Consider the following 72,089-nt stretch of genomic DNA (forward strand, 5'->3'; position numbering starts at 1 on the left):
AATAAATTAGGTTGCACAAAACATAATTTCGTGAAAATGAGTTGTTATTACAACTAGTGTTTTTCAATGGTGCGCGTTGCGCGAAAGGCATTGGTGTTTTCGACCGTGAGGTATAGTGGGGCGAGGGTTTGGGGCATAGGTTGACACGTGGACTTCGAGCCCACCCGTTGGTGAGTGACGTGTTGGGTCGATATGGCGGGGCGTGGCTAGCCCGCGTGGGTTGGCCACTTTTATAAAAATTAAAAAAAAAAACTAAAAATTAAAAAAATACACAGAGAATTAAAAAAAGCCTAAATTATTATTAAAAGTTCCTAAAAATTACAAAATTCTAAAAAAAGATTACAAAAAAAAACCTAAAGCGTTAGGTAGATTTAGAACATGGCGAGCTTGTCAAACGACTTCCACTCCTTACTCAGGAACTCGATGTTGGCCACCGCCACCCGGTCTTCGTGACTTATATCACCGTCTGGGACACTATCGTAGTAGGCTTTAAAACGGTCGAGCTTCGGTCGTAGCTCGCGCCACTTGTGTTGGCACGCGTTTAAATTGTGCCGGTCGTTCCCCACGTTGTGCCGGTAGCTAGCGAAAGCTTTCGGCCAGTAACAGGTCTCACCGGGTTGGCGGCCCTTCATCGCGTTGTGCCGGTATCAAGTGTGGGTAACGGGTTCAGGTAGGTGGAGTGAAGGGTTGGGGTAGCGATGTGGACAGACAGTGGGGTTGAGGGGTTTTATAGTGACTTGGGTGAACCGTTTGGCTTGGCCAAACGGTTATTTTTTTAAAATTTAAGCCTAGCCGCTATGACCTAGCCAACCCAGCCAATGAGAGCCGGCCACGGAGGACCGCTAGGCATGCCCAACACCTGGGCTGAAACTCCTGTCCAAGGGGCCACGCCGAAACCCAAGCCCACCCAAGGTGGTGACTTGGGCATTTGTACTCAACCCATGCCCCAACCCTCGCCCCATACCCCATAGTCTAATAAATGAATATAAAGTATTATATGATAAAATCAAAACACTGGCCATTTGTACCCAACCCATGCCCCAACCCTCACCCCTTACCCCATAGTCAAGCCAAACGGTTATTTTTTAAAATTTAAACCTAGCCGCTATGGCCTAGCGAACCCAGCCAATGAGAGCCGGCCACGGAGGACCGCTAGGCATGCCCAACACCCGGGATGAAACTCCCGTCCAAGGGGCCACGCCGAAACCCAAGCCCACCCAAGATGGTGACTTGGGCATTTGTACCCAACCCATACCCCAACCCTCGCCCCATACCCCATAATCTAATAAATGAATATAAAGTATTATATGATAAAATCAAAACACTGGCCATTTGTACCTAACCCATGCCTCAACCCTCGCTCCGTACCCCATAGTCTAATAAATGAATATAAAGTATTATATGATAAAATCAAAACACTGTTCATTCAGTTTTGATTTTATCATATATATATATAGATTTACATGTAATTATCTGCATAAAAATATCAAAAGATTTTTTTTATTATAATAAATTATCAACTTTTCAGTTAAAACCCAACATACCTTACCCCAGTACGATTACAAGTATGGAAATTGGAATTAGCAAAGGGTTAATTCTAATTGGCGTTGAAGATAAAGTTTGGTTTATTTATTATTATTAGTTATTGGGTCTAGATAAGTACTGGTATATTATTTAGGGTTTAATAATTATTTAATTTGTGTTTGAGTCATAATAGAGTTTGAGTTAGGTTAGGATTAGAACACGATTAGTATAAATAGATGGTAAGGGTTATTGTAATTTGGTGTGTTTTGGTTTATAATAAAAAGAGTCGAACGAGCTCGTTCACACCGTATATTGTGTTTGATCAAGGGCCTGATTTTCCAACAATTAGTATGGAATTTCATATATTTATTATAAGTATATAAATATAAATATTAAAATATTACAGCATAATAACATCTATATTTTCATGAGAGGTTTTCTTGGGCCCTGGCCATGTTCCATGTAGGGATGTAACGCTAAAGCATTGAAAATTTGTAGACCTAGCGGGGCCTTAGTTTCATGGCCTACTGGGCCTTACATAGGCCCATTTAGCATTGGCCTAGATCAGAACTCAGATACTATTTATTGTCTATTATAAGAGCAACTATTTATTGGCCTTACTAAGTTGTCGTCACTACAATGTGATTAAAACAAGTGTTTTGATTGACAACATCGTGTAGAAAGACGCGTTTTGATTGACAACAATTGTTTGGCATCTTTTGTTGCTTTTTTTTTTTGTGTAATGGATGGAAAAGAAAGGTCCCGCTCAATGGAAATAGAAAGACGCGTTTTGATTTACAATGTCAAACTAGGGGCTAAAGTTCCTAACATGTGCCCAAAACACGTCAAAAACCAGGTTTTGCGTTAGTCTAAACAGATCCAGTTTATAAGCAGATTAACCTGAATAATCGTTAATAAATAGGAGTATTCGGTTTAAACTGTAAATGAAGTTGTTAACCGGTTTAAAACTAATAGAGTAAATTGCCAAAAGCGTCCCTGAGGTTTAGGCATGTTTGCCAGTTTCATCCAAAACAATTTTTTTTGTACCATATTGCCCTTCACTTTTGAGACTATTTGTCATTTTCATTCAAACGTATAACTTTTTTGCCAAAATCGTCTTTGAGTTTCGGGATTTTTTTTCATTTTCATCCAAAATGTCTGATAGAAAAAACAAAACAAATTAGATGTTTGGATGAAAATGACAAAAAGTCTCAAAAGTGAAGGACAATATGGTACAAAAAAGTTATTTTGGATGAAACTGACAAACATACCTAAACCTCAGGGACGATTTTGGCAATTTACTCAAACTAATCAATATCTTTACTTACTATATAATAAAAGAAACTAATGGGAGGACACATATCATTCATTGAAGCCATCTATTTTTTTATAGATAATTAATATCAATTAAAAGATAATTATAAAATTAAATTTAATATAAATTTAAACAATTCGTATAGGAGATAATATAATATTTTAAAATATTTATCAGATTTTAAAATTATTTATCTTGAAATTAACAAAAGATTTAAAAGTATTTATCCTGAAATTAACAAAAGATGTACGCTAAATATAAATTAATGTAATGTAAATGATTATTAAACTAAAGTAGTTAAGGGTAGAATCTATTTCAAAAATGTTTATAAGAGGTAAACAAAAATATTAATCAATGTTTATTGGTTCTATACTTTTATTTTCGTGTTCAAATCTCAACTCAAATACGGTAATCATTATGTTTACGTGACATTTATAAGAACCATCACTGTAATCACCCTATCCATCGTATATCGAGTATATCCGTTAGTTTTTTTAAGATATAAATTTTTATTAGATTCATTCAACCCGTGTAATAAACGAGATTTTTTAAAGATATAACATTATTTTTTACTATACAAAATTACATTTATGCAACTCGTGTAATACACGGGGTTTTTAAAAATATACCTTTTTTTTATTATGTAGTATATAGAATTAGATTTATTCAATCCATATAATAAATAGGGTTTATAAAGATATAACCTTTTATTGTTTGGTATATAAAATTAAATGTGCTCAACCCGTATAACATATGAGGTTCTTAAAAATGTAATTTTTTCATTATTTAATATATAAAATTAAATTTATTCAACCCGTACAATACACGAGGTTCTTAAAAATATAACTTTTTTATTATTTAATATATAAAATTACATTTATTTAACCCATGTAATAAACGAGATTTTAAATATATATTGTTTTATTATTTGGTATATAAAATTACACTTATTCAACCTGTGTAATACATGGGGTTCTAACCTAGTATATATATATAAATAAGTTTTAAGCTTAACGCGTTTACAAAACATTTACCCGGTTATAATTTTATTACAACCCGTCCACTTGACACTGACCTGTTTGGAAATTGGAAAGTAAGTATGAATAGTAATTTTATTATTATAATGATATATAGTTTTTTTCTTCATAATTCTATTTTTTAATACTACAATAGATTTTATTACACATATTATTATTTATATTTAATTGTACCGGTATCGTACCAAAAAGAATCAAAACCGACTGAATAATATATGTATCGTATTTCGGTACAGGTATTTATTTATATTGGTTTTTCTTCAATAAACTGACATCGTATCACTAGTGTATATATATATATATATATATATATATATATATATAATTGAAAAGTGAGTATGAAGAGTAACTTTACTTTTATAATAATATATAGTTTTTTTTCTTCATATTTTTATTTTTTAATACTACATTAGATTCTATTACACATATTATTTACCTTTCTTTGTACCGCTATCGTCTAAAAAATAACCGAAACTGACCGAATAATATATGTATCGGTATTAGTATTTATTTATATTGTTTTTGCTTCTGAACCAATATTTATTTGTATTGTTTTTGTTTTCGATAAACTGACATCGTATGGCTATTATATCGTTCCGAACAACGTTGGTACCTGTAGTTGTACTCATTTGTACGTTTTATGTTTGGTAATGAATTTTGTGCCGCAAACGTAGTCAATCGAACGAACAACATCGGTATTGGTACCGATACTTATTTTTAGTGTTTTTACATTTGATAAACTGACTTATTCTACCGAACAACATTATTACATGTACTCGTATTCATTTTTATGATTTCCAGTTTTGATAATTTCATTTATACAACTATGTCTGCGATGATAAACGAATATCATTACCAATACCGTGACGATCTGAACTGATCGATACCATTTGGACAACATCATTGTTGGTACCGGTGTTTGTTTTTTCCGTTTTCAATTGATGTTAAACATGTGTTGATTTCTATACCAAGTACATGTATCATACCAATACTATAACGAACCTAAACGATATCGATCGAAGGACCGCGACAACGTTACACCGCAACGCCGGGGAAACAACCTAGTAATAAAATATTCATCGTAATTACATGAACAGTAAAAGGGAAAAGACACATGTTCTTGGCCATCTCTCTTATCTCAACCAGTCAACCCACTAGGAAATGTGGGCTTTTCTTTGTTGAACGGCAATTGTGGCCTTTCAACCAAAGTCCACCACAAAAAACACGATGTTTAAGAATTATTGAATTTTAAAAATAATAAAACTTATATATTTTAAAATGTTTTGTTAATATATAATACCCCAAAACTTATTTATTTTAAAATGTTTTGTTAATATATAATACCCCAAAAACAATTATTAGCTAGCATGTAACAATCATTGAAGCAAATTAATGATTTTACCAAAAATAACTTTCATCACGATAATTTCACACGACTTGAAAATCAACATATAAAAAACTAAAAAAAACCCATATAATCTCAAAGTTAATAAGTTGTCCTTCAATAATATATATTCATAACTTAGGTCAGCTTGTTTGTTTTGAGTAGTCTCAAACTTAAAATGCTATATTAATTTGATGTAGTTCATTGTTTCAATAAACGAAGATTTTGGTAGTATTTTCTAAACCATCTACTGATGATTTTCACTTCGTCTTTTCGCTGCTTAACCAACCATTCGGGATCAGTCTCCACCGACTTTAATATGTCCAAGCAATGTGACCCTACAACGTCGCAAACACAAAGAAAAAACACTCATAAAGTCGAATCGAAAAGGTAGCTTAAAGCACAAGTCATCATCATACTATTAATCTTATCGAAACATACCGTTAGTTGTTTTCACAGCAAGTATGTTCTCTGAAATATCTTCTAACACTCTGCATAAACGTAAAATAGAAGATATTATCACAATCATATATACTTGAAAGCATGTGACCTTTTTTGGCATGCTAGGGTTTATGACTTTGTGGCATGTCACAATGTACCCATATCATATTATTGTGCATACACACATATATATTATATATATATTATTTAAAAAAGCATAAGTTTAATTTGCATACCCTCCACTGCTATATGGATCTCTTAAACCATTAGAAAAGATGATGTTACTTCCAAACTTGCTAAGTATCATCCTTATGTCCTACAATATTGTACATACATATAATGGACATGAAGTTATATAAAGCGCGCGATAGATACAAACAACAAAAGGAAAAACTAATGGTTACCTGACCGCCATAATATGTTGTAGCCCAATGAGGCCGTGGCATAACACCAAACATTTTGTCACAATCATCGTCGTATTCTTTTGCGTCATAAGGCGAGCTAGGGAACATGCTCACATTACTTGTTATGCCTATAGGAATAACCATCTCACTACAAACCTATATACATATTTAAACATATGGATCAAGTTTGTAATTTTTTTTTTAAATAAGGAATTTAGAAATTTTATAGTTTAATGCATGCATTGTTATAAATATTCTAAATAGATTACTATTTGATCCAATGTAGGAAATTACTTACTTGCCATTGCCATCCAATGGAAGTTTGAGTAACGCCTGGTGTCACGTTGTAGCAAGGTCTATTAGGCTGATATGCAACAACACCAGCGAATACGCGATCAAGTATATCAGTGTCATTGCTTGCGGCATCGATGCCTTGACAAATTCGGGTTGTTGGATACCTTGGTGGGGCATTATATTGAGCTGCACTTGCATACGTGGAGTCTAAGTAGTTCTTGAGCTCCATAGCATTATTTAAAGGACTTAACAAATAAAAAATCAAATAAGTTATATATGTGTGTGTATGTATATTAAACAATATATATAAACGAATAAAAGTATAATTACTTACGAGCAAAGGTTGAACTTTTGGGAGAGAATAGCAAGACCATTTGGCATCGAAGCAACTCTATCGATCTCGTTCCATGATTGCTTTATAGTCGTGTAACAATTTTCGCTCGCTTCCTAAATTTATGAACAATTAGATCGATTTAAGATGGTTTATTTTCAAAAAATATGTATCAACTTGTATTTTCACCTCGAAATCTTTGGTAACAATTGAATAATATCCATCTTGAGGGGTTAAATCGTCGAAGTAAAGGATAGGAGCCGATGAAGCAAGAGCACCAAGCGCGATATGTGGATACTTGAGACGAAACCATGATGCAAGCACTGAATCAAATGATTTTACAAACCATAATTTATAACATTAAAACGCTTTTTAAAAAATAACGGTTGATATATAAGTTTTTAAGCTTATTTGACTTACTTCCACCATAAGACCCTCCGATAACAATAATAGGAGAATTATGTGCATGTAACTTATTTTTGATATGAAGCAATAACTCGGCGTAATCCGCCAATGCTTGGGCCGAGTTGAAATACCCACGAATAGTCTTGTTTTTCACTGATTCTTCCATTGCCTCTATCGATTGCGATCCTCCTTTTAACCCGAACGGATTTGATTCTCCATAAAAACGATGCTAGTGACATAACATTTAAAAAAAAGTTACATACCTTAACACTAGGTTATAATAAGAAACATTAATAACATAACGTAGCACATACTTCTAAAGAGACCAAAAGAGTCTTTATATTGTTACATGACTATACTTGAACTTAACATTAATAAACCATACCTCCAAAAAGACCACAAGAGCCTTAAAACGCGGGGCGTTTTCAGTGAGGAACCCAAGGACGGTCACATCATCGTCTATGGGTCCTTCGGCACCAAGATAAACCAAGATTGGTGCATTCTTACTCGCGCCACCCCACCATTTAGAGTTGATAATATACCGTTGTTGAAAAGTGGCATAACTTTCCGGCTTGAAGTTGAAGTGGTCGAGTGTTTGGTTGTAGAAAAAAGTTTCGAAGTCATTAGAACTTGTCGCGAAAACATCAGTGTGGCCTCTTAGTGACGGGTTGACCGGACTGAGTGGTGGAGTCTTGTTGGGTGCACCTATGATTGTCGGGGTTAACGTGACCAAGAAGAGAAGAAGCCATTGGAACATGAATATCATCTTTCAATCTTGAGGGTATGACTTCTAATGAGAATAGCTAATGTAGTATTTATATAAGTTTTTATTGTTAAATTGATAATGCATAAATTTCGAAAAAATAATTTTATATTGACGTATACAAGATGTACTCAAATTAGGCTTTGAAATATAGATAATATACTAGGAAACAATATAACTTTTTTTTTTTTGGTATTTAAATTATTTTAGTATGTGAAGGTGAGATGAAAAGTATATATAAATACTTATGGTTCAACGTCAATTAAATCTATGCGTATTAATTTGGATTTATAACAACCATCTTAACAAATTCTATCATCTACCAACAAGGTTATTTATTCGTTTGTTTTATTATTGAAAACGACATTACTTTTATAATTTATGGACATTTATTTTTGCAACATTTTTACATCAACTTGCTAATTTACCTATCCTTATGGTTACTTATGGAATCGGCTTTAGCTAATTCTGATTATTCAAATTTTACCTTTTTAAGAGTGAATTCATTCAAATCTATAAATTTTAATTTGGGTTAATTCAAGTAAATTATATAAAAAATTAATTTATTAAAAATTATGGAAAAATATTAAAAATAATTTAAAGCAAAGTGGTGATCAACGTTTATTCAATTCTGTCCATCTTTTCATGAATTATTTCAATGGAGTGAGTCGTGCAAGACATAGTAACACCCAATCACGAATGGACCATTCATAATTTTCTTTCCAAAAAAAATCTTCATTCACTTAGTTAAGTTTTAATTTTGGGATATTAGATTTAAATAACTTCAACTTTCATCAATTGACCTTTAATACTTACAACTTTTGATTTGTACCACATCACTTACAACTTTCAACTTATATTCTTACAACACTCCCCAACTAACCCAGTTTGCTGACATCAATTGCCACGTCAGCAAATCAGTGCCACATCAACTGCCGCGTCATCAAAAAATGCCACATCACCACATAAGTGTCACATCAGCAAAAAAACAAACTGGGTTAGTGTTCAGTTAGTTTAGGAATGTCAGAAGAAAATAAGTTGAAAGTTAGGAGTGGTGTGTTAGTAATCTGAATACAAAAAGAATCTGCAACAGAAAAATAAACGTACACCGGTTCAAAGCAGCAATAGCGCACTGCCGGACTTGAACACTTGCCTAAAATGAAACCGATGACTGCAATTGTTTGGTCAAGGTTTTATCTTATAAATAACCTTTACTTTTGTTCCCACACCAATGTGGGACAAAGTGGTTTTACCACTTTGAGACTTTCATTCACACCAAAACTTCCAACATGGTGTGCAACAAATCGAAACTTGCGAGTGTTGTTGGCTAATTAGTGAAACTTAAAATTATTTAAATCCAATATCCCTTAATTTTGTATATGAAATGTTTTACATAATACTAGGTTATAACCCCGTGTATTACACGTGTTGAATAAATAAATTTTATATACTAAATAATAAAACAATATATCTTTAAAAACCTCCTTTATTGCACGGGTTGAATAAATATTATTTTTAAATATTAAGAAATAAAAAATTATATTTATAAGAACCATACTGTACGTGTTGAATAAATATAATTTTATATAACAAATAATAAAAAAGTTATATCTTTAAAACCAAGTGTATTGCACGGGTTGAATAAATAGAATATAGTTTACCAAATAATAAAAAAGTTACATCTTTAAAAACCCCTGTATATTACACGGCTTGAATAAATATAATTTTATATACCAAATAAAGAAAAATATATTTTAAAAAACTAATGGATATATTCGGTACGCGACCGACAGATATGGGGATTGCGGAGATGATTATTGAAAAGAAGAAACAGTGGTCAAACATGCTATTTAAGAAGCAAATAATCAGCCATTTGAGTGATAAAATATAAATTATATTTAAAAAACTCGTAATAAATCTAATTTTATATATAAAGTAATATTGAAAGTTATATACAATTTATTAAAAATTATGTAATAAAATCGATATAATATTTTTTTAAATGAAAATAAAAATAAATAATATGTTAATAAAAAGTTTGGTTTTGGTGATAAATAATTTGGTTATTTAAAATATCTTAAATTAATAATAGAGTAAACTATTAAAATGGTCCATGGGGTTTTGTCACTTTTGCCACTTCTAGGCCCCATGTGGTTTCAATTTTATTGTCATTTTCATTTAAAAACAAAATCTAAAAGCTAACAATTTTGCCATTCATTAAAATGGAGGAAAAAAAAAACAAAAAAGTTGAATGTTAACTGAAAAATCTGACCATATTGTGATTTTGAATGAAAATGGCAACAAAATTGAAACCACAGGGACCTAGATTCAAAAGATTGAGTTTTGGACTAAAGTGGCAGAAGTGACCAAAGCTCAGGGACCAATTTGGCAGTTTACTCATTAATTATATATAGTAGGAGAGTTATCTATAATTAATTAGAAAAGATTAAACTAAATAATAATTATATATAGTAGGAGAGTTATCTATAATTAATTAGAAAAGATTAAACTAAATAATAATTATCCATAAAATATTAAATTAAATAATATTTAGTATGAGAGTTATCTATAATTAATTAATTAAAAGATATTAAACTAAAATAATAATTATTCACAAGTCATGGCCTAATATGATGACAAGTGTCCCTAAAATAGTTTTTTTATTATATAGTATAGATAGATATAGATTTTTTTGGTGTGTCTATATGTATATTGACTAGCTAGTAGATTATTATATAAAAATAATAAAAACAAAAAATGGCACTTGTAGATCGTGATTGACCAACTGAAATACTCACCGACTATCGCGGGTTAGGCTTTATCAATCAAGATGACTAATCATTATCTACCAATGACAAGGTAAACGTTTGTCAATAAAAATGCGCGTAACGAATTGTTAACAACCATGATTAAACATGTAACTTTAATAATCACTAGCTTACAACCTCATGTATTACACGGGTTGAACGATAAAAATGTAAATTATAAACTTGTATATAATCCTTTATATTTGTTATAGATAACTATTAATTAAATTTGAATTTATACGTTTGTCTCTAACTATATGAATTAATATTATATTATATTTTGTGTATAAAAATTAATATGTAATACTATTATTAAGAAGGAGGAGGCACCAGAGAGTGACACGTGTACAAAAAAAATTTCATAGGAAGAGGCACTAGAGAGTGAGACGTGTACAAAAAAAATTGATTTATTAGTATAGGAAGATATGATTATGACTGATTAGTTATAAATCTTGCGGATTAGCAACATAAAAACACAAATATAATTGAGAATGGTTAAATGGTGAAAGTAATATTTTTTTAATCATAAGTTGAAAAAATCATAGAGGCGAATATTAGAGATAACCAAGTCAAAGAGTTAACATAAACTATTTAGGAGAGAACTTAAAGATAATCACGTCAAATAGTCGACATAAACAGTATGGGAACGAACTTGTATTTCAAAATATAGGGAAAAGATCAAATAGAAAGATTAATTTCGCTAGGAAGGATATGAAGCAATAAGAGGATGACATGTAGTAAAGATGAAAAACATAAGGAGGGGCATTTTGGTCAAAACTCACCATCTTCAAAAAAAACCCAGCATCTGCAATTCATTTCTCTTACCCGTATACTCAAATCCACCATTTTCAAAACTATAAACTACCACATCACAACCAACACCACCACCACCTCCACCACCACCACCACTACGACTTACGGTCGCCACCATCTTGCCGGAAACTAGATCTGAAACCACCACCTTCAACCACCTGTTGGGTTTTTCAGATCTAACACCATCATTCCACCATCCACCGCCACCGCTCCACCGCCACCAGTTTCCCCACGGTGTATCAGAGTTCTTTTTCCGTCCACCGTCGTTAATCAGAGTTCTTTTGTAAGTTATGTTATATTTTATTTTCATCGCGTTTTAGTTATCAAACCTCAATTGCGTTTTTCACATCATTATGTTTTAGTTAGAGTTCTTTTCATTTTGTTCTTCTGGATGTTAAAACAGAGACATGACCATGCTAAAATAGAAGCATGATCATGTTGGAACAAAGGTATGACCACGTTAAAAGTCATTGCGTTTTAGAACCTGCAGTGCAAAGAACATGATGATGCTTGGACAGAGGCATGATCATGTTGGAACTAAGGCATACCCATGTTAAAACTACATTGCTTTTTAGAACCTATGTTAAAACTCCATTGCTTTTTAGAACCTGTAGTACAAAATATTAATTTTGGTTTCATTACGTCTTACAACTTGGAGTGTAAAGAACATGTAGAAACATGGTCATGTTGGAACAAAAGCATGGCCATGTTAAAACATAAACATGGCCATGTTAAAACTTCATTGATATTGATTTTTAGTTTTATTGCGTTTTACAAGCAAATAACATGATCATGCTAAAATAGAAGCATGGTCATGTTGGAACAAAAGCATGGCCATGTTAAAGCATAAACATGGCCATGTTAAAACTCCATTGCTTTTGCTTTTTAGAACCTACAGTGCAAAATATTTGATTTTTGTTTTCATTGCGTTTTACAACATGAGGTGCAAAGAACATGATCATGCCAAAACAGAAGCATGGTCATGTTGGAAGAAAAGCATGACCATGTTAAAACATAAACATGGCCATGTTAAAACTTCATTGCTTTTTAGAACTAGAGTGCAAAATATTGATTTTTGGTTTCATTGCGTTTTACAAGCAAAGAATATGATCATGCTAAAATAGAAGCATGGTCACGTTGGAACAAAAGCATGACCATGTTAAAACTTAAACATGGTCATGTTAAAACTCCATTGTGCAAAATATTGAATTTTGGTTTCATTGCGTTTTACAATCTGGGGGTGCAAAGAACATGATCATGCCAAAATAGAAGCATGGTCATGTTGGAACAAAAGCATGACCATGTTAAAACATGAACATGACCATGTTAAAACTTCATTGCTTTTTAGAATATGTAGTGCAAAATATTGATTTTGGGTTTCATTGCGTTTTAGAACTGGAGTGTAAAATAACATCAAAGAACATGATTATGTTAAAAGGGAAGCATGATCATGTTGGAACAAAGACATGACCATGTTAAAATATAAACATGACCATGTTAAAACCTATTGCGTTTTAGAACCTTGATTTTGGATGTTGGAACAGAGGCATGACCATGTTAAAACAAAGGCATGGCCATGTTAAAACAAAAACATGACCATGTTAAAGCAAAGGCATGGCCATGTTAAAAGAGAAACATGACCATGTGAAACCCATTGCGTTTTAGGTACGTTTTCTTCATAATTTGAGTGCAGAGAACATGATCATGCTAAAACATAAACATGATCATGTTAGAATAGAGGCATGACCATGTTAAAACATAATCACGACCATATGAAACTCGATTGCGTTTTATAACCTGGGTTATAGTGTGTTGTTCTATCCATTGCGTTTTACGCATCTGGGTTTTCGAATTTTTTTTTTCAAAAGTATAGCAATAGTGTGCTCGTTTTAAAGATAAAAAACGCTCGTTTTTATGGTGTAATTTTTATAAAAAAATATTGTCGTATGAAAAAGTTATTAACGTTTTAAAAACGATGAGGAATTGGAGGAGAGAGAAATTATTGACTTGAATGGACTAGAATACCCTCAAACTAACTCACGCGCCTCTTTTTTCTTGTTCAATTTCACCCATTTAATCTCAACCATTGATTAATCAAATTGATGGTCAAGATTACTTCCTAGCCTTCCTAGCAAAATAAACATGTGTCACATTTGCTAAATAAATATAATTTTATAGGAACAAGATCAGGAGAGAACGTTTTAAAGCGTAAGAACGATTCTCAGCCACAAAATCTTAGTGGTTTGTGGCTGAGATTGATGCGGTGACATTTTTGTAAATAATAGGGGTCTTGGAACTACCAGGAGGGGTAAAATAGGAAGATCCAAACAAAGGTGCACATGCTAATCACACGCCATTTCCCCCCATCATATTTAAACAACAGTAACTTTTTTATACATGATTATTTTTCAAAAAAAATTACACCATAAAACTCAGCGTTTTTTTATCTTTCCAACGAGTATACTATTGATATACTTTTCAAAAAAAAAGTAACTGGGTTTTATAGCGTTTTTCTGAACTGAGTGTTTTATGGCGTTTTAGACTAGGTATTTTCATGACGTTTTTTTGAACTAGGTATTTTTATGGCGTTTTAACTAGGTATTTTCATAGCGTTTTTCTAAACTGAGTGTTTTATAGCGTTTTCAACTGAGTTTTTTCATGGCGTTTTCTGAATTGGGTGTTTTATGGCGTTTTTAACTAGGTATTTTTATGGCGTTTTTTTAATTGGGTGTTTTTATGGCATTTTATTTGAACACCTAGTTTATGTGAGTGAGTTTTTTAACAATATTACCCCTTAATGTAATTTAGCATCAATGCCATATGTCACCACCAAAATCGTTATCACCGTTCTCACACTTTTCATCGTTTTCTCTAAATTCTGACCCTAATTTTATATACTATATAATAAAAAAGTTACATCTTTAAAAACTCGTACATTGCAAGATTGAATAAACATGTATATTACACGGCTTGAATACAAATAAAGTAATCAATTAACACACACAATCATCAATATATGTTTTTTAGTGAACTTTGATGTATTATATACTTTTTATAACATTTTATTTTGTTTTTTTATTATATTAAGTTAGAAACCTGTGTATTATATAAGTTATAACTGTTTACTTTATTTCTTTTATTTATTTATTAATAGGTTAAAAACATGTGTCTTACACGTGGTTGAATCAATTTAATATAAATAGTTATTAATAAGCAGAAAAACAAAATAAAGAGTTAAGAAAAGAAATATTAAATATATAAGAGATAAGCAAAAAAAGAAAATAATTATATAGCATTAATCATTGAAATTAATATTAATATTAATAAATAACCTGTTATACTAAACAATATACTGATCGACATAAAAATCCATTTGTATTTATTATATGGATATGTTATATACCAACTAATATCTAATCTACATTATTATATGGATATATTATTTAAAGTTTCTTAGCTAAAAGAACACAAAAAAATATGTAGGAATATATATGTCATGCAAATAAGTGAGAATGTGAGGAACTAAAATAAAAGGCCGGTGAAGAATAACGAAAAATTGAATGTATTAGTAATTTATTTATATAATTTAAAGATAATTTTATGTGAAGTGAGTAGATTATTTTTATATATTTTTGAATTCTAGTCTTATCACTTATTAATATCTATATATGATGAATATTTTAATTATAAAAAAATAAGTATTTATAATTAAGTATGAGATAATTTAGGAGGAGATAATTAATATTTTTAATTATAAAAATAAGTATTTATAATTAGTAGGTATTAATTAAGGAGGGGAGAGAGAGGTGAGAAAACAACAAAATAGATAGCTCTAATGAATGACACGCGTCCTTCATAGGTTTACTTTATTATATACCGATCATTCATAATGATCATAAATAAGAAATTTAATAATATAAATAAAAGCCTATGATCTTAAATAAAAATAATCATAATAATAATGTAAATAATAATAATAATAATAATAATAATACATAGATACATCAACATTAACTAAATTAGAGATAAAATAGGGTGGGAAAACAATTATGAGAATGCATAGTAATACGACACGTGTCCCCTATAGCTTTACTTCATTATATAGTACTAGCGCACGGGTCGTTTCTTAGAAAACCATGCATAACACATATTAACAGAACATATAGATATGTGTATAGATATTTTAAAGTTGACCAATTCCATTGATGATTGCTTAAAGTGAAACCACTGTTTTCAAAAACTCTGTTTGACCAAAGTCAAACCACTGTTGTCAAAACTATGATTCTTAGTGGTTCAAAATCTGTTTCACTTTTGGTCAACATCTGTTTATCTGTTGGTCAACATCTGTTTGATTTTTGGTCAACAACTGTTTGACTTTCGGTAAACATCTGTTAAACTTTTGGTTAACATCTCATTTAGAATTCAACAGAGAGTAAAAAAATAATTAGTGCAGACTTATAAAATTGATATACACTAATGGTCAATAGGTTTATTCAACAGCAATTCCATTACGTTGATAGCAAACTACTGTTGTCTATTAACTGTTAAAAACTTCAGTTGCTTTCTAACAGACTTTTCTATAAAATGTTATCCATTATCTCCAACAGAGCTTACCAAATGAATATCTTAAAGTGAAACCACTGTTTTCAAAATCATCTGAGATAATATATTTTATTAACTTTAGATGGAAGACAATTCTTGCAATAAGAATGAGAAATATACGGTACTTGTAATTTAAATTCAAATAAAGTTAAAAGCAATTTTTGCAAATAAAGTTGACCAATTCCATTGATGATTGCTTAAAGTGAAACCACTGTTTTCAAAAACTCTGTTTGACCAAAGTCAAACCACTGTTGTCAAAACTACGATTCTTAGTGGTTCAAAATCTGTTTCACTTTTGGTCAACATCTGTTTATCTGTTGGTCAACATCTGTTTGATTTTTGGTCAACAACTGTTTGACTTTTGGTAAAATCTGTTAAACTTTTGGTCAACATCTCATTTAGAATTCAACGGAGAGTAAAAAAATAATTAGTGCAGACTTATAAAATTGATATACACTAATGGTCAATAGATTTATTCAACAGCAATTCCATTATGTTGATAGCAAACTACTGTCATCTACTAACCTTTAAAAACTTCTGTTGCTTTCCAACAGAATTTAATAAGAACTATCATCCATTATCTCCAACAGAGCTTGCCAGATGGATAGATAGTAACTATCAGATGTTAGTCAAGCCATGTTAAAAAGGTCAGTCAACAGAAACTACAAAAGTTAGTATTCAGATATTGATAGAACATATACATATGTGTAGATATTGTACCAAAACGTGTTATCTATTATAGCTAAAAGACATCTATTATAGGTAAAAGACAACTATAGACATGCATCATCAGTTAATATATAACATACATATGAATATTTCCATTGTACTATCCACAAAAAAAAGTAGCACCCACCCATTGACAATGAAACTTGTTTATAGACATAACTACATATAGAACATGTATAAGAAGCAAAATTATGTAACATCCCGAAATTTATTCTAATACAGGAATAAGTTAAATCATGGGAAGTGTTTAAATTAAACACTTAACAAGCTTCAAGGGGGTAATATGAAAAATCATAATTAAGTAAGGTTTAATTATGTCTAAACCACAAACAACCTGTACGTGTTCTGGGATCGATCAAGAGCAGGGAAAACAAGGGTTTACCCTTGTTCTTGCAAAATTCACCAATTGACAAGGAAAAATCCAAGTTAATTAGCTGCATGTTTTAAAGTTTCAATCATCTAAACATACCTAGTGAAGTGGTAAGTCGAATTTCTGGATTTGGTGAATTGTAGCAAAAGGGTTTCAACCCAATCATGAATTCGTGGTATGATTTGTGTTAATTAGATGTTAGGGTTAATCCCTAGAGTAGAAATCATGCTTGATTTTAGTTTAATTGAAAGAAAATTTTATGAAACCCACCTTGTGAAATTTGTGTTATGAATAGGAAGATTATAGGGATTATGATTATATGTAATCATGATATGTGATTCTGCTTGTAATACTTGAATGCTAGATAAATTGATGTAGACTAAAGGAATTGCAAGAACTAGATTAATTATTGATGGCATATATGATGAACTTGCAAAGTTATGCTTTAAATGTTTGTACATTATGCTTTACTAATGTAACGCACACTAGGTATTCGATGAAATGCTTGAAAGAATAATTATGTGTAATTTGGAACATAATGGAATGAAATGTGGGTACTAAACGAAAGAATGAATGTGTTGATATAGGCGTGAAGGAAGAAGGTTCAAATTCTAAGAAATCGGAAGGATCACAAGACCGAGGTATGTTCCGTTGCATACAAAACTTTACTTAAATTTTCTTAATAATTATGTCGAACAACCCTTGTTACAATGACTATGATGATTAGTAAATAGATAGCAAATCCCTTGCGGATTTGGTTATGCTAACGAAGGTTACATTAAGCTATGCAAGTCGACCGGTTCGAGTCGAACCATGTCGAGTAAGAATATGGTACCATCCGTTTAGAACGGGTGGCCATGAATGCAATAACGAATGTATGAAGTTCAATCCGTTTTATGGATAGAGCGAAAGGTTTATGTTGAAAGCAATTAACCCGATGTTACCGGGTCGTAAGCGGTATGCTTGAATCTCTTTATGAGAAGTATATGCCTTACCCATTTAAATGGGTAAATCGAATGCGTAAGGATAATTAATGTATATAAACGAACGCGACTATAAAGTGGTATCGTAAGCAAAATAAGTAATAGGTCTAACTTTCTAAAGCTTGTTGTTAAATGTAGGTAAATCCTCGACTTAGGCGATTGGACGGCTTGGAACGTGCACACTTGATCTACGCCCGCCTCACGCTTCCGTCACAAGTTATTTTGATATGGGTTAAATTTTTGGTCATATGTACTTAAACTTATGTAGTATGTCGATGTCCTTGTCGTTGGGTTGAAACTTAGTAGTTGTAGTCTTGTCGTGTTCAATGTAAATCTTGTCCGTTTTTGGGTTTTGTCAAAAATGTTAAATGTTGAAGTTTGTTTGTGTAAAACAGGTAATAGTGGTTTTAAACGAATGGGTCATGCCGAAATTTTCAAAAATTTTTTTTCCCTACATATTATACTTGTTGAATTAGTAAGGTTAAGGGGCGTATCAAGTTGGTATCAGAGCCAAGGTTTGAGGGATTCGAGCACAGGTAGTAGTGCTTGAACTCAAACTGACAGCTCGCTCGAAGGTGTGCTCGCTCCAAGACCGCTAAGAGGTAAAGATTTAAATTTTTGGTAAATATAAGTATGTACAATGTTTTCACGGCATAAGTTTTAAAGTTACGTATGCTAAGAAATGATAAAGGGGGTAAAATGAGAAGTCCCTGGACCCGCGGGGTTGAAAATGGACCCAGGAAATGCTCGAATCAGCCAAAAAACAAGTTCTGCAGCTATTTAACAATAGGGAGGCTGTCGCCGACGGGTTACTTAGCTGTCGCCGACGCCCCCCATTGATCCGACGCACTAACTTGCTGTTTACGGACATAATGGGCGACGGCCCCTTTTTAGAGCCCGTCGCCGACGGTAGATAAGGCCGTCGCCAATGGCTGCTAGAAATACGATCCGCTGAAAATTGTTTGTTTTGTTTGCTTTTCATGATTGGGATTCCGTATGATCTAAAAGACTACTAGACAACGAAATAAGATCCTTATAAGCATAATAAAAAGGATACTTATGATCACAATCGGTGATCACAACGAAAAAGGATTCGTAAAGAATTGAAAGTGATGACATGAATAACATAAGACGAATGATGAAACTTAGATGATCAAGATTTTGAATTACATAATTACAAATGTAGTAAACAAAGGTCGAAGTGTGTGCTATATGGAAAGCTTGTGATTTCTGATGAATGAAAACGTCCTTTTGTAGATGCCTGAAGTAAGAAATGTTAATGATGATGATGATGATATGGCTAGACAAGAAGCATTTAATAGCAAAGTCACGGAAGTAGCAGAAGGGGTTATGCAAGCCAATCTCCCACGATTAGCTTAGGAGGTAGAAAGCCGGGTTTTGGGAGTCGTGGATGCTATGATAACTAGCAAGATCGAGGAATTGAAAGAACTGATTGAGGGGTCTAGAAGTAAAGGCAAGGAACGACGATGCACGTATAAAGACTTCATGGCGTGCAATCCTGCAACGTATGATGGTAAAATTGACCCGATCGCATGCCAAAGATGGATTTCAAACATAGAAGCGGTATTTATACGAAGTCGATGTGATAAGGAAGATCAGGTGATGTTCGCTACTGGCCAACTCACTCTTCAGGCGAAAGATTGGTGGGATGCGCATAGCAAGGAAACAGGGGAAGATAGACTCCAAATGATGACCTGGCAAGAATTTAAGGAGCCCTTTATGAGATACAATTGCCCTCAGTCGGCTATTGATAAGATTCAGGAGGATTTCTTGCGCCTCCGACAGAAAAACGAGTCAATACATGAAATATCAAATATTTTCATGGATAAGATGAAGTTCTGTGGGGATTTCATGAAGACTGAAAGGATGAAGATCAATCGCTTCTACGGGGTATTAAAGGCGGAATTTAGGGAATTCATCACTCCCTCGAAATGTGAGACCCTTGATGAACTTATCAATCTGGCACGAGATAGAGAAATTGAAATTAAGAGACAAGAAGAACGCGGCGAAAAGAGATTAAGTGAAAAAGGTGCGAGTTCGAACCCGTCTAAAAAGGGGAAGTATCAAGAGCAAGGAAGGAAAGATAAGTCGAAGGGTGGTATTACGCCTTGCAAGACCTGTGGAAAACTTCATACTGGAGAATGTTTGTTAGGCAAGAAGGGGTGCTACAAATGTGGTAAGGAGGGACATTCATCTTATCAATGTCCAAATAACCCGAAGACTTGCTTCAATTGCTTTGAAAGGGGACACATCAAATCGGAATGCCCAAAACTCCAGCAAGAGTCAAAGAAAGAAGATAAGAAGCAAGAGGGTTCTAGGGCTAAAGGGAGGATGTTTCAAATCACATCCGAAGAAGCCAAGGCCCAACCGAATGTGGTCTCAGGTATCTTTCTATTAAACTCCATACCGGTTTATGTTTTTTTTGATACCAGAGCCACTATGTCGTTTATTTCTAATGAAATCGTACAACATCCTTCATTTAAGATTGAACGATTGTCGATGCCTCTAGAAGTAGAAATAGCCGATAGTAAGATCTATATGTTACACGAGATATGTAGAAATTGAAAATTCACAATGGAAGATGAGGAATTCGAAATTGACCTTATACCTATGGTTTTGGGGGAATTTAAAATGATAGTGGGAATGGATTGGTTGGCACAACACCATGTAGAAATTAATTGTGAAAATAAGATAATGTTTGTCCAAGCTCCAAGTGGAAGGCAACTGAGTATTCAAGGGGAGAGAAACATGGAAACTAAATTGTGTACCCTTGTCCAAGCCTTTAAATACGTACTTAATGGGAATAGAGCATACCTAGCTTATGTGGTAGACGCTCGGCAAACCCTCCCGAAGCTGGAAGATGTTGAGGTAGTGAATGAATTTCCGGACGTATTTCCGGAGGAATTGCTGGGACTCCCTCCTGAACGGGAAGTAGAGTTTCGCATTGATTTGAATCCGGGTGCGAAGCCGGTTGCGAAGGCTCCCTATAGATTGGCTCCCACCGAGATGCGGGAGCTATTGACACAATTACAAGATTTGCTAGATAAGGGCTTTATACGCCCGAGTGTGTCACCTTGGGGAGCGCCTGTTTTATTCGTTAAGAAGAAAGATGGATCGATGCGCATGTGCATCGATTATAGAGAATTAAATAAGTTAACCGTGAAGAACCGCTACCCTTTACCTAGAATTGACGATCTTTTTGATCAATTACAAGGGGTGAGTTGGTTCTCCAAGATTGACTTGCGTTCGGGGTATCATCAAGTCAGAGTGCGAAGGGAAGACATTGCAAAGACCGCATTTAGAACCCGATATGGGCATTACGAGTTCTTAGTTATGTCCTTCGGGTTAACGAACGCTCCAGCAGCGTTTATGGATCTTATGAACCGGGTATGTCGACCTATGTTAGATAAGTCCGTGATCGTATTCATAGATGATATCCTAATTTATTCGCGAAGCAAGGTTGATCATGCGAGGCATTTGCGAGAAGTACTTGAGATTCTCCGTAAAGAAAAATTTTATGCGAAATTCTCCAAGTGCGCCTTCTGGCTCAGAGAGGTGCAGTTTCTGGGTCACGTAATCAATTCGGAAGGTGTTTTGGTGGATCCATAAAAAATTGATGCCGTAATGAAATGGGTTTCCCTGAAGAATCCGACTGAGATAAGAAGTTTTTTAGGCCTCGCGGGATACTACAGACGGTTCATACAGGATTTCTCGAAGATAGCCTTACCCTTAACCAGACTGACGAGAAAGAAAGAAAAGTTTGTATGGGGTAAAGAACAGGAAGAGGCCTTTCGTATATTAAAGGAGAAATTGTCGAGTCCTCCGGTCTTGACTTTGCCAGATGGGACTGAAGATCTGGTTGTTTATTCAGACGCTTCACAGCAGGGTTTAGGTTGTGTTTTGATGCAAAGGGGAAGGGTTATTGCATATGCTTCGCGACAATTAAAGCCTCATTAGGTAAACTACCCAACACATGATTTGGAATTGGCAGCGGTAGTGTTCGCCTTAAAGATCTGGAAACACTACCTATATGGTACGAAATGTACAATTTACTCGGATCATAAAAGCCTCAAGTATTTCTTTGAACAGAAAGACTTGAATATGAGGCAACGAAGATGGTTAGAACTGATTAAAGACTCTGATTGCGATATCCTTTATCACCCGGGAAAATCGAACGTGGTGGCGGATGCACTAAGCCGAAAAGAGTCTCCACCTTCAATTCGAGTGAGATCCATGAAAATGATAGTTACACCACGTTTGCTTGAAATGATACGGGATTCCCAAATAAAGTAGCTTGAAGTGGAAGATTTAAAGAAAGAAAGATTAAAAGGTGTGGTCGATAAGCTAGAAGAAAACTCGACTGGACTCAAGACGAGATTCAGCCGAATTTGGATACCACGTTTCTGTGAAGTCAAGACTGCGTTACTTGAAGAAGCTCATAAGTCACGATATTCGGTCCACCCCGGGGCTACAAAAATGTATAGGGACTTGAAGGCCAATTATTGGTGGCCGGGCATGAAACGCGATATTGTCAAATATGTCGCAAAATGCTTAACATGCTCCCAAGTGAAAGCAGAACATCAAAAGCCATACGGAGAATCACAACCTTTGGAGATACCGGTATGGAAGTGGGAGGAACTAACGATGGATTTAGTAACCAAGCTTCCTAGAACGAAAAAGGGGCATGATACAATATGGGTAATCGTAGACCAACTTACGAAAAGCGCTTACTTTCTATCCATCAAATAAGCTTACTCTTCCGCGAGGATGACATAAATTTATATGAATGAGATTATATCTCGACACGGGGTGCCCGTGTCAATCGTCTCGGACCGGGACACTAGATTTACTTCTCGTTACTGGAAAAAGTTTCATGAGAGTGTGGGCACGAGGTTACACATAAGCACTGCCTACCACCCTCAGACTGACCGCCAGTCAGAAAGAACCATTCAGACACTTGTCGATATGTTGAGAGAGTGTGCCCTAGATTTTGGAGGAAGTTGGGATGACCATTTACCACTAGTGGAATTCTCCTAGAATAATAGTTACCATAGTGGTATTCAAATGGAACCCTTCGAACTACTATACGGGAGGAGATGTAGAACTCCCGTATGTTGGGGTGAAGTGGGGCAAAGGGAGCTTGCGCCAAGCGATTTAATAGCAGTAACAAATGAAAAGATTGAATTAATTAGAGCTCGACTGAAAACAGCCCAGGATCGACAAAAAGCTTATGCAGACAAGAGGAGGCGCCCTATTGAATTTCAGGTTGGAGATTATGTTCTATTGAAAGTATCACCATGGAAGGGCATAACCCGTTTCCGTAAATGGGGTAAGTTAGGCCCTCGATATATCAGGTCGTTTAAGATCTTAGCTCGAGTTGGAAGGGTTGCATATCGATTAGAGTTACCGTCCTCACTAGACAGAATTCACAATACCTTCCACGTGTCGCAGTTGAGAAAGTGTCTTGCGGATGATACAGCGTTAGTACCTCTCGATGACATCGAGTTGGACGAGGGGTTGAATTATGTCGAAAGACTAATAGCCATTAAAGATGTTAAGGTGAAGAATCTTCGCAACAAAGCTGTTAGACAAGTACTGGTCCAATGGCAACACCGAAGGGGGTCAGAACTTACATGGGAAGCGGAAGATGAAATGAGGAAGCACTACCCCTTTCTCTTTGGTATGTAAATGTATGAATTTGTTATGTGCACAGGTTTTGGGGATAAAACCTCTTCTAAGGGGGATAGACTTGTAACATCCCGAAATTCATTTTAATACAAGAATAAGTTAAATCATGGGAAATGTTTAAATCAAACACTTAACAAGCTTCAAGGGGGTAATATGAAAAATCATAATTAAGTAAGGTTTAATTATGTCTAAACCATAAACAAATACCCTGTACGTGTTCTGGGATCGATCAAGAGCAGGGAAAACAAGGGTTTACCCTTGTTCTTGCAAAATTCACCAATTAACAAGGAAAAATCCAAGTTAATTAGCTGCATGTTTTAAAGTTTCAATCATCTAAACATACCTAGTGAAGTGGTAAGTCGAATTTCTGGATTTGGTGAATTGTAGAAAAAGGGTTTCAACCCAATCATGAATTCGTGGTATGATTTGTGTTAACTAGATGTTAGGGTTACTCCCTAGAGTAGAAATCATGCTTGATTTTAGTTTAATTGAAAGAAAATTTTATGAAACCCACCTTGTGAAATTTGTGTTATGAATTGGAAGATTATAGGGATTATGATTATATGTAATCTTAATATGTGATTCTGCTTATAATACTTGAATGCTAGATAAATTGATGTAGACTAAAGGAATTGCAAGAACTAGATTAATTATTGATGGCATATATGATGAACTAGCAAAGTTATGCTTTAAATGTTTGTACATTATGCTTTATTAATGTAACGCACACTAGGTGTTTGATGAAATGCTTGAAAGAATAATTATATGTAATTTGGAACATAATGGAATGAAATGTGGGTACTAAACGAAAGAATGAATGTGTTGATATAGGCGTGAAGGAAGAAGGTTCAAATTCTAAGAAATCGGAAGGATCACAAGACTGAGGTATGTTCCGTTGCATACAAAACTTTACTTAAATTTTGTTAATAATTATGTCGAACAACCCTTGTTACAATGACTATGGTGATTAGTAAATAGATAGCAAATCCCTTGCGGATTTGGTTATGCTAACGAAGGTTACATTAAGCTATGCAAGTCGACCGGTTCGAGTCGAACCATGTCGAGTAAGAATATGGTACCATCCGTTTAGAACGGGTGGCCATGAATGCAATAACGAATGTATGAAGTTCAATCCGTTTTACGGATAGAGCGAAAGGTTTATGTTGAAAGCAATTAACCCGATGTTACCGGGTCGTAAGCGGTATGCTTGAATCTCTTTATGAGAAGTATATGCCTTACCCATTTAAATGGGTAAATCGAATGCGTAAGGATAATTAATGTATATAAACGAAGGCGACTATAAAGTGGTATCGTAAGCAAAATAAGTAATAGGTCTAACTTTCTAAAGCTTGTTGTTAAATGTAGGTAAATCCTCGACTTAGGCGATTGGACGGCTTGGAACGTGCACACTTGATCTACGCCCGCCTCACGCTTCCGTCACAAGTTATTTTGATATGGGTTAAATTTTTGGTCATATGTACTTAAACTTATGTAGTATGTCGATGTCCTTGTCGTTGGGTTGAAACTTAGTAATTGTAGTCTTGTCGTGTTCAATGTAAATCTTGTCTGTCTTTGGGTTTTGTCAAAAATGTTAAATGTTGAAGTTTGTTTGTGTAAAACAGGTAATAGTGGTTTTAAACGAATGGGTCATGCCGAAATTTTCAAAAAATTTTTTTCCCTACATATTATACTTGTTGAATTAGTAAGGTTAAGGGGCGTATCAAGTTGGTATCAGAGCCAAGGTTTGAGGGATTCGAGCACAGGTAGTAGTGCTTGAACTCAAACTGACAGCTCGCTCGAAGGTGTGCTCGCTCCAAGACCGCTAAGAGGTAAAGATTTAAATTTTTGGTAAATATAAGTATGTACAATGTTTTCACGGCATAAGTTTTAAAGTTACGTATGCTAAGAAATGATAAAGGGGGTAAAATGAGAAGTCCCTGGACCCGTGGGGCTGAAAACGGACCCAGGAAATGCTCGAATCAGCCAAAAAACAAGTTCTGCAGCGATTTAACAATAGGGAGGCTGTCGCCGACGGGTTACTTAGCTGTCGCCGATGCCCCCCATTGATCTGATGCACTAACCTGCTGTGTACGGACATAATGGGCGACAACCCCTTTTTAGAGCCCTTCGCCGACGGTAGATAAGGCCGTCGCCGACGGCTGCTAGAAATACGATCCGCTGAAAATTGTTTGTTTTGTTTGCTTTTCATGATTGGGATTCCGTATGATCTAAAAGACTACTAGACAACGAAATAAGATCCTTATAAGCATAATATAATGGATACTTATGATCACAATTTGTGATCACAACAAAAAAGGATTCGTAAAGAAGTGAAAGTGATGACATGAATAACATAAGGCGAATGATGAAACTTAGATGATCAAGATTTTGAATTACATAATTACAAATGTAGTAAACAAAGGTCGAAGTGTGTGCTATATGGAAAGCTTGTGATTTCTGATGAATGAAAACGTCCTTTTGTAGATGGCTGAAGTAAGAAATGTTAATGATGATGATGATGATATGGCTAGACAAGAAGCATTTAATAGCAAAGCCACGGAAGTAGCAGAAGGGGTTATGCAAGCCAATCTCCCACGATTAGCTCAGGAGGTAGAAAGCCGGGTTTTGGGAGTCGTGGATGCTATGATAACTAGCAAGATCGAGGAATTGAAAGAACTGATTGAGGGGTCTAGAAGTAAAGGCAAGGAACGCCGATGCACGTATAAAGACTTCATGGCGTGCAATCCTGCAACGTATGATGGTAAAATTGACCCGATCGCATGCCAAAGATGGATTTCAAACATAGAAGCGGTATTTATACGAAGTCGATGTGATAAGGAAGATCAGGTGATGTTCGCTACTGGCCAACTCACTCTTCAGGCGAAAGATTGGTGGGATGCGCATAGCAAGGAAATAGGGGAAGATAGACTCCAAATGATGACCTGGCAAGAATTTAAGGAGTCCTTTATGAGATACCATTGCCCTCAGTCAGCTATTGATAAGATTCAGGAGGATTTCTTGCGGCTCCGACAGAAAAACGAGTCAATAAATGAAATATCAAATATTTTCATGGATAAGATGAAGTTCTGTGGGGATTTCGTGAAGACTGAAAGGATGAAGATCAGTCGCTTCTACGGGGTATTAAAGGCGGAATTTAGGGAATTCATCACTCCCTCGAAATGTGAGACCCTTGATGAACTTATCAATCTGGCACGAGATAGAGAAATTGAAATTAAGAGACAAGAAGAACGCGACGAAAAGAGATTAAGTGAAAAAGGTGCGTGTTCGAGCCCGTCTAAAAAGGGGAAGCAAATCCCTTGTTACAATGACTATGGTGATTAGTAAATAGATAGCAAATCTCTCGCGGATTTGGTTATGCTAACGAAGGTTACATTAAACTATGCAAGTCGACCGGTTCGAGTCGAACCATGTCGAGTAAGAATATGGTACCATCCGTTTAGAACGGGTGGCCATGAATGCAATAACGAATGTATGAAGTTCAATCCGTTTTACGGATAGAGCGAAAGGTTTATGTTGAAAGCAATTAACCCGATGTTACCGGGTCGTAAGCGGTATGCTTGAATCTCTTTATGAGAAGTATATGCGTTACCCATTTAAATGGGTAAATCGAATGCGTAAGGATAATTAATGTATATAAACGAATGCGACTACAAAGTGGTATCATAAACAAAATAAGTAATAGGTCTAACTTTCTAAAGCTTGTTGTTAAATGTAGGTAAATCCTCGACTTAGGCGATTGGACGGCTTGGAACGTGCACACTTGATCTACGCCCGCCTCACGCTTCCGTCACAAGTTATTTTGATATGGGTTAAATTTTTGGTCATATGTACTTAAACTTATGTAGTATGTCGATGTCCTTGTCGTTGGGTTGAAACTTAGTAGTTGTAGTCTTGTCGTGTTCAATGTAAATCTTGTCCGTCTTTGGGTTTTGTCAAAAATGTTAAATGTTGAAGTTTGTTTGTGTAAAACAGGTAATAGTGGTTTTAAACGAATGGGTCATGCCGAAATTTTCAAAATTTTTTTTTCCCTACATATCATACTTGTTGAATTAGTAAGGTTAAGGGGCGTATCAAACTAGTACCAGCAACGAACCAAATGTACAACCACAAACAATTATGACATGAAACTAAGAGGACTTTATCTTTGTCACGATATGCATAACTTTTTTTAACTTCAGCAATTGAGTAGACTTGTGAAACTCCAACGAAAGTTCATCACCAAAAGCAATATTGCAAGATCTCAGATAAGAAGACCATCCAACAACAGCATAGTTGAATCTAGTATTGGTTTTTTGAGATGTTGTAAACAGTTCCTGGACTTCACATTTAAGATTCTAGATCTTGATAGGCTTAGGATTATCAGTATGCAGATCCAACGCAGAAGATACATCTGATGGCAGTTGCTAAAAACAGAAAATTGAACCGTGAATTTTATAAATATTGATTTATAACTGATGTTATTGAAATAACGAAACAAAGCAATGACTGCAAAAGCTTACAAGTCTGTCTTCAGCATGTGTGGTGAAGTGTAAGACTGATTCTGAAGTGGATGATACTAAACGAACCTTTCGAACTTTACATGGTCTATCAACAACTTTATTATCCTCTACAATTGTCTTGCCACGAAGTTTGCGCATCTTTTCCACCTAAGTAGATTAATTTAGAATGTAACAACTCTAAATTCTTGAAATTTTATAACTTTCTTTATCAACACAAACTATCTTCTCAACTCAGCTTTGAAGTTTATGACTCAATCATACAGAAGAATATCAATATATTGAGACAATAATAAAATAGACCGTATAAAACTAATAAACACTTACATTAGATATAACACTTGAAGAAGCAGAAATGTCACGAATATGAAAATCTTTAGACTGTAGTTGACGATTGTTAACATCATCACCTATTTTTACAGAATGATTTTCAGGCTACAACAAAATTTTAAAAAAAATCTTCTTATACTTATAATACAATAAAATATATGCGTAGAAAATTATAAATTTACAGCATTTTTAACATCTGACTCATCAACCAGACACGCAATCTTTGAATCAAATAGCCCATCATCAGCAAACTATATTTATAAGAAGAATCATATATAAGAAACCATATTTTAAATCATAATAATATAAAAATATTACATGTGTATATATACATTAAAAATTTCCTCAAAACTCGTAAGCTGCTTAGGATTACCAACCAAAGCTCCAGCATCCTCATCATCCAAAGCAACTTCCCTAGAATCCAGAAGCTGTTTGTGTTTAGTCTACAAAATGAGATTTCAAAAGTTATTAGCATAATATAATAAAAGTCACTTATCACCGTCATGTTATCAAACAATGCATTATATCATCAAAATTTTATACCGCAGCCAATAAATCAAATCCATCATCTCCATAAACTGAATCATCCAAAACAACTACATCAGCCTTCTTGAAAGAAACCTCCGTTCCAGTCTCGGAATGAAAAACGAAAAGCTCAAATGTTTTAGATGCAATCATGGTGAAAACCAACCAAGTTACATTTTGATTCATTCCATTTAAGTACACAGTGTTAGATTCATATTGTTGGTTGTAGGGACCATATTCAAATACACAACATATAAGTTTGGTCCTACAGAGTGTTGGATATTTTTTATACCTTAAATATAATGCTTTTCAGATACAATTGATTTTATATTATAGTATTTAACTGTTATTGTATTTTTTACTTTCAGATGGAGTTTATGATAATTATCAATGTCTCTCAATTGGCAGACCTAAATGAGGGATTGGTAAGCTATATTCTTAGAACAAATTAGCTCAAATCACAATTGTATGCTAAAAACTGTATTTATATAATTAAAGATATATTAAATATTGTGTATTTTATATACATAGATACTTCCAAAGATAATGGCTAACCAATTACCAAGAAAGTGTGAAGTGATAAAGTTGGTTGATTATACGGGTTTTAAGTATAAGATTGCAGTACAGAGCATCGGTCATAAAAGTAAGAGGATAAACTGGCAAGAATGGACCCGGTTCGTTGAAACTTATAGAAATAACAACATAGACAAGCTGTGTTTAAAAAAATTGAAGCAAGCAAAATTTAAGATAAATTATTTGAACAATGAGGGATTGGAGATTAGAAAAGATGGATCGAACAGAGATTATGTTCATGGATGCTTGATACAGGCTGAAGACGAAACATACTGCAAGCAGGTTAAAAATTCCTACTTATTTTTATATATTGCCAATGTATCTTTTGAACTGTTACCAAAATTTCTAATTTATATTTTGTATCCTATATAAAATCTAATATGACATTTCTAAAATTTATGAAAATTATAGTATTTACCACACGATTTGCTGAAGCTGTTGTCGCAAAGGAGATTAAAAATTGATAACTTGGTTTCCAAAGTACATGGAACAAAGCAGAGTAGTAAAGTTGATGTCCACTATGTTTTCTCTCCTGAAAACAAAAAGGGATTAGCTGCTGGTTTTATGGGACCAGGATGGACAACTTTTTGCTTCGAAAATGATATTGAGGAAAGCTGCCAACTGCTGTTTCAATGGATGGGAAGTACTCCTGAAGACGACTTTAACTTTACTGTGAAGGTTTTTAACAAAGACGGGATTGCACTTCACGGAGAGACAAAACATCACTGCAACTGTACCAATCACCAACACCACAAAAGGCGCCCGCATTATAAAAAACAGTTTGAATACCATGTTTTACAGACACACAGCTTGGTGTTTTCATATCCACTTTTAATATACTTGATTTTACTTATAATCTTGGATCTATCTGTTATTACTTAAAGTATATGCTATTTCGAATGAATAACTAAAGAAAATTTTTTCCTTTACAGGCAATTCCGAGGAAATTTGTTCGAGAACACCAGCTAAATGATTACCGTAAAGCTGTGCTGTCATTTGGTCATGTGAAGTTTTTGGTACAGCTGGTTGTTAGGAGAGATCCTAGAACACCTGACGACAACAACCATCTAGTGATGCATACAGACTGGCAGCGTATCATGGATGAAACGGGAATATCTATGGGGAAAAAGCTGAGGTTTGAGATAGTCGAAGAAAAAAGTGTAAGAGGAGATAAAATACACTTTGAAGTTTGTTGACATGATCTTTGAACACCTTTTCAGCCTTGTATAATTTATGTTTTAGTTGACATGTTTGATGGACAAATTTCTTGTTTGGAAACTAACTTAGGAATGAAGTTATGTAGTCTTAGTATATACTTTCAAAATTGTGGTTTTACCTTTTTATATTTTTTAACTAAAAATTACTATATTTTGCATCTAAACATTACTATTTTCCATTACATTTCCCAGTAACTCAACAAAAAGAAATATAACACTCAAAATTAATAAAATAGTATACAAATTGGAATTACAAATAACAGTGTTTTAAAAACTGCTCCTACCAAAGGGACAAACTCAACATCTGTTTCGCTAAACTTTGCAAACCAAAACATCTGTTGAAGACAACCACTGTTAAAAGAAAAGTCTGTTACTTAAACGAAACAACCTCAGCACATGAGGCAAACAAACTCTGCTGATGAACCGAAAGGTCTGTTAACACAAAGACTGCTGAAGCAAAAGTCTGCTAAAGAGAAGCTCTGCTGATGAAGCAAAATGTATAATGAACCTAAGTTCTGTTGTGCACCAACAGATATTAGACAATTCAACAGCTCATAAGGTCTATTGAAGCACGCTATAACAGTGCTTAGCCTTTAACAGATCTTTAACAGTTCTTAAGGGTTAACAGATGTTAGCACGTTATAGCACCCTATAACCTCTGCTGATGAAGCAAAATGTATGATGAACCTAAGTTCTGCTATGCACCAACAGATATTACACAATTGAACAAAAGATTTATAATATAAGATGTTTAACGGATGATGATCAACAGCTCATATAGTCTGTTCAAGCACCCTATAACAGTGCTTAACCTTTAACAGATCTTTAACACTGCTTAGGGGTTAACAGATGTTAGCACACTATAACAGTGCTTAGCCTCTAACAGATGTTAATGTATCTCAGACCCCAACAGTTTTCCGACTAAACAATTGATTAAATTTCCATTCATCAATCTTACAATAATATACAACCCTACTACTTATACAGTCCATTAATATTACCAAACATGTATAATAAAGGTTAACCTTACTTGATATACAACCAATAGACATTACATAACATATTCATAATTGTAGCCATTACAAACAAAACTTTTAACCACAGTTTGTTAAAACAACAGTTAACAAACATAAATAAAAACCACAAGGATTCTTCAAAAATAAGTGGTTTCTACTTATCTCTCATAACAATTGTTTTTTCATAAGAATCTAATTGTTAACCTTAGTCAGCTTCTTCCGGGTTCTTCTCACATTAGTGGATAGCTCGCCAACGTTGGCAACATCAGCATCTTGAGCCATCCGCTTTTCATTGGGACTTGATCCAGAATCCTTTTCAACTTCAACGACTGAAGAGTCAGCCGTAACAGACACAACATCCTTCCAACAGATCACAAAACAACTATTGATCTCATTTAATAAAATAATGAACTCTTTTTAAACGTACTAAACATACTTTAAAAACAAATACTCACCCTTGAAGTTCGTTCAGCAGACACCTGAGAAGAGTTTGAAAGGTTAACGTCTTTAACGTCAGCTACCTCTTGAGTAACCTAAAGGATCATAATATTATGATATCATATTACACAATCCAGTGTTTAAAACTCAAAAGAAAAATAAATAGATTGAAAGAGTAATTTTATATGCTACCTCATCAGTATTTTCATCACCATTACCATCTCCACCAACCAACTCAGCAATTATTACTGGATCCTCAGTTGTTTTTTGCACAGTATAAACACGATAGTCATTTTTAAGATTGAACTCTGAAACATCAATCTTAAAAGCAGCCTTCTTATCAACCAATCAAAATATCTCATGAGGGAATCCAGTATCATTGGCCTTAACCTGTCTCTCTCTTATGTCACTCGCCGCTAATCCAAGAAGCTTCTGAACATCTCTATCAAACATAACAAAAGAAACACTACCACTCTCATCCTGCACCCGCACTTGCACCTTAAACCTGAAATATACACAACTAACTAAGTAAACTGCAAAACTATATTCAAATATGAGTCTTAGAATGTTACTTATATAAATATAACTCTAAATAATCATCATTGCTTACTTTGTGGTGATCGATGTACATTCAGTATGACATCTGATACAAACCAAAGAAGTCGCAGGCAATCGAAGAATATCATTTGAAACATTCTCAACATTCTTCAAGTATTCACTTTTACCCATCACCTTCTTGAAACACTTACGACAGGCAGCATAAAACCAACCATACTCTTCTTGCACAATCTTAATTGTCGCAACGACAACACAAGACATTTCCTGTAAAAACACAACACACTTCCTGTAAAAACACGCAGGTGACAAACCAAACAAATAACCAAACTATATACAAAGAAGTGAAACCTATTCTATCTCGCTAATCTCATCAACATGTTTCTTCACACCTTCAGTTACAAATTCTTTATGTAATGGAAAAATACTCTGAGACGATAGTATCGTCTGAGAAGTAGAACTACTCCCTTGTCCAAACTTCAATATATGCCTTTTGAATACCACAAATGATTAGAATTAGTATACAAATGACATGAAACCAAGTATTTGACTTTTCCATCTATATATAATAGAAATTATATTAAGAATTACCTCCTCCTTAGCTCATCAACTTCATCAATTTCTTGATTCAGAAAAATTCGTGTTGCAAACTTGTCACTTTGAACAGTATATTCACCTACACGGAAAAGTATATAGATATTTAATGTATACCTGTCTTTATATTGCCAGAAATAAACAGTATAGTTATGATTTGCAGAAAGTAACAAAAATACCTTTCCATTCCTTACACTTTCCATGCTGTATAACAACCATCACATGCTCATGAGGTGGGATTTTAGAAATGAAGTCCTTAATCTGCAGAGCATAACCATTCCACACAGTACACCGCAAAACCTTACCACTACATGAAAAGAATATTCATATCAAAACAACATTGAGTGAATAAAAACAGAACATAAATCAGGAAAACTATAACATTTATTAAAGTAGCAAATGGTTTCAATTTCAGTACTATATTCACTAAGAATAAACTGTAGACCACATTTATTACCATGATTCAGCATTACATACAAACAATATAAACCTCATTTATTACCATTACATGATCCCACATTAAATACAAACATTCTTCGTCTTATTTATTAATATCATTAAATACATTTTATGATCACTACATGATTGAACATATAAACAACAACTTACTCCAAATCTTCAATATCGAAATTCATCTTCTTAGTCTCCTTTGGAAGTCGATCAAAGATTTCAAGATCTCCACAAGAAATCACAGATCCAGCAACATCTACATGATCACATTATACAAGAATATAAGTAAAACTCCCTAATATTATACAAGCAAGACATGATTACAAAAATATACATTACCAACACTCAAAGCGTTTAACGCCTCTCCTTGAAGAATATCTTCATAAGCTCTGAAATTGAAACCATACTCAACACCTTACCAATCTCTCACACGAGTAACAATTGTGCATCTATAAAAGTTGATTTTATAAGGCTGCACTACTACTTTATATAAATCTTTATTCTCACCAACACCAAACTTCGAAAGAATCACAACAGCATCTTCTTGCAGCTGTCCATCAAAAACAGGTATCAGATGACTCTTAATACCTCCTTGAATCTTAGCACCCTGAAGAACATTTAAAGAAATTATGTTCTTAGCATACAACACTACATTTTCTAAAATAAAACGGAAAAACAGAGATATAAATTACCTTCTCATCAATGAAGATAATCTCCATTTTGTAACCCTGATTCCATTTTCGTATAATTCTCGCCTTCATGTTCCACATATCCTTAGCAGGAGTTAAATTGTTAACAAAACTAAGATTATTACTATCAACTGACATGCTTCTAATTCGGAAATCGAGTGTGATTAAATTTCAAATTTCAAAATCAGAGAAGATGAAAGCGTGATGAAACATGAAGAGGGAAATGAGAAGAAAAGCCTTATATAAGAAGGATGATTGACTGGAGTTTGAATCTGAGTGACATGCATTAATTGCTAATTACTTATTCCCATGCATATTTAATTTTGAATTTCCCGGTAATTAGCGTTAAACATCTGCTGATCTAAAAGTGTTACGGAAGATAACAACATCTGCTGCTACTAAGTATACATTTGCCAAAGGAACCAGCTGCTACTTTCTCGTAGATGGCCAGTGGTTGCCCTTTAGAATGTGGGCCAGACCTTTAAAATTTGAAAATACACAAGGCACTGGTTTAATGTGGGGCAACTTTGAATTTTAAACTCTTTTAATATTAGGCTTTATGATGTAATAATGAGATAAGAAAATCCTTGTTGGACATGCTCTCCTGCTGACACATCAGCTTTTCTTATGTCATTGAGATTTCTCCTTTTATAGAAAGTATAGATAGATAGATTTGTAATTGTTGTTTGTATTATCTCCTATAATTTCTCTCTTCTACACTTAGCCTATACTAGGGTGTTAATATTTTTGTAAATAATACAAGAATCATTCAAGCGTAATATGGTATCACGAGCCTAAAGGCTCATCTGAGCGCCTTTACCATTTGCCGATCCAGTGGCCTTTTTCTTCTGATCCAGCGTACTTCCAGACTACCTCTTCATCATCATGTCAAAAACTATCATTGAGGTTGCCTCCCACACACACTTCCCGATCAAACTCCATCCTACCAATTACCTAGTCTGGCGCAAACAGGTCATGGCCACTTTGATTAGCCTTGGTCTCGACAACTTTGTCGACGGAACCAACAAACCTTTATCTAAAACTCTAGCTGCAGATGTCAACAAACCCAACTCGGACTACTTAACCTGGTTCTGTCAAGACCAAAGCATCCTTCAAGCTCTCCTTGGCAGTTGCTTGGGCTCGATACAACATATAGTTACCTTTGCTGACACCTCCTTCCAAGCGTTTGAACAATTAAACTCCAGCTTTGCAGGCCACTCATGCTCTCGCATCATCTCCCTCAAATCCCCTCTTGCTAAAAACCCAAAAAGTTCAAGACCCATGGTTGAATTTCTTCACAATATGAAGACCATTTGTGACGAACTCGCATTAGCATGAAGCTCGGTTACTGTTGAAGATCTCATGATTATGCCACTGTTGCTGCTGCTCTAAAAACGCAAGACATGTCTCTCATGTTTCCAGATTTATTTGACAAGCTTGTGGACCATGAAAGAGAGTTGCTTGTAACTCAATCAGCTACACTAATCATTGCCATCAACTTAGCCCAGAGGTATCAAACTCGCCCACCCAACAGATTTGGAACGGACTCTCGTAACACAAACACGTTTAATGAAAACGACCAACAATACTTAGAACCTACTGGACAAAACAGTGGTAACACTTATGCTCCATGCGGTAATCGTAATTCTTTTTTGTCAATATTGTTCAATCCCTGGACACAACACTAAAGATTGCAGGAAATTGGCTCGTTTTCTCAAAGACAACAACATTAGTTTGTCCTGATACCGGTCCCTAGTCCGATGGTTAACATTTCTTTGGCTAGAGCAACCCATTCAACCTTTTTTAGGGATGATGTCTGACACATGCGCTTCTGTAACACCCCGATAATTTCCATCCAACTATGTGACGACACATTTCCCGAATCTCTAACTAATCCTAACTATGTGGAAGGAGAGGGACCCACACTAAATACGTTGACTGAAACATGTCCCGAAACCTCGAACTAATCTTGACTATGTGGAAGGAGAGAGACCAAATACGCCTAAATGGGAAAAAAATATAAAAGTTCAAGGACTAAACTACAAAAATGCCAAAATTCCATCTCTGGAGGTCCCTTATGGACCGTAAGGTACCACTTATGGACTTTAAGGGGTTCAAAACCTGTAAGGCGGTTTAAACGCCCCTTACGGACCATAACCCGCATCTTACGGTCTATAAGAGGTGCCTAACATCAGCAGAATCACAACTATCATTCCAGTTGCGTTCCAAGCCACCTGGTCGCGAAAATGCCACCATTTCATCTCCTTGTGACACCTATGAAGCCACTAATCAGCTTCTAATCATCTGGGATTACACTTGGCATGAATTTGGAGCTTCTTGATTAGTATAAATAGGTGCTCATGAGCTCATTTCTTACTCACACCTTCAGTTTACTCTAAATTATTTCTTGGGAGCACTCTTGGAGTTTGTGGGCAGCTCTCAATCCCTCTTAGGAGTCCTTTAGTCTAGTAAGTACTTATCCTTTGCTCAATTTTAATTAATTAGTTAAAATTCATCTGAAAGTCAAATAGTTTGACTTTTAGTTCTGACCATTATGGTCAAGTCAAAGTTCAATCCAAACTTTCCTACGTGATTGCAATAATGTTGGTATGATTCCTCTGTAATCATACCCTCCGATAATCACGTTAAGTAAGTGAAATGACGGGCCAAGCATGCTTAGTTTAAAAGTCAAAATGCAATGGTTTATGTAAATTCCATAAATGAACTCTTAAGCTTATAACTCACTTGTTTTGACATTAAAACAGAATGTATAACTTATATAAACCTATTTTAGCATGCCCAACTTGTCTATTTCAACTTAGCACCTCATTCTATGTCGAAAGTCAAGCAGTTTGACTTTTACATTGACTTTCGATTCTGACCCGTTTGGTCAATGTTAGAACTTGTTTAAACCTGACATTATGACATATTAATATAATATATAACCCTCTGAAGTTATACCTCTTGGTCATGTTGTTTGGTAGGTTAAATGACAAGTCTAGTGTATATAGTTTAAAAAGGACGACTATGCCCTTTTCATCACAAAAGATAAAGAAACGGTTTTTAAACCAAAGTAGCTAACCTTCTAACTTTCAAATAGAATGTATAATGTTATAAATATGTTTTGACACCTCGGACTTGTCATAGACCCAACCAACCTTCCGAATCCGTTTATATGTGCATAACTAGTTATACGAACCTAGATCGTATAAAACTAAGCGTAACGGGTCTAAATACTTCAAAACAGAATGTTTGGTTAATTGACCTTTATCCAAAGAGTCCTTGCACTTGGATAGGCATAAACCACATTTATTCTGGTCTACGCTTAATCTAGCGAAACTAAACAAATTCTTAAGTTAACGGGTCAAATCTGAGGAACTTACCTATGACCCGTAGACATTCTAACAGATAACTAATTCTGTTCATTCCGGACTATAGAAACCCCAGATAATTGGAATTGGGTCAACAATACCTAGACTTGCGGCCTTTGCTAAACAAAAATCGTTGTCAATTGGAAGCTAGCAAAAGGTAAATACTCTTAACTCATTTAATTTAAAAAATTGGGGTATGGAAAATATGTCACTTGGAGGGGGTTTTATATAAATGAGCCCTGATATCTGCTTATAAATATAATAACTCTGTTTAATTCGTATTACTTGATAACTGAAACAATTGGGTGTTAATGGTACTGTGTCCAGGCGTTCCGACTCATGAACTATTATGGCCATACCAAATAACGCGTTGGGGCAGGCCTACTGACTATAAGACGCGTTATTAAATTTTGGTGTGTACCTTAATCATTATAGCACTGAAAATGACCGGCTATGCTTTCTAGTTCCCGACTGTATGATAAGTATTGTAAAACTGGTGACAAGATAAAATCCCAAGAAATATTAAATGATTACATACGGGTTTTCTCTATCTATGAAATTCTTTTTGAAAAACTATTTTCAAAATATGTCGTCTAATTGTATTTACCAATGAAAGCTGACATATTTTCAAAAGGTTGAATCGCAGGTACCGAACCTTGATATTAGGCTGGAAATCCGGGTCGGCTATGACAAAGGCTATGGAATTTGCAACTCTTTAGCTTAAGGCCTATAATGTCCAAAGCTCTTTTTATTTTGATCCCGACTGTGGCCATATACTCGAACGCTTGTATAGACTTTTATATATTTTCAAGCTTTTATTAATTAAATATTTTTACGCAATACTTCTGCTGCATATAAAATTGTGATACTGTTATTCAATCGTCACACTTAAACCCTACCCATCCGGGCCCAGTGGAAATCGGGGTGTGTGATGTGTGCAAAATGCAACATATAAATTACATCAAATAAGGAATAAAACTAACCCTTTTTAGTACTAATGTTGGAAAAAGCACGTTTCTTTATTCCTTTTTAATTTACAGGACTAAACGAGCTTAAAAGAACAAAATGAGCAAATAAGCAGCCAAAACCAACATAAATACAAAAAGAAGGAATAAACGTGACATCCCGACCCCTCGGCAGCATCCCCAAAGCAAAAACAAGGCAACAGAGCCTGACCACGGGGCCGTGGTCAGGAGCCTGCACAAAAGACAAACCTGTAGAAGCTTCCACGCCCACCACGGGGGCGTGCTGATGCGTGTCAGTGTGTATACGTTTTTGATGTATATTTTAAGCCCTTTTTACACTTTTAGCCAAGTTTTAAATTTATAAAACACGATATTTACTAACACTAAACACACATATGGGCAAGTGCACCCATCGTGGACGTAGTATAGTGTTGGTAAGATACCGAGGTCGTCCAAGGACACAAGAGCTTTTAGTACCGGTTTATCCTCAACGTCTAATCAAATCAAAAAGTTAGAAAAGGTTTTTAAACTAAGAAAATAAAAACTAACTAAATGCTGAAAAATAAATAAAATAAAAAACAGATAGACAAGATGAATCACTTGGATCCGACTCGTGTATTAGTATAACCTTTGATTATTTTCGCACTTTTGCACTTATTTAAGAGATTATCTTAGTTATTGTAGTAGGCCCCTCTTTTGAAGGTGACGTTACCCTCAACCCAGTAGTTTGAGTCAGCAAGGATACAATCCTAAAGGGTTGGATTATTGGAACGGCTAAGTAGTCTGAGTCAGCAGGGATACAGTCCTAAATAGCCGGGTTATAGTATTAATAGTAGTTAACTTATGAGGGGGTCAAAGAGTTTGGATCCCCGCCATCCAATACCTATGGGCATTTGAAGGAGATCCTACTAAATTTGACCCAGGTCCCTTGCAGGACCTCTAAACGCTGAACAAGGGCAAGACCCTTACCAAACCGTTCCCTTAACCCCCGACCAGGTAGCCAACATACCTCCATATAGACCGTGGAGATATGAATGGTGAAAATCTTTTATTTTATATAGACAGTAAAATAATGCCAAGACACCACGGACAAACGATAAGGAAAGATCACCTTCAACATAAGTAACTAGTTATTAAAGTCATTAATACAAAACCAAATAAAAAGTGCAAAAGATTAAAAATAAAAAGTATTATACTAAACACTTGTCTTCACCAAGTGATGTAAGAGACTTAGGCAAACATGGCCTTGATTTTTAAGAACTCTTACGATCATTCTTGGATCCCGAGACGATTCACACACTCTATGATGGACAATGGATGATGGTGGTGGATGATGGTGTTGTGATGGTGGTGGGTGGTGGACGAAGTGTGAGAGAGGTGGTGTGCCAAGGGATGAGTTGAAATGAAGCCAAGCACTCCTATTTATAGGCTGAACAGAAGGCTGGGCACGGCCCCGTGTCCGCTGGACACGCCCCTGTGCCCGTCTGACACTCTCTCTCTTCATTAATTGTAATTCACAATTACAATTAATGCGCCTGCTGTATTTTCGCCACGCCCCCGTGCTCACTGGACACGGCCCCGTGGTGGGCAATAGAAGCTTCTATAGGTTTGTCTTTTCTGCTGCTTCTTGGGCACGGCCCCGTGCTGGCTGAGCACGGGGCGTGTTCAGTCTTCTGACTTCTCTTCTTTGCTTGGGAGGATGCCGTTGAGGGGTCGGGCAATCCACTTTTGTTCCTTTTCTTGTATTTATGTTAGATTTAGCCGTCTTTTGCTTCTTTTGTGAATTTGAGCTCATTTCATCCTGAAATACAGAAGGAAGACAAAAGCACTCTTTTTCCAACATTAGTACTTAAAAAGGGTTAGTTTTATGCCTCATTTGATGTAATTTATATGTTGCATTTTATAGACATCAAATACCCCCACACTTGAACTTTTGCTTGTCCTCAAGCAAAACTCTTTAATATGTGGCTTACACTCCCAAATGGAATGGGTAGAAGAGAAGGTTTTTGGCTTGTCATAGAGTGTCGGGAATCTAAGATCTTTTTGGGTTTTATTTTTATTTATTTACAATTCTATTCGTTATGATTTATTTAGAACGTTCCATAAAAGAAATTACTTATTTGGGCATAGCATGCCTTTTTAAAATTTCATTTATATACAAGTTCACATACCTCACGGGGGATCACTCAACACTCGGCCGAAGGTGTATTTTTAGTGAATCACTCGAGAGCGGCATGGAACTTATTTCTACCATAAGCTTGCCAAGCAATCAATCCTCCGTCTTTTTAACTTTATACCTTTGTAAATATCAAGAGGGCTTTTTGGGTGAAGGGTTAGTATTGGGCTAAATTTGGGTGGTTGGGTTAGTAGTTAGTAAAAGGGCGAAAAGCGTAAAAAGCGTCGGTTTTCGTAAAACACTTTGTTTTATTGACTTTTTATTTCGAAGTATTTCTCCAAACAAGCTTTTTGTTTTAATAGCTTTGTTTGTTTATTTCTAACATCATCATCATTTTATATATTTTATATATTTTATTTTTTATTTTTTTTTCACACGAAAAACCGAGCTTGTTACTAAAATAAAGGGTGAAAATAAAAAGGGTTTTTGGTGGGTAAAAAGGGTTTTTAGGGTAAAGAAATGAAAGGTTTAGGCTCAAAGGGGTTAACTAGAGGGATTTTGGGTAGGTGGTAAAAAAAAATGAAAAATAATGGTGTAGAAAAAAAATGGTTAGTCCTAATACCTCCATCATTTACTTACTTGGGTTTAAGTTGATAAGGACCGGGAATGAATCGTCGTGGCAAGTTCTAGAGTCGTAAGAACCAAGCGGCTATTCACACAAGAAACGAAAAATGAGCATTTAGTTAAAAGATGTAAATTTTGTATGCTCAATAAAGGCTCAAAACTCACTTTTGTGGGAATGGGTTTTTATGTGATCAAGTATATATAATCAAATTTTAACTAAGCTTCTCATGCCGTTTCATAATTTTCTTATGTTGGTTCTTGTTATCATGACGCTCTCGGTTGTAAATTTGTAAAAATATAACCTTATTAATCTTAGGATTCCAACTTAAACTTTAGACAAATAATAAAAAAAAAATGAAAATTTTTGAAAAAAATTGGGGTGTTTAGCGGTTCCAATAGAGTTTTGTGTAAGGCTTGTTAATAGGACTTGCAAAATTTCAAGGTTTTAGCTTCCCCCCCACACTTAAATTACACATTGTCCTCAATGTGTCCCAAAAATAAATTTTTAGGTTGATTGGATGTATAATACGGTGTTAAAAAGCAAAGATTTATGTTACTGGCAGTCTGGACACGGCCCCGTGTTCAGGTGCCAGTAACAAAAATTAAAGAAATGAGACAGAAGCCTGGACACGGGGGCGTGTCTGGTGAACACGGCCCGTGTCCAGTTACCTGAACTGGGCATTTTTCTGCAGGGGGTTCAACACGGGGCCATGTTGGTTGGACACGGCCCGTGTTGAGCCTTCTGTAATGGAGAAATTTATGTCGGGTTGCCTTGTTCTTGTGCATGGGGCCATTTTTCTCGTTTCCCTTTTTCATCCTTTACCACCATGAGTGTGTTTTATTCATTATGAGCCATCAAACTTTAAAAACCATCATTTCATTGCAACCATAGAGAGATACATATAATTCCTAAATAAAATAAAATTAAAACTTAACTAACTAGGTCAAGAGGTATACGAGGTTATCATAAAGGGCTCTACTTTTTAAGAAAATTTCGAGAATAGTCCCTCGATATAGTAGGACCTTTGGCCGATCGTTCCCTAGATGTCGTTTAAAGCCATTCTTCTATCTCCCTTGGAAGGAACAAGGCGGCTTCATTTTCCTCAGCAACTTGTGGCTGAGGGGGAACATTCACCGGGACTCCTTGCACCACCCTTTCGCGGAGGCTCAGGGTGCATGGCGTACCATTCGGCCGGAATGATGACTTCGGGTACCACGTTCCACGCCCTTTGGGTTATCACAGGCACCAAGGGCAGGGAGGCGAGAAGGTTTAACCTCTGGTGCAAGAGGTTCACCTCTCGGAGACAACCTTCCAGTCCCACCGTCAGATGGTTGATACGGTCCACTAATGCTTCCTCCACTCCCGTCATTTCATTAATAGCCTCCCTTAGAGTGTAAACATAGTTTACAAGAGACTCTTCTGCTGTTGATGATCTCCTCCCTTGTCGGTTACTTCTTGAAGATGATCTGCTTGCCATTTTCTAGGATTGTATGAGTGAAGATCCCAGGAATCTCTGTCTATTGAAGTGGTAAAAAATGAGCAGGAATCAGGCTGCATTTAAAGAAAACGACAGTGCACTGGACACGGCCCCGTGTTCGCTGAACACGGCCCCGTGTGCAGAGGAAATCCTGACACATTTTGTCCGTATCCTGACATAATCAGCAGAGAATCTTTTAGGTGAGCACGGGGGCGTGTTGACCTGGACACGGCCCCGTGTCTGGAGGCTGTCTTATGGAGTTTTGTCACTCCTAAGGATCTTGTTGATATCGGGTGGTTCCTTACTGGATGGAACAACCCCAAAGTGCCTAAGATACCTTAATTGTCCTAGACTAAGGCGAGAACGCAAGAGGTTGTCGGTGAGGGTAATTCCTATTTTCATTCTAGGTGGACAAGTCCAACCCTTTCCCAGGCTCTCGTTAAAGAAGGTGTATGCCGAATCGCTCAGGTCTATGTGTGCACCGAACGAAGTCGATGGAGAGTCCTTCATGGCACAATCGGCACAGGGACGACTATCGTCCAAGTCTTCGCTAGGTATGAAGGTATTTTTGGGAGCAACGAGGTTGTCGGAATGCGGTTCCAACATTTCTTCATGGTCATCGTCTTGGGGCGGATTTATTTAGAACGTTCCATAAAAGAAATTACTTATTTGGGCATAGCATGCCTTTTTAAAATTTCATTTATATACAAGTTCACATACCTCACGGGGGATCACTCAACACTCGGCCGAAGGTGTATTTTTAGTGAATCACTCGAGAGCGGCATGGAACTTATTTCTACCATAAGCTTGCCAAGCAATCAATCCTCCTCCTTTTTAACTTTATACCTTTGTAAATATCAAGAGGGCTTTTTGGGTGAAGGGTTAGGCTTGGGCTAAAGGTGGGTGGTTGGGTTAGTAGTTAGTAAAAGGGCGAAAAGCGTAAAAAGCGTCGGTTTTCGTAAAACACTTTGTTTTATTGACTTTTTATTTCGAAGTATTTCTCCAAACAAGCTTTTTGTTTTAATAGCTTTGTTTGTTTATTTCTAACTTCATCATCATTTTATTTTTTTTTATTTTTATTTTATTTTATTTATTTTTTATTTTTTATTTTTTATTTTTTTTCACACGAAAAACCGAGCTTGTTACTAAAATAAAGGGTGAAAATAAAAAGGGTTTTTGGTGGGTAAAAAGGGTTTTTAGGGTAAAGAAATGAAAGGTTTAGGCTCAAAGGGGTTAACTAGGGGGATTTTGGGTAGGTGGTAAAAAAATAAAAAATAATGGTGTAGAAAAAAAAATGGTTAGTCCTAATGCCTCCATCATTTACTTACTTGGGTTTAAGTTGGTAAGGACTGGGAATGAATCGTCGTGACAAGTTCTAGAGTCGTAAGAACCAAGCGGCTATTCACGCAAGAAACGAAAAATGAGCATTTAGTTAAAAGATGTAAATTTTGTATGCTCAATAAAGGCTCAAAACTCACTTTTGTGAGAATGGGTTTTTATGTGATCAAGTATATATAATCAAATTTTAACTAAGCTTGTCATGCCGTTTCATAACTTTCTTATGTTGGTTCTTGTTATCACGACGCTCTCGGTTGTAAATTTGTAAAAATATAACCTTATTAATCTTAGGATTCCAACTTAAACTTTAGACAAATAATAAAAAAAATGAAAATTTTTGAAAAAATTTGGGGTGTTTAGCGGTTCCAATAGAGTTTTGTGTAAGGCTTGTTAATAGGACTTGCAAAATTTCAAGGTTTTAGCTTCCCCCCCACACTTAAATTACACATTGTCCTCAATGTGTCCCAAAAATAAATTTTTAGGTTGATTGGATGTGTAATACGGTGTTAAAAAGCAAAGATTTATGTTACTGGCAGTCTGGACACGGCCCCGTGGGGACCGGACACGGCCCCGTGTTCAGGTGCCAGTAACAAAAATTAAAGAAATGAGACAGAAGCCTGGACACGGGGGCGTGTCTGGTGAACACGGCCCGTGTCCAGTTACCTGAACTTGGCATTTTTCTGCAGGGGGTTCAACACGGGGCCGTGTTGGTTGGACACGGCCCGTGTTGAGCCTTCTGTAATGGAGAAATTTATGTCGGGTTGCCTTGTTCTTGTGCATGGGGCCATTTTTCTCGTTTCCCTTTTTCATCCTTTACCACCATGAGTGTGTTTTATTCATTATGAGCCATCAAACTTTAAAAACCATCATTTCATTGCAACCATACAGAGATACATATAATTCCTAAATAAAATAAAATTAAAACTTAACTAACTAGGTCAAGAGGTATACGAGGTTATCATAAAGGGCTCTACTTTTTAAGAAAATTTCGAGAATAGTCCCTCGATATAGTAGGACCTTTTGCCGATCGTTCCCTAGATGTCGTTTAAAGCCATTCTTCTATCTCCCTTGGAAGGAACAAGGCGGCTTCATTTTCCTCAGCAACTTGTGGCTGAGGGGGAACATTCACCGGGACTCCTTGCACCACCCTTTCGCGGAGGGTCAGGGTGCATGGCGTACCATTCGGCCGGAATGATGACTTCGGGTACCACGTTCCACGCCCTTTGGGTTATCACAGGCACCAAGGGCGGGGAGGCGAGAAGGTTTAACCTCTGGTGCAAGAGGTTCACCTCTCGGAGACAACCTTCCAGTCCCACCGTCAGATGGTTGATACGGTCCACTAATGCTTCCTCCACTCCCGTCATTTCATCAATAGCCTCCCTTAGAGCGTAAACATAGTTTACAAGAGACTCTTCTTCTGTTGATGATCTCCTCCCTTGTCGGTTACTTCTTGAAGATGATCTGCTTGCCATTTTCTAGGATGGTATGAGTGAAGATCCCAGGAATCTCTGGCTATTGAAGTGGTAAAAAATGAGCAGGAATCAGGCTGCATTTAAAGAAAACGACAGTGCACTGGACACGGCCCCGTGTTCGCTGAACACGGCCCCGTGTGTAGAGGAAATCCTGACACATTTTGTCCGTATTCTGACATAATCAGCAGAGAAACTTTTAGATGAGCACGGGGGCGTGTTGACCTGGACACGGCCCCGTGTCTGGAGGCTGTCTTATGGAGTTTTGTCACTCCTAAGGATCTTGTTGATATCGGGTGGTTCCTTACTGGATGGAACAACCCCAAAGTGCCTAAGATACCTTAATTGTCCTAGACTAAGGGGAGAACGCAAGAGGTTGTCGGTGAGGGTAATTCCTATTTTCATTCTAGGTGGACAAGTCCAACCCTTTCCCGGGCTCTCGTTAAAGAAGGTGTATGCCGAATCGCTCAGGTCTATGTGTGCACCGAACGAAGTCGATGGAGAGTCGTTCATGGCACAATCGGCACAGGGACGACTATCGTCCAAGTCTTCGCTAGGTATGAAGGTATTTTTGGGAGCAACGAGGTTGTCGGAATGCGGTTCCAACATTTCTTCATGGTCATCGTCTTGGGGCGGATCAATAAAATCCTTCCTAAGTTCTTTTGACCAATTTAGAATTAGTTCTTCTAGTTGAAATAACTCGTCAAGGAGCATTTCCCCTAGAATATCTGGCTGGGCGCATTCGAGGGAGAGATAGTGCTTATTTTTACTTTCGCCCTTCTTAAGGTTATAAGGAATTGGTGGGTCTATGTAGTGGGGCCTATAATTTAGAAAGTAACATTTTAATTCTTCGTGTTCGCCTCCACATAATTGACACCACGTACCATAAGAGTGCCGAAAGTAAAAAGAATTACTATCACTCATGTTTATGTCAGAAATTACCAACCGCCGGGATCTAACGGTTCTGTTTTCAGTAAGTGAATCTTGGGCACGGGGGCGTGTTGAGTGAGCACGGCCCCGTGTTCAGCTTACTGTCTGACTTAAAACAGGATTGCCAGTTCCAATGATTGAGCACGGGGGCGTGTTCAGCGGGCACGGCCCGTGCTGAGCTCTGCAGAAGCTGAAAAACTAAGAAAATCCTAAAAATTAAAAAGAAAAATAAAAATATGATTAGGCCGTTGATTCCTAACTTTCTTAAAATCCTTGTGTCCCCGATAACGGCGCCCAAAACTTGATGCGTGTCAGTGTGTATATGTTTTTGATGTATATTTTAAGCTCTTTTTACACTTTTAGCCAAGTTTTAAATTTATAAAACACGATATTTACTAACACTAAACACACATATTGACAAGTGCACCCACCGTGGACGTAGTATAGTGTTGGTAAGATACCGAGGTTGTCCAAGGACACAAGAGCTTTTAGTACCGGTTTATCCTCAACGTCTAATCAAATCAAAAAGTTAGAAAAGGTTTTTAAACTAAGAAAATAAAAACTAACTAAATGCTGAAAAATAAAATAAAATAAAAAACAGATAGACAAGATGAATCACTTGGATCCGACTCGTGTATTAGTATAACCTTTGATTATTTTCGCACTTTTGCACTTATTTAAGAGATTATCTTAGTTATTGTAGTAGGCCCCTCTTTTGAAGGTGACGTTGCCCTCAACCCAGTAGTTTGAGTCAGCAAGGATACAATCCTAAAGGGTTGGATTATTGGAAGATAATGAATTAAGTTATTAATGCAAATTATGGTAGGCCCCGCTTTTGGCGGTGACGTTACCCTCGGCTAAGTAGTCTGAGTCAGCAGGGATACAGTCCTAAATAGCCGGGTTATAGTATTAATAGTAGTTAACTTATGAGGGGGTCAAAGAGTTTGGATCCCCGCCATCCAATACCTATGGGCATTTGAAGGAGATCCTACTAAATTTGACCCAGGTCCCTTGCAGGACCTCTAAACGCTGAACAAGGGCAAGACCCTTACCAAACCGTTCCCTTAACCCCCGACCAGGTAGCCAACATACCTCCATATAGACCGTGGAGATATGAATGGTGAAAATCTTTTATTTTATATAGACAGTAAAATAATGCCAAGACACCACGGACAAACGATAAGGAAAGATCACCTTCAACATAAGTAACTAGTTATTAAAGTCATTAATACAAAACCAAATAAAAAGTGCAAAAGATTAAAAATAAAAAGTATTATACTAAACACTTGTCTTCACCAAGTGATGTAAGAGACTTAGGCAAACATGGCCTTGATTGTCAAGAAGTCTTACGATCAATCTTGGATCCCGAGACGACTCACACACTCTATGATGGACAATGGATGATGGTGGTGGATGATGGTGTTGTGATGGTGGTGGGTGGTGGATGAAGTGTGAGAGAGGTGGTGTGCCAAGGGATGAGTTGAAATGAAGCCAAGCACTCCTATTTATAGGCTGAACAGAAGGCTGGGCACGGCCCCGTGTCCGCTGGACACGCCCCCGTGCCCGTCTGACACTCTCTCTTCATTAATTGTAATTCGCAATTACAATTAATGCGCCTGCTGTAATTTCGCCACACCCCCGTGCTCACTGGACACGGCCTCGTGGTGGGCAATAGAAGCTTCTATAGGTTTGTCTTTTCTGCTGCTTCTTGGGCACGGCCCCGTGCTGGCTAAGCACGGGGCGTGTTCAGTCTTCTGACTTCTCTTTTTTGCTTGGGAAGATGCCGTTGAGGGGTCAGGCAATCCACTTTTGTTCCTTTTCTTGTATTTATGTTAGATTTAGCCGTCTTTTTGCTTCTTTTGTGAATTTGAGCTCATTTCATCCTGAAAATACAGAAGGAAGACAAAAGCACTCTTTTTCCAACATTAGTACTTAAAAAGGGTTAGTTTTATGCCTCATTTGATGTAATTTATATGTTGCATTTTATACACATCACGTGCCCAGATCAACACGGGGCGTGGTCAACGCTAAGATACGCAGAATCTTGGTAGTACAACAAAGAGTTGACCACGAGGCTGTGCCTAGGAGACACGGGGTCGTGTTGGGCCCTCTGCTGATACTTGCAATTAATGAAGGAAGAGAAATTGCTGGCCATGGGGCGTCCCCACTAGACACGGGGCCGTGGCTAGGGCTCTGTTCAGACTATAAATTGGGGTGCTTGGTTCACTTGAAATGCATCCCTTGGCAAACCACTACTCTCCCACTTTGCCACCACTACAACACCAACACCCACCACCATCATCCATCATCCATCATCCATCTTTAGAGTGTGTAGTAGTCTCGGGATCCAAGATTGATTGTAAGGGTTCTTGCCAATCAAAGGCCATGTTTGGTTAAGCCTCTTACATCACTTGGTGAAGACAAGTCTTTTATGTATTACTTTTGATTTTTAATCTTTTGGCACTTTTTATTTGGGTTTGTATTAATGACTTTAATAACTAGTTTCTTATGTTGAAGGTGAATTTTCTTTATCATTTTCTCATGGTGTCTTGAGGTTACTTTACTGTCTATATAAAGTAAAAGATGTCACCATTCGTGTCTTTACGGTCTATATAAAGGTGCGTTGACTACCTGGTCGGGGGTTAGGGGATGGTCTGGTAAAGTTCTTGTCTCGTTCAGTGTATAGATCCTGCGAGGACCTGGTTCAAGCTTACTAGGACCTCCTTCAATACCCACTGGTATTGGATGGCAGGGGTGCGAATAGCTTGAACCCCTCATATGTAAACTACTATTAATACTTTAAACCGGCTTCTTGGGATTGTATCCTTGCTAACTCAAACCACTTAGCCGAGGGTAACGTCACCTTCAAAAGAGGGGCCTACCACTTTTCGCATTAATAACTAACTTAATTGTCTTTCAATATTCTGACCCTTTGGGATTGTATCCCTGCTGACTCAAACCACTGGGTTGAGGGTAACGTCACCTTCAAAAGAGGGGCCTACTACTATAACTAAGATAATCTCTTAAAAAGTGCGAAAATCATCAAAGGATACATTAAAGACGAGTTGGATCCAAGTGATTCTATCTTGTCTATTTGTTTTTCATTTTCTTTATCTTTTCAATTTTTAGTTTTATTTTTATGCTTCAAAGCTTTTCCAAAAATTAGATTGATTAGACGTTGAGGATAAACCGGTACTAAAAGGTCTTATGTCCTTGGACGACCTCGGTATCTTACCAACACTATACTACGCTCACGATGGGTGCACTTGCCCAAGTGTGTGTTTAGTGTTAGTATAATATCGTGTTTTATAAATTTAAAACTTGACTAATGCGTAAAATGGGCTCAAAATATTAATAAAAACATATCACACTTAACGCACACAAGTGTGACAGCTTCTGATCATGCAGCCACTAACCAAGCATAATCACACAACCTCTCTGAATACGGCGGCCCTGATGAAATCGTGTTAGGAAATGGTAAAGGCCTCCCTATTACTCACACTACTCTTCCAACTCACTCTCTCTTGCTACATTTACATAATGTTTTAATCGTACCTCAATTACACCATAATCTTATTTTTGTTGCTAAATTATGTCGCAAAAACAAAATTTCGATTGATTTTTTCCCGTATCAGTTTTTGTTCAAGGATCTTTGCACGGCGGCACACCTCATGAGGGGAACCAACATTAATGATATCTACTATCTGTCCATCCATTCTCTCAATCTTCTACCACAACTAGACTCCGTTACTACATCATAAACTTCGCTTCACCATGGCATCACAAGCTCAGACACCCCTCAATCAAAGTCTTAAAATTACTTCTTAAGGATTTGGGTCTTGATTCCAATAAAACGTCTAAACATTCTTTTAATTATCATGTGTGTTCTATTAATAAAAGTCATAAATTTTTGTTTGGTGAAAGTTCCTTTATTATTAATAAACCGCTTGAACTTGTGTACTCGGATGTTTGGGGCCACGTCCTACAATTGTGGTCATGTAGTAATCCTACAGATTTGGTCATTTCTGTAACACTCCGTGTTTCGAAAGTCAAAGTCAAAGTCAAGATTGAAGTCAAAGGAAGAGAAGATTAATGCGATCTGTCACTCCTTGCTCAATTCCTGTTTTGACTTCTTTGACTCGTAGATAGCCTAATTTATGCTTAACGTTAGTTGTATTATGTGGAGTATTTATTAATAATCGAGATTTATTCGACATTTATCGCACACTTGATCGCTTTATCGCCTATCGCAATCGCGCTCGCGACTTGAATTACGCAAATTGGGTATTGTATTACATGTGTGTGCCTTATGTGTTACTTGTGCATGTTTAATTATGATATGTTATGGTGATCAATCGAAACACAATCGAGACTCAATCGCAATCGAATCTTAAACGCTAAACGCAAATGATGTAGGATGATTGTATGTTAGATATAGTAGTTGGGATTAAAAGTAATTTGAATAGGAAACTCTATCACATTCGCATCACTCGGAATCGCAATCGAAACAGCAAAACTCGTCACACCGAACACGCAAACCAAGGGACTGATCGACCAGGTGACCAGTCGATCGATCAGCTGATCGATCGAGCCGCCGCTCGATTGGCCAACCAATCGATCAGGATGCCACCCGATCGACCCACTCCTTTCCACTTTGGGTAACCCTATAAATACCCCATGTCACCATCATACTTTCTACTTTTGGTACTTTCTGTCCGACCAGCGCTTCAACCTTGCTTTTTCTCAGATTTCTCTCGATTTCGGTAAGATCTCAACCTAAATCTTGTACATCTTTGATCTACACTCGATTCTACACCGTTCTATCTTTTGAATCTTAACTTTTAACCGTGAAATCACTAGATTTGAGGTGTTCTATGGTGATGTCATCATGGTGTTCTTAGGAACTTCATGTCTTGGCTTCAATCCTTCAAGAACAACTTGAATCTAACCGATTTTCACATAAACAAACAAAGATCTTTCGTAGATCTAAACATATTCACGGTGAAAAGGATTGAGAGAATGTTTTCCAACTTTCTTTAAACTCTTTTACACTCAATGCACTCAAAACCGATAGAATCAGAGCTGGCACCGACTTCCTACTCATTCATGTGGTTGCGTTGGACCAAGATCTGAATTCTATCTACGAGGTTTACCGATTTCGGGTTAAACATGGAACATCGTCTTGAACAGTTAAACTGATCGGGTTTGGGTGATTCCTGTCCGATTAGGAGTACCAAGTATTGATGAGGTTTCTGTTGCTTAACACGTTATCAACACATCTCGATAAAACGACAAACTATCAAAATAACAAAGTATAAGACGAACGGAACGACCAGGACGGAATGCCGTTCGATCGGACTACCGTTCGATCGGACTACCGTCCGATCGAACTGTCACCCGGACGGGTTGTCACCCGATTGATCTACACCTTGGGTCCCACACTTAAACCATTTACCAACATTTTAAAGTCTGAACGTCGAACGAGTTGTTGTCCGATCGGACTACCATCCGATCGAATTAGCCGCTCGAACATATGACATTTAAACTTCAATCCTTAAACAATTTTCAACATGTTCCATACACAAGGATTGCCACCCGATCGGATGGTCATCCGATCGAGTGACCGTCCTGCTGTGAACTTGTTCTCACTAAAGTGTCCAATCAATCGAGTTGTCGTACGATCGAGCTACCGTCCGATCGACCGACTTGAAAGGTAGTGATACTTCTATGTTCTCAAAATGCTACAACAAAAACTTCAAATGTCGAGCCATCATATACAAACACATCCTTCCTAAAGGAAGAAACAATCCACTTGAAAGGCCACTCGATCGGGTGACCATCCGAGCGGGCTGCCACTCGCACGATCAGCCGACCGATCGGACTACCATCCGATCGACCTGCTGTTCGACCCACTAACACTTGAATCGTTTACGCGTCGCTTATTCGTTATGCTATCATTCTGATCAGGCTACCCTACTCTCCAGCGCTCCCTTCAATCCACCAATCACTGTGAGTATACTCGATCCCTTTTTGCTTTACGCACTTTTGGGTGTTACATACGTTACTTAATCTAAATCACATCGAACACACTACGCAATACTTTTAACGCTAACCGTTACCGCATGTTAAACGTGACTTAATGAATGCTTGTTTGTTATGTTTACACATGGAATGCTGTCTACATGCCTTAGCAACGATAGTACTATTAGTTTGGACTCAGCACCTGTTCACTCAAGGGTTGTTAAGGACAATTACTTACATGGCTCACAGTGGTGAGTATGTATCGCGAACTGCCTTGGGCAGTCAACCCGCAGTCATTGGTATCGATAGGTTCATGTCGATAATTAACATGCCTCATTTCACACTGTGTACGTGCTGGTTATGCGTAATCGATTTCGAACTCTATTATATCTATTAAACTTGTATGCTCACCTTTACACTATGTGTATTGACTTTTACTTTAACATATGTGACAGGTGCTTAGGATGCTTATTTGCTTACTTTGCTGTGAAATCGAGGCTAGGAAAGACCTAGGTCAACTATAAACAATTGTCTGCAATAAGAATCTGAGTTGTCGGAACAGAACAATTTGACTAGATCTTTTCTGTAATAATTGTATTATCATTTATGACATGGTATGGGACGTGTTGCTATAAATATTTGGTAAATATAGTTGTTATGGAAACTTCTGGACAATCTGTTTTGCTCAGTGCCGCGCCCCGATGTTTCCGCCATCGGTTGGGGTGTGACAGATTGGTATCAGAGCCATAACTATAGGGAATTAGAGACTCGACCTAGTCCGGGTCGATGTCTTAGAAATAACCTAGTCTATAGTTAGGTACCAACAGACCAACTTGTGCAAATCTTTAAGGATTTGTACGAGCCTGCTTGCTATACCTCGCTATTCTCGCGCACGCTACACTATCACTACACACTATTCTTTCAAATAAACTGGTAATTAGGTCGAGATTAGGTGTGAAAGCCACAAACTCTCGACTAAATTGCTTGTTTGGCCCGCATTTTTATCTACAAACACGAGAATTTGCGTTGAATCAGGAGTGAAATCCATACTTTAACGCAAATTTTTGTCTCTATTTTTCATCAAAATAGGGAAAAAGTTGTTAAGTTAGGGGTGAAACCCGAACCTTGATAGCTATTTCCGACTTATTTTATTTTACAAAACTCTCACCAAAGTCTCGACGGACTCCAACGACTTGAAGTCGCACTGAAACTGGAAGGATGAGTGCCATTCGCCCAGATTCGAGGCGAGAGCACAGTTCCGAAGGCCAAAGTGTGAACTAAAGTCCTTGTGAATAGTTGAATCACTATGGTTAGTCAATGTCTATCTAGCCGTAGACAATCTATTTCTTGATTTCTACGTGTTTCGATTCTGAGCTCGCTACTGCCGACTCTGATGTTTTGTTAATTTTATGAAGATTTTATGTATTATCTGTTTATGTGTTTTCGATTTTTGGTGACTTATTTGCTTTTCGCCCTTTGCTTTGACCAACACACACGACTCGCACTGCATCTCTATCTCAAAGCGTTGACAAATCGCTACTTATGGATAATCGCATGCTACGTGACTCGCTTATACTCTACTATACGCTATGATACCCGCTGTACGCAATACCTCGCAACAAAAGTTCGTGAGCGTAGACTTTGAATGATAGGTTTCTGTATTCTGACTGCCTCTATGTGCTTCTAGGAGAATTGCGTGCTTATTTGCTTCTGTGTTTCTGTGCCTTACGTGCTTATGTGCTTCTGTGCTTATGCGAATCGGTGATTATGTGCCTATGTGCTTACATGCTTGTACGTGTTCCTAAGACTTAGTAGTATTAGGATTGTGAGGTGAGATTCGATTATGTTATGTTGAGTCCTGTGGCGATGTCTGTTGCAGACAATGTCGTCATCCGGATCTCGCGCTACCCGAGATGCTCGCCAAAAGAAAGCAGACAAACGCCTTGCTGCCATGATTACTAAGCAAATGGCAAAAGTCGTACCCCAAGTTGTCAGTGAACTGTACGAGAACATGAGCAAATCATCTGAGGAATCCAGAGCTGAAACCCCCAAAGCTGCTTTCAGCTTCAAGCAGTTTAAGGGATGCGGACCGAAAGAGTTCACTGGAGAAGAAGGCCCTACGGCTTTATTTCAATGGTTCGACTCGATCGAAGTCACTTTGCGTCAGAGTGGATGTCCTGACAATCTTCGCACGCTGAATGCGACCGGCGTCTTCCAATCTCGCGCTCTAGACTGGTGGACTGCCGAGAGAAACAAGCGTGGGAATGATGCAGCCTACGGTCTGTCATGGGATGAGTTGAAGAACGTTATGCTCGATGAGTTCTGCCCTCCCCATAAGCGCCAAAAGCTGGAGGATGAATTCTGGCACATCAAGCAGAAAGATGGTGACAACGCTGCCCTCACTGCTCGCTTTAAGCAACTCAGCATTATCTGTCCGATCAAGTGAAGACGACCAACATGACGATCAAGAAGTACATCCGCGCTCTGCCGGATTATGTTGCAGATTTTATGCATGCTTCTAAGAACCTGCACCAAACTACCGCCGCACCAACTGCTGACACCACCGCCACCGCATCGCAGTCGTCAAAGTTCTCTCGTCGCATGAGGAAGAACAACAACAGCAACTCCAGCAACAAGAACTGTGCTGTCACTACCGCTGCTCCACTCCAAGCTGTACCAGCTCAGCAACAACAACAACACCGATCAGCTCCAGCTCCAATCACCTATGCACCGCCCGCTAAGCGTGCATATACTGGTCCCCACCCAGTCTGCCCGACATGCTCCTACCATCACCCGGTGGGTCTCGCCTGCCGTTTTTGTGCCCACTGCAACATGTACGACCACTTTACTGCAAACTGCCGTACTGGTCCAGGTCAAGCCCCAGCTCAAGCCACTGCTCATCAAGCTCTGCTCCCAGCCCCTCAAGGCCAACACGCGGCTCAGGCACCCGCGGTCAACGCCCGAGTCTGCTTCTCATGTGGTGATCCTAACCACTTTGCGAACATGTGCCCAAACTGGGTTGTGAAACAAGAGCCCCAGCAGCAGCAGCCTCACCAGCAGCAGCAACAGCAACAACAACAAGCCGCCCGCGCCAGGACATTCAACATCAATGCGCGCCAAGCACAAGCCGACAACAATGTGGTTAATGGTACGTTCCTTGTGAATGGTATTTATGCATCGTGTTTGTTTGATACTAGAGCCGATAACTGTTTTGTATCGTTTGAGTTCGAAAAGCTCCTCAACCGCAAGCGCTCCTATCTCTCTTCGACATTCGATGTCGAAGTCACCACCGGAAGAACCTGTGACAACCCTCACAATTACAGGTACTGTACAATTAATTAATTTTAAATTACGTGCTTAATGATTGTGCTTGGTTACAACTGACAATTTAAACTGCTTTATGATTTTTGTATCATACATACATATGCATCATATTTCATACAGTCACTCCATTTATTACACACAAACATTAGTGACATACTTGATGCGCACAGCACAGTTAGCACACTGAGCGGTTGATTCAGAAACATGCTGACAATACCAGCACTTAGGCAGGCAATGTTATTATGGCCAATATGAGCCAGGGATGAAGTACTACACTAGTATGGAGAGTAGGGAGGTGAGGACCATAAAACTGCGTCACTAGGTGATAGTTATAGTGCCGGGAAGTGCCTAAAACACACTATAAATGCAGAATTCTGCATTTATTATTAAAATTCAGCATTGTATTATGCTAGTAAAGTGCAAAAATATGGCAGAATGGTCCGGTATGCTTTCCTAAGTGCCGGGAATAAATTGTGTTACAAATATATATGTATAACAGACATTTTTTTGGACTAGTTAAACACTTTAATGGAACAGTGTCTAACCGGACAACTGGACATTACCCGGGACACCAAATTTTTGCCAAGTACATTGTTTTATTATTTTTGACTAGTCGTGGTCCCCGTTTACCATAACACCCACCACAAATCAACTAACTAACAAGTGTAGGTTTATTACTTGCAATCTAACTAACACTTACAATTTAGTTGAAAATTTTTCATTCAAGCTCCCCCCCCGACCATGTGGACCCACATATCTTCACACCATACTTCACATCTCCTCACTTGATTTGATTCCATTTGTTTATTAGATTTTGCTTGTTGAACTAAACATTATATATGAAGTAATCTTATAAAGGCATGGCACAAGATCACAACAATCATTCTCAATCTTACACCCCTCTCTTCACTCACTCTCTCTCTCTTTCGGTTCAACCCCAAACCGCCACCATCACCACTCTAAATCCACCACCATCTTCCATTTTACAAGTCTCATTCAAGTATAGAAAGAAGGTTTGAAGGAGTTGCATCTTGTGGAGTTTTAAAAAGGGCTTTGTTCTAGCTTTTTCACCACTTTTTCTCATTATCTTCTTCACTAGATTCTACCCTAGCCTTGTGCTAATAGTAAGTCTCAGTTTACTCTTGTTCATGTTTATTTTGAGTAGTTGAAAGATTATTTATGATGGGATCATATGAAATACAAGAACACTAAAAACTTAAACATAAAAGTTTAGACATAAAGTTTACATGAAGATCATGAAATGAGAGGTGATGATACATGATAAATCTGCGTTAAATAAACACTAATCTGCTGCAAATGACTTATGACCTGTTGTTAATCGTATGTGTACATTGTAGTGGCATTTAAACTATAAAAAGCAAGCTGAGTAAATTTTCCAGCCAACTTCAACTGGCTATAACCGGACCATTATAAATCACAAAACTGACTTTCTGAAGTCTAAATTGTGTATTTTCGAAAAACGAAGCAAATGGCACTGGAATCATCTTTTTGTGAGGTCGTTTACTATTTTTAAAGACCCGTTTTGTAACAGCAGCTAAAGCTGAGTTTTTACTACAGTAAATGGGTGATATGTTTTTAGTCATAACTTGAAAACTATGTTGAATCAGCTCATAAAATTTGTACTGTAGAAACCACTGATGTTGTAGTAATTCTCTCACTGGAATTTCGTCAATCGGACTTACGATAAATTTTAGATGAATTATTTGGTAAACTGCAATCAGAAAGTGACAAATCTGATTGCAGTCCGGTTAATAAATTTTTCTAAAATATTGGTAATGAAGTGGACCCCAATATTTTTACACAATAAAACTTGGATCATATACGACATTCTGTAAAAATTTGGGAATTTTTGGAATAAGATAACTATTTTGTTAAAATGCCCGAAAACAGCCCAGTTTTGTATATAAAAACTGAAATGATATAAGTAGTCTTTTGCATGTCTAAATGTCGGGTTGGTAATTTAAGAATGATCTAACGTGTTATATGTTAAGGAAAATGATATGCTAGTTAGCATGGACACCTCCATTTACAAAGGAGACTATGACGAAATTTTCTAAAAATCCTAATACTTAGTAAATATTTTCTAGACAAGTGTTTACTAGTATATTTTAGACTATGTTATTCAAACATAAACCTCACCATAATTTTTGTAACAAAATACAAAGTATCGGAGGTTGGTTTTATACACGAAAATGGTTAAATATATATTTAGAATATATATTGTTTTGAAGTAATATATTGAGAATATATTGGCATATTATTATTTGGAATACTACACCGGGATACGACGCCAATACATGGCAAGTTACACAAACACAAGAATACGAATATACATGTATAAGTACCCCATCATTGGGAAGGAAATACGAAGTTAAAATACTTGAGAAGTAGGAATATGAAATATTTTTTAGCAATTAATCCAAACATTAATTAATGATTATACCCTGGAATAATTTTGGGAACACAAGAAACGTAACTCAAAAACCTCCATACTAAGCAAAGGCACGACCCGTTCGTCTAATAGACGTTAGTACACTGTAGGTAGTCGTGTTGGCTGAGGAGACTTGGGTTACACATACTGAAGACGCAATACTGTGAGTTCATGTTCCCTTTTCTCTTAATTGTTTTCAGTTTTATAACTTCGGGGGTGAAATACATGTTACATACTACAGACAATTACGATTGGTATGGTCAGCTAAGGAAGGAACTGTTAGATTATGTGGTTGGGTTAGGAGAAATCTTGAGACCATTAGTCCTCGTAGTATGATCGAGGGATGCAAGTGATAGGTCTATTTGAGCTTAACAAACACCACCCATGCGCCCGCAGGTTGGACCATGTGGTGACCTTGTCTTGACACCACCCATGCGCCCGCAGGTTGGACCATGTGGTGCATACATCTTAGCCTCACCTATGCGCCCACAGGTTGGACCATACGGTGATTACATCTTACCCCATGCGCCCGCTGGTTGGACCATGTGGTGACCTCATTCTAACACCACCCATGCGCCCGCAGGTTGGACCATGTGGTGACTAGGCTCTATCCCCTCCCATGCGCCCGCATGTTGGACCATGTGGTTACACAATAACTGATATGTTTCCTTATTTGCTTTCATACCAAAGTTTACAAAACATTCATACTTACAAGATTATAAAGGTTTATTCGCGCGCACATACTAAACACATGAACTCGCTCAACTTTTGTTGACTTTTCAAACTACATGTATTTCAGGGAACTAATGGATTTGGAAGGGTATGCATGTGTCGTCAAGCTGCGTAGTGTCATAAAAGATGTTATACATGGTTGTCGGGTTTAGAGGGTGTATTCCTTTCCTGGACAGGATGCATGATTCTAAACTCCGGTTTTACTTATGTACTTTTGTTGAGTCCTTGTGAACTCATTTAAACATGTCATGATTTGTAACTTATTTTGGTATCATGTTTTCAAGAACAAGTATGTTATGGTTTTATAAACGTTATTAATGGATGAACATCTCATGTTTTTATCATATAGCATTGTTATGATTGATAGCTATGGTATTAAGAAGTCACACCAAATAACCACGCTTCCGCAACAGTCAGGGTGTGACAGCTTGGTATCAGAGCCTCGATCATAGCGAACTAGGATTCCTTCTCGAGTCTAGACTTTGATCATCAGGGCTCTCACGAAAATGCTTTCAAACATTTTTACATTGCATACACAAAACATCCAGATCCAGGTAACAAACATTTTTACAAAAAAAGGGGGCACAAGTACACATTTCAAAATTTATGTTTATAATTGAGTCTTAGAGGCTGAGTGAGGATCAGTCTTAGAGGCTGAGGGAGGATCAGTCTTAGAGGCTGAGGGAGGATCAGTCTTAGAGGCTGAGGGAGGATCAGTCTTAGAGGCTGAGGGAGGATTAGTCTTGTAGACTGGGGAAAATTTAGTCTTAGAGACTGGGAGGTTGGTCTTAGAGACCAGGGATTTAGTCTTAGAGGCTGGGAAAGTTGGTCTTAGAGACCAGGGAGTTAGTCTTAGAGACCAGGGAGTTTAGTCAGAGAGACTGGGTGTCACACCCCGACCACGTAGAACATACAAAACGTGGCGGAAATGTCAGGGAGTGTTGTAACAGAATTAATTGTTTCAAATCCATGGCAATTGAAGTTTCGTTTCATTGATCAAACATGAAAGTTTACATTGTTTAAACAAGAACCAAAGAGTACATAACATAAATTAACTAGTTCTTGTCTCGTTTTAAGTCACTAAGGCACAGGTCCGCCTAAGTATATCTTGATAAGTCCTATGCATCATCTCCTGAAAACACATGTGAAAATAGGTACGTCAGCATAAAAATGCCTGTGAGATACATTGGTTTTGTGAAGACGGAATTCATGACTTATGTTTGAGAAAATGTTTAGTCATGAACCTTGTAATTTGCTTTGTCTTGTAAATCATTTGAAAAACGATATGATCAGATGATATGTATAAATAAGAGAACACTGTATGGTTAAATGAATAACCAAGTAAAATGAGTTTGTATAAGATAAGTCGTTTGTAAAACAATGTCTTGTGAAGAATATGTTATTTGTGTAAAATGTAATGTATCTAAACTGAAATGACTTGGATAACGCTACGATATGTAATACTATACAAGCATTTATATATAGGAAGTACCAGCGGCGTATCCACCATGTTTGTATCATATTACATACGCCACGTTACTCCAACCATTTACCCAAACCAACCACCATGTAAATTGTTCATGTAAATTGTTCATGTGCAACCATTTACGGGGTAGTCTGTTCTTCAAGGAATACGGTTCCTTGATTGTCAGTATTGTAGAGGATACGTTGTTTATACATGACATCACATTTGTACATTGCAATGTAAAATAAAAAAGATTTATTTATAAACAACAACAACTGTTTCATGGGCCTTGACTACAAAAGAAAATAATACATAAGGCTTGATTATCTCTAAACAACATTGTCTTCTAGTTGGTCCGATGCTCATCCTTGCGCTGGATTCGCATTAGCAATCTTTGGGCAATTTATCCGGAAATGGCCCATTTCGTCATAGTTGAAGCAAGGACCTAGTGGAAGACGAGCTTGAGCAGGATTTACTTGAGGTTGGTTTGGACCACCTTGGTTTGGGGTAAATCGACAAGCATTTTCCAGGTGACCGAGTCGCCCACATGATGCACATAAACAACACTGTAGGTGAGCTAAGTGGTGTGCATTACATTTGTCGCATATCGGTGCAGTACCGGCATAAGGTTTCTTTACAGGAGGTTGATTTGGTTGGTTGCGGGTGTTTTGGTTGGGTTGAGCAGCAATCGCACAATTCTGCGAAGCCTTACGCTTCTTAGACTTCTCAGGGGATCCAGTCTGTTCATCCATGGTCTTTGATTCCTCGATTGGCTTCTTGTCACCCTTTCGAAAAAGTTTATGCTTTCTGATATGCGATTCAGTCAAGGTTGCAGATACCTCAATGGCCTGACGGAGTGTGGTAGGGTTGCTACCAGTGATAATGTCTTGTACCGAGTCAGGGAGACCATCAATGTATTTCTCGATCGCCTTATCCAAAGGCGTAACCATGGTAGGACACAACAGGCTCAGCTCGTCATATCGATCAGTGTAGGCTCGATGTTCACCGCTGTCTTGCTTAAGATCGTCGAATTCCCTTTCCAAAGCCCTAAGTTCATGACGAGGACAGAACTCCTTCATCATCAGAGCTCGAAGCTCTTCCCATGTTTGAGCCGGTGCCACATCGGCACCCCTATCTCTCATCACACCATTCCACCATGTCAAAGCTCGTTTCTCAAAGACGCTAGATGCGAATTCTACCTTTCGCTCGTTTGGACAATGGGCATGTCTGAAGGTGTTCTCTAAACTCTCGAACCATTGCAGAAGTGCATTCGCTCCTTGAGACCCAGAAAACTTTGATGGCTTAGCCGAGTTGAACGTCTTGAAATCGCAGGGGGCATTATGGTTGTTGTTGGCTTGGTTCCATTGAGCAAAGAGGTTTGGGAATTGAGCAGCCATTTGCTGCGCAATGATCTCTGCCAGTTCTGCAGTCGCTATCTGGTTTTCGCGTCGAGGAGGCATTCTAAAAGAGAAACAAGAAGGAAAACAAATGAAATGGCATTGGGTAAGAATAGGATGTTACAATTACCAGCCATAATCATGGTTGAGGGTCATTTGTTTGAATCCACGAAGCAAACAAACAACACCAAGGCTGAGTCAAAGCAAGTAGATCCTCATAGTGCATCGCGAAGACATGCTCGCCTATAAGTGGACACTCACCCCAAGAGTTCCCAGGTAAAAGTGACTGGTCTGATTATGTGGATTTGTACGAACACTCTAACCTTAGACAGAAATCCCAGGGTACAGGCATTCACTCTTCCAGTTTGCACGTGTTCACACTATTTAGGACCCAAAACTTTGACGAGAGTTTTGAAAATTCAAAGGGGTTCAAAACCTTATAACAGAGGGTTCAAAACCGAGTAATCAATCATCCTAGAACAGATGATTAGTTTTCAAAGCGGTTTTGAAATTTATGTTCTTGTTGTGGTCGTCGCCTAAGGATAGGTGACGGTATTGTTTTATGACTAAACGCAAGTAAACTCGTGTTAGGATCCTAGGAAGGTTATAGACTAGGTCAAAGCATTACTAATAACCTAATTCCCTATAACCATTGGCTCTGATACCAACTTTTCTGTCACACCCCGACCACGTGTTACATACAAAACATGGCGGAAATGTTGGGGAGTGTTGTAACAGAATTAATTGTTTCAAATCCATGGCAATTGAAGTTTCGTTTCATTGATCAAACATGAAAGTTTACATTGTTAAAACAAGAACCAAAGAGTACATAACATAAATTAACTAGTTCTTGTCTCGTTTTAAGTCACTAAGGCACAGGTCCGCCTAAGTAGATCTTGATAAGTCCTATGCATCATCTCCTGAAAACACATGTGAAAATAGGTACGTCAGCATAAAAATGCCTGTGAGATACATTGGTTTTGTGAAGACGGAATTCATGACTTATGTTTGAGAAAATGTTTAGTCATGAACCTTGTAATTTGCTTTGTCTTGTAAATCATTTGAAAAACGATATGATCAGATGATATGTATAAATAAGAGAACACTGTATGGTTAAATGAATAACCAAGTAAAATGAGTTTGTATAAGATAAGTCGTTTGTAAAACAATGTCTTGTGAAGAATATGTTATTTGTGTAAAATGTAATGTATCTAAACTGAAATGACTTGGATAACGCTACGATATGTAATACTATACAAGCATTTATATATAGGACGTACCAGCGGCGTATCCACCATGTTTGTATCATATTACATACGCCACGTTACTCCAACCATTTACCCAAACCAACCACCATGTAAATTGTTCATGTAAATTGTTCATGTGCAACCATTTACGGGGTAGTCTGTTCTTCAAGGAATACGGTTCCTTGATTGTCAGTATTGTAGAGGATACGTTGTTTATACATGACATCACATTTGTACATTGCAATGTAAAATAAAAAAGATTTATTTATAAACAACGACAACTGTTTCATGGGCCTTGACTACAAAAGAAAATAATACATAAGGCTTGATTATCTCTAAACAACATTGTCTTCTAGTTGGTCCGATGCTCATCCTTGCGCTGGATTCGCATTAGCAATCTTTGGGCAATTTCTCCGGAAATGGCCCATTTCGTCACAGTTGAAGCAAGGACCTAGTGGAAGACGAGCTTGAGCAGGATTTACATGAGGTTGGTTTGGACCACCTTGGTTTGGGGTAAATCGACAAGCATTTTCCAGGTGACCGAGTCGGCCACATGATGCACATAAACGACACTGAAGGTGAGCTAAGTGGTGTGCATTACATTTGTCGCATATCGGTGCAGTACCGACATAAGGTTTCTTTGCAGGAGGTTGAGTTGGTTGGTTACGGGTGTTTTGGTTGGGTTGAGCAGCAATCGCACAATTCTGCGAAGCCTTACGCTTCTTAGACTTCTCAGGGGATCCAGTCTGTTCATCCATGGTCTTTGATTCCTCGATTGGCTTCTTGTCACCCTTTCGAAAAAGTTTATGCTTTCTGATCTGCGATTCAGTCAAGGTTGCAGATACCTCAATGGCCTGACGGAGTGTGGTAGGGTTGCTACCAGTGATAATGTCTTGTACCGAGTCAGGGAGACCATCAATGTATTTCTCGATCGCCTTATCCAAAGGCGTAACCATGGTAGGACACAACAGGCTCAGCTCCTCATATCGATCAGTGTAGGCTAGATGTTCACCGCTGTCTTGCTTAAGATCGTCGAATTCCCTTTCCAAAGCCCTAAGTTCATGACGAGGACAGAACTCCTTCATCATCAGAGCTCGAAGCTCTTCCCATGTTTGAGCCGGTGCCACATCGGCACCCCTATCTCTCATCACACCATTCCACCATGTCAAAGCTCGTTTCTCAAAGACGCTAGATGCGAATTCTAGCTTTCGCTCGTTTGGACAATGGACATGTCTGAAGGTGTTCTCTACACTCTCGAACCATTACAGAAGTGCAGTCGCTCCTTGAGACCCAGAAATCTTTGATGGCTTAGCCGAGTTGAACGTCTTGAAATTGCAGGGGCATTATGGTTGTTGTTGGCTTGGTTCCATTGAGCAAAGAGGTTTGGGAATTGAGCAGCCATTTGCTGCGCAATGATCTCTGCCAGTTCTGCAGCCGCTATCTGGTTTTCGCGTCGAGGAGGCATTCTAAAAGAGAAACAAGAAGGAAAACAAATGAAATGGCATTGGGTAAGAATAGGATGTTACAATTACCAGCCATAATCATGGTTGAGGATCATTTGTTTGAATCCACAAAGCAAACAAACAACACCAAGGCTGAGTCAAAGCAAATAGATCCTCATAGTGCATCGCGAAGACATGCTCGCCTATAAGTGGACACTCACCCCAAGAGTTCCCAGGTAAGAGTGACTGGTCCGATTATGTGGATTTGTACGAACACTCTAACCTTAGACAGAAATCCCAGGGTACAGGCATTCACTCTTCCAGTTTGCACATGTTCACACTATTTAGGACCCAAAACTTTGACGAGAGTTTTGAAAATTCAAAGGGGTTCAAAACCTTATAACAGAGGGTTCAAAACCTAGTAATCAATCATCCTAGAACAGATGATTAGTTTTCAAAGCGGTTTTGAAATTTATGTTCTTGTTGTGGTCGTCGCCTAAGGATAGGTGACGGTATTGTTTTATGACTAAACGCAAGTAAACTCGTGTTAGGATCCTAGGAAGGTTATAGACTAGGTCAAAGCATTACTAATAACCTAATTCCCTATAAGCATTGGCTCTGATACCAACTTTTCTGTCACACCCCGACCACGTAGAACATACAAAAGGTGGCGGAAATGTCGGGGAGTGTTGTAACAGAATTAATTGTTTCAAATCCATGGCAATTGAAGTTTCGTTTCATTGATCAAACATGAAAGTTTACATTGTTTAAACAAGAACGAAAGAGTACATAACATAAATTAACTAGTTCTTGTCTCGTTTTAAGTCACTAAGGCACAGGTCCGCCTAAGTATATCTTGATAAGTCCTATGCATCATCTCCTGAAAACACATGTGAAAATAGGTACGTCAGCATAAAAATGCCTGTGAGATACATTGGTTTTGTGAAGACGGAATTCATGACTTATGTTTGAGAAAATGTTTAGTCATGAACCTTGTAATTTGCTTTGTCTTGTAAATCATTTGAAAAACGATATGATCAGATGATATGTATAAATAAGAAAACACTGTATGGTTAAATGAATAACCAAGTAAAATGAGTTTGTATAAGATAAGTCGTTTGTAAAACAATGTCTTGTGAAGAATATGTTATTTGTGTAAAATGTAATGTATCTAAACTGAAATGACTTGGATAACGCTACGATATGTAATACTATACAAGCATTTATATATAGGAAGTACCAGCGGCGTATCCACCATGTTTGTATCATATTACATACGCCACGTTATTCCAACCATTTACCCAAACCAACCACCATGTAAATTGTTCATGTGCAAACCAAATGTCAAGTGCTATTGTGTAAACCATGTCGAAATGTCTGTGTTCAACGTAAACCACCAAGTATGTATATCAATGTCAAAATGTTTATGTTCAATGTGAACCACCAAGTATGTATATCAATGTCAAAATGTTTATGTTCAATGTAGATAATGTAATGTTTACCCAAAATATATCTTGTATGGTAAGCGAGATGTATCAACTCAACCATATGTAAAATGCACAAAACATGGTGTTGAAGTAAAACATGGTTTAAATCAACGTTATGTTTCGTGGAACAATGCATGCTCTACTGATATAAACATTTGTACGGTACTGTGAAATATGCATACATCCAAGCCTTGAGACTGTGGCGATAAACCCTTAAACAAATTAATGGTTTATCTAAGTTATGTATATCGAATTCGGTCGTTCCTTCCAATCCAAACAAACCCAGGATTTCAGGAACGGGAGTTGTCAATTCCTATGGTACCACTACCTACTAACGAACGGCGTGATCAATGTTAATGAATGTATTGTTCCATGTTAAACAAACCAAATGTCATACCAAAATGTAAGCATGTGAAAACAATGCACTAAGTATGTAATCAAATGAACATACCTAGCGTGAAATGTAATATAAAACAATGTACTAAGTATGCACACAATGGACATACATAGCATGAAATGTATTGTAAAACGATGTACTAAGTACGCACACAATGGGCATACATAGCATGAAATGTAATGTAAAGCAATGTACTATAATGTACTAACGAACATAATAAGCATATGATATGAAAACATGAAAGGCATGAAAGTAACAAGTAGGCACATGTGTTTCACCCCAAAACAGTTTGGAAAGCAGTAAAAGAGGGGTTCAATGTACTCACCTGAGATTGCTTTGAATTCCTTGTGTAATAATCACACAATGCTAGAGATCACGGGATATGAAACGGCACCTAGTAGGTAGCTATATTAATATACCGGACCAAAATCGGAAGGATCGGATAGTATGCGGGTTCGTAAACCAAACGAGTATGGAGACTCGTGTAATATGGTTTAACAAAGCCTACATACTAAATGAAACCTAACCTAAGTGCTTGCGACCCATTACGACCCGTTTAGGTAGCTTATGCTACCTTAATGCGTCGTTCGCGTAGAACGCGTTTGGAACGCCTAACATCGTGGCCATAAGGTATAACCTTGGAAGGTTATAGCTAAGGTCACCTAATGTGTTTGGTCGAATCCTAATGATCGACCAAATGGGTCGGGTTCGAAAGTATAAGCGATGGTTTAGATCGCTTACCTTACGACCCTATATAAGCACTATACTAAAAGTGACAAGCTAAGCACGTTAGAACATGTCTAACTAAGTTTAGAAAATAGGTTTGGCACCAAAACAAACGGCCTTGATGCTCACGAGTAGTTTGGTTACAAAATACGCAAGAATGCGCATTTTGGCCGAAACTACGACTCGTCACTAAGCCTAGATAACATGGTAATCAGTAGGTATAGTCACTACGGGCTATAACCATCGTGATCACGCTCACGTTATGAAGTTCTAATGAACTTCGTGTTGACCATAGGTTGGTCAATGCAGAAAGTCAACAAAAAGTTGACTTTCAGACTCGAAAAGCGAATAAAAGAACGAAAGAATACTTACGGAGGGTCCCCGAATGCTAATCTAGATCAAAGAGCTCAGGTATGAAGCAATGGCATCAACTTATAGCATTTTGATCTGATTTGTGTGGGTTTTACATCAAAGGGGGTTGGGGGTATTAATAGGAAAGGTAGAGCCGTTAGGATCGTTTCTTGAATATCGTGCCACGATCTTAAGCGTACACTTGTCAAAATGTTGTGGTGCCTTATCTTGACCCTTAGCTCCTGAGATGGTGAAAAGGCATTGCCCTTTGGTGTGTTTGAAAGGCCAAGTTTGCAAGAAAGACAAATTTTTTTGTTACTGGAAGTGCCATGCGGCCCGCATCAGGATCAGACAAAACTCAGGCGGGCCGCCTGGCTATGTCTGATCTGCACCAAGTTTCAGAATTGGCAGTTTTGGTCCATGTTGCATGTTTAAGCCATTTCCGACACTTCTAAGGCCCGTAAAGTCAACTTTAAGGCCCTAAAATGATGCCTAAACATTGTGGACATGAAACATGCTCAAAAATATGTCGGATGTTGGTTCGTTTGGCCGTACGAATGCGATGTTCGGTTAATTACGACGGAATGCGCATAAGCGCGAAAAACGATCCAAAATGCGTGACGAATGGATTTTTCTCATGCCAAACACTAAGGCATAATATAAGGATGCTTACATAAATTTTTTGGACGTCCGGATGTATTCAGAACGTAAGTTATGCGCAAAAGTGCAAACTTATGCACTTTTTGACACTTTTAGTCCCTGAATGATCCAAAAGTTTGTTTTAGCATACCAAACCCCTCAAAGCCTATTTTAAGCTATGTAAAGGATATTTATGGTATGTTTAACTTATGGACATGTTCCGGAATGTTTGTTACAGTTCAAATTGGCATACTTTCGCAGTTTGTCAAGTTTAGTCCCTGTAACCGAATTAACTTGTTTGCCATACCAAAGCCTTCAACACTTATTTCTAAGTTATGTAAAGGTTATTTAAGGTATGTTGAGTATATGTTGCTGTTCCGGAGTATTTGTCGCATTAAACTGGGTACGTTTACGCACCAGTTTGCGTATAATTCCCCAGAAAGCGATGTAGGGCTTGAAATCGAACAAGAGTTGATATGTGCAAACGATACACATATTTATACAAGTCCAAAGTATGAAATTCAATATTTCATTGGTTTGGCATTTGTTTGATGGTTGAAGTGACACAGGTGTCACAGTCTCCCCTACTTTAGGAAATTTCGTCCCGAAATTTAGTTTTTAGAGGAAACTTGTGAAGACAGCTGTGACGGTTTCGCTTTCAGACAAATCCATTGAACCCTTAGGTAAAACTCTAGGACATGTTAGGATCCATAGCGAAAATTTCAACCCACAAAGTGAAGTCCTTGTAGTAACAAAACATGGAGTTTCGAACTATGGGCAGGAGAACGTTTCCCATGAAGAGTTATCATGGGAAACTTGTGTGTGCTTGAAATCAGAATTGGGGAGTGTAAGGATAAATGACATTGGTCAAAATCCAAGACTTCTCCCGTATCACTACTCTTGTCACTGTAGGTCTTAACACATGACAAAACTTCCTGTGGTTTCTGTGCACTGAATTCCATAATTATGTAGGCCTCCATAATTACGTACTTCCTTGCACAGTCCGCACAGTTCATTTCATAATGCGTATGGGAAAAATATCAAACGAATAATCTCTTCAGCTAAACTACCCAAGAGAAATATTTAACTACATCAACGTAGGATGTCTTTAACTAGATTGTCGAACCAATCTATTTAACTTAGATCGACGTAGGATCTCTTTAACTAGACCACCCGAGGGCCTTTTTAACTATATCAACACATGATATATTCAACTAGATTGTCGAACCAATCTCTTTAACTTAGATCAACAAATGATCTATTTAACTAAACTTCCCACGGGGAATATTTAACTAAACTACCCACGGGGAATATTTAACTACATCGATGTAGGATGTCTTTAACTAGATTGTCGAACCAATCTCTTCAACTATATCAACACATATTGTCCTTAAACTTTGGAATAGTACTTTATAATCCAAGGGACTTAACTATAACATAGAAGTCCATTAAGGATTTAAGATAGCACCTTTTTGAATATCCTACTACGAATCCCTCATATGAAGGTATGAAAGATTCTACGAGGATTTGGATAGCGAATATCCAGAGTATACAAAAACACAAAATGCATAAATGGAAAGACAAGATGCATAAACACATAGTCACACAACCACAAAATTGTTTATCTAGATCTTTAATTTGTTAATTTGTTTTGTTGATTACGTACATGCATTTAAAGCACACTAGGAATCCATTTCATGGATTTCATTCGGGACTTTAAACATTAGCAAGAATCTAACTATGAAGATAGAAAGATCTCTTATAAATTCGATTTCGTTTTCAAGAAAACGCAATTTTCGAATTAAGGTACAATAATTTTTGAATATACGGAAATACCCTTAGGTACCCTATTAAGAATTTATAGTGGTACTTTGGGTATTCGTGGAAAACACAAGAGATAATAAAATGGAAGAAATTACGGGGTAGTCTGTTCTTCAAGGAATACGGTTCCTTGATTGTCAGTATTGTAGAGGATACGTTGTTTATACATGACATCACATTTGTACATTGCAATGTAAAATAAAAAAGATTTATTTATAAACAACAACAACTGTTTCATGGGCCTTGACTACAAAAGAAAATAATACATAAGGCTTGATTATCTCTAAACAACATTGTCTTCTAGTTGGTCCGATGCTCATCCTTGCGCTGGATTCGCATTAGCAATCTTTGGGCAATTTCTCCGGAAATGGCCCATTTCGTCACAGTTGAAGCAAGGACCTAGTGGAAGACGAGCTTGAGCAGGATTTACTTGAGGTTGGTTTGGACCACCTTGGTTTGGGGTAAATCGACAAGCATTTTCCAGGTGACCGAGTCGCCCACATGATGCACATAAACGACACTGTAGGTGAGCTAAGTGGTGTGCATTACATTTGTCACATATCGGTGCAGTACCGACATAAGGTTTCTTTGCAGGAGGTTAAGTTGGTTGGTTGCGGGTGTTTTGGTTGGGTTGAGCAGCAATCGCACAATTCTGCGAAGCCTTACGCTTCTTAGACTTCTCAGGGGATCCAGTCTGTTCATCCATGGTGTTTGATTCCTCGATTGGCTTCTTGTCACCCTTTCGAAAAAGTTTATGCTTTCTGATCTGCAATTCAGTCAAGGTTGCAGATAGCTCAATGGCCTGACGGAGTGTGGTAGGGTTGCTACCAGTGATAATGTCTTGTACCGAGTCAGGGAGACCATCAATGTATTTCTCGATCGCCTTATCCAAAGGCGTAACCATGGTAGGACACAACAGGCTCAGCTCCGCATATCGATCAGTGTAGGCTCGATGTTCACCGCTGTCTTGCTTAAGATCGTCGAATTCCATTTCCAAAGCCCTAAGTTCATGACGAGGACATAACTCCTTCATCATCAGAGCTCGAAGCTCTTCCCATGTTTGAGCCGGTGCCACATCGGCACCCCTATCTCTCATCACACCATTCCACCATGTCAAAGCTCGTTTCTCAAAGACGCTAGATGCGAATTCTACCTTTCGCTCGTTTGGACATTGGACATGTCTGAAGGTGTTCTCTAAACTCTCGAACCATTGAAGAAGTGCAGTCGCTCCTTGAGACCCAGAAAACTTTGATGGATTAGCCGAGTTGAATATCTTGAAAGTTGCAGGGGGCATTATAGTTGTTGTTGGCTTGGTTCCATTGAGCAAAGAGGTTTGGGAATTGAGCAGCCATTTGCTGCGCAATGATCTCTGTCAGTTCTGCAGTCGCTATCTGGTTTTCGCGTCGAGGAGGCATTCTAAAAGAGAAACAAGAAGGAAAACAAATGAAATGGCATTGGGTAAGAATAGGATGTTACAATTAC

At 37.3% G+C, this 72,089-nt stretch overlaps 6 protein-coding genes and 1 long non-coding RNA gene across 7 annotated transcripts; 4 read left to right on the plus strand and 3 right to left on the minus strand.

Annotated features, from left to right (window-relative positions):
* Window positions 1–5,330: 5,330 nt before the first annotated feature.
* Window positions 5,331–7,943, minus strand: LOC110873840 (lysosomal Pro-X carboxypeptidase). Its single transcript, XM_022122853.2, has 9 exons — window positions 7,521–7,943; window positions 7,151–7,364; window positions 6,920–7,053; window positions 6,734–6,846; window positions 6,404–6,644; window positions 6,106–6,261; window positions 5,938–6,017; window positions 5,702–5,751; window positions 5,331–5,598 (listed from the first exon to the last, which is right to left on the minus strand). The coding sequence occupies exons 1-9, from the start codon at window positions 7,899–7,901 to the stop codon at window positions 5,462–5,464; spliced, it is 1,506 nt and encodes a 501-aa protein (XP_021978545.1). The 5' UTR covers window positions 7,902–7,943; the 3' UTR covers window positions 5,331–5,461.
* An 11,675-nt stretch (window positions 7,944–19,618) lies between these two features.
* On the plus strand, window positions 19,619–20,788 carry LOC110929126. The gene has a single exon (XM_022172250.1). The coding sequence runs from the start codon at window positions 19,619–19,621 to the stop codon at window positions 20,786–20,788; it is 1,170 nt and encodes a 389-aa protein (XP_022027942.1).
* A 9-nt stretch (window positions 20,789–20,797) lies between these two features.
* On the plus strand, window positions 20,798–22,972 carry LOC110929116. Its single transcript, XM_022172241.1, has 3 exons — window positions 20,798–21,287; window positions 21,438–21,610; window positions 22,517–22,972. The coding sequence occupies exons 1-3, from the start codon at window positions 20,798–20,800 to the stop codon at window positions 22,970–22,972; spliced, it is 1,119 nt and encodes a 372-aa protein (XP_022027933.1).
* A 315-nt stretch (window positions 22,973–23,287) lies between these two features.
* Window positions 23,288–23,911, plus strand: LOC110929107. Its single transcript, XM_022172229.1, has one exon. It carries the CDS (start codon window positions 23,288–23,290, stop codon window positions 23,909–23,911), a length of 624 nt encoding a protein of 207 aa, XP_022027921.1.
* A 2,484-nt stretch (window positions 23,912–26,395) lies between these two features.
* Window positions 26,396–27,253, plus strand: LOC110929097. Its single transcript, XM_022172219.1, has one exon. It carries the CDS (start codon window positions 26,396–26,398, stop codon window positions 27,251–27,253), a length of 858 nt encoding a protein of 285 aa, XP_022027911.1.
* Window positions 27,254–33,317: 6,064 nt separating this feature from the next.
* On the minus strand, window positions 33,318–34,311 carry LOC110929089. Its single transcript, XM_022172211.2, has 5 exons — window positions 34,286–34,311; window positions 33,856–33,983; window positions 33,674–33,758; window positions 33,475–33,572; window positions 33,318–33,349 (listed from the first exon to the last, which is right to left on the minus strand). Exons 1-5 carry the CDS (start codon window positions 34,309–34,311, stop codon window positions 33,318–33,320), a joined length of 369 nt encoding a protein of 122 aa, XP_022027903.2.
* Window positions 34,312–34,331: 20 nt separating this feature from the next.
* LOC118479533 lies at window positions 34,332–34,870 on the minus strand. Its single transcript, XR_004859717.1, has 4 exons — window positions 34,819–34,870; window positions 34,634–34,733; window positions 34,466–34,515; window positions 34,332–34,382 (listed from the first exon to the last, which is right to left on the minus strand). It is a non-coding gene; the product is annotated as an uncharacterized LOC118479533 (long non-coding RNA).
* Window positions 34,871–72,089: the final 37,219 nt, after the last annotated feature.

This window comes from Helianthus annuus, chromosome 1 (assembly GCF_002127325.2).
Source record: "Helianthus annuus cultivar XRQ/B chromosome 1, HanXRQr2.0-SUNRISE, whole genome shotgun sequence".
In the NCBI taxonomy this organism is placed as follows: Eukaryota; Viridiplantae; Streptophyta; class Magnoliopsida; order Asterales; family Asteraceae; genus Helianthus; species Helianthus annuus.

Bases quoted from the DNA above. Each gene is read 5' to 3' on its own strand.
- LOC110873840 (XM_022122853.2), bottom strand. From the start codon at position 7,901: ATGATATTCATGTTCCAATGGCTTCTTCTCTTCTTGGTCACGTTAACC. The intron at 6,847-6,919 runs GTGAAAATACAA...TCATAAATTTAG, and splicing joins TTGTTACCAAAGATTTCGAG to GAAGCGAGCGAAAATTGTTA. The intron at 5,599-5,701 runs GTATGTTTCGAT...GCGACGTTGTAG, and splicing joins TGCTGTGAAAACAACTAACG to GGTCACATTGCTTGGACATA.
- LOC110929097 (XM_022172219.1), top strand. From the start codon at position 26,396: ATGGCTGAAGTAAGAAATGTTAATGATGATGATGATGATATGGCTAGA.
- LOC110929126 (XM_022172250.1), top strand. From the start codon at position 19,619: ATGATAACTAGCAAGATCGAGGAATTGAAAGAACTGATTGAGGGGTCT.
- LOC110929107 (XM_022172229.1), top strand. From the start codon at position 23,288: ATGGAACCCTTCGAACTACTATACGGGAGGAGATGTAGAACTCCCGTA.
- LOC110929116 (XM_022172241.1), top strand. From the start codon at position 20,798: ATGGAAGATGAGGAATTCGAAATTGACCTTATACCTATGGTTTTGGGG. The intron at 21,288-21,437 runs GTGTGTCACCTT...ATCAATTACAAG, and splicing joins TAAGGGCTTTATACGCCCGA to GGGTGAGTTGGTTCTCCAAG. The intron at 21,611-22,516 runs GTATGTCGACCT...CAAATAAAGTAG, and splicing joins TTATGGATCTTATGAACCGG to CTTGAAGTGGAAGATTTAAA.
- LOC110929089 (XM_022172211.2), bottom strand. From the start codon at position 34,311: ATGAATTTCGATATTGAAGATTTGGA. The intron at 33,984-34,285 runs GTAAGTTGTTGT...CTTTTCATGTAG, and splicing joins TTCGATATTGAAGATTTGGA to TGGTAAGGTTTTGCGGTGTA. The intron at 33,573-33,673 runs GTAATTCTTAAT...GGTATTCAAAAG, and splicing joins GTTGATGAGCTAAGGAGGAG to GCATATATTGAAGTTTGGAC.